The sequence below is a fragment of the Rattus norvegicus genome, chromosome 14, assembly GCF_036323735.1.
Source record: "Rattus norvegicus strain BN/NHsdMcwi chromosome 14, GRCr8, whole genome shotgun sequence".
In the NCBI taxonomy this organism is placed as follows: domain Eukaryota; kingdom Metazoa; phylum Chordata; class Mammalia; order Rodentia; family Muridae; genus Rattus; species Rattus norvegicus.
The window spans coordinates 14,668,050-14,739,906 of NC_086032.1; the positions used below are offsets into that span (position 1 = coordinate 14,668,050).

At 40.9% G+C, this 71,857-nt stretch overlaps 2 protein-coding genes across 6 annotated transcripts; both read left to right on the top strand.

Moving 5' to 3' along the window:
* Positions 1–13,122: 13,122 nt before the first annotated feature.
* Positions 13,123–15,846, top strand: LOC120096511 (PRAME family member 8-like). 3 transcript variants are annotated; one of them, XM_039092556.2, is made up of 3 exons: positions 13,123–13,409; positions 13,875–14,459; positions 15,230–15,846. In XM_039092556.2, exons 1-3 carry the CDS (start codon positions 13,123–13,125, stop codon positions 15,795–15,797), a joined length of 1,440 nt encoding a protein of 479 aa, XP_038948484.2. In that variant the 3' UTR covers positions 15,798–15,846. The 3 variants fall into 3 exon arrangements, with proteins under 3 accessions (XP_038948484.2, XP_038948485.2, XP_038948486.2); XM_039092557.2 differs by having other exon boundaries at positions 13,878–14,459; XM_039092558.2 differs by lacking the exon at positions 13,875–14,459.
* Positions 15,847–56,788: 40,942 nt separating this feature from the next.
* On the top strand, positions 56,789–59,446 carry LOC100909936 (putative PRAME family member 24-like). 3 transcript variants are annotated; one of them, XM_039092550.1, is made up of 3 exons: positions 56,789–57,082; positions 57,540–58,133; positions 58,879–59,446. In XM_039092550.1, exons 1-3 carry the CDS (start codon positions 56,796–56,798, stop codon positions 59,444–59,446), a joined length of 1,449 nt encoding a protein of 482 aa, XP_038948478.1. In that variant the 5' UTR covers positions 56,789–56,795. The 3 variants fall into 3 exon arrangements, with proteins under 3 accessions (XP_038948478.1, XP_038948480.1, XP_038948481.1); XM_039092552.1 differs by having other exon boundaries at positions 57,543–58,133; XM_039092553.1 differs by lacking the exon at positions 57,540–58,133.
* Positions 59,447–71,857: the final 12,411 nt, after the last annotated feature.

Below are 71,857 nucleotides of genomic sequence, written 5' to 3' on the forward strand. Positions count from 1 at the left end.
ATGACCAACAAGAAAAGTAACTTAATGTTGGAGACTGACTCCTCTCTTGGAATAAGACCAGCAGATAAGGCAGGCTCCCTGAAAGAACTTCTCTTAATGAACACTCTCTTTCTGTGAGCAAATGTTGAAGGTCAGGCCAAAAAAGGCAGAAATTCCTTTCTTGTTCTTGCTTTCTTTAGAGTCCTCCCCCACCTCACTCTCGGCCTTTTCAGATCGTTCCTCCTGTAGCATTTTTAACACAGTCTGTCCCTTTAATGTTTCTTGCTCCCAAGCAAAATTTAAATCTTTTCCCAGCTTATCCCAGCTGTCAACCATGAGATTCCCAGAGATAGCGAAGGTGCAATGGCAATCGCACTCACTAAGAAATCTCTCTATAGTGCTTCTTTTCACCCTAAGCCTTTTTCTTTTAAATAGCTCTTGAAGAGCCAGAAAAATTGGGTGAGACTGAGAAGTCTCCATGTTCGCTGCAGCAGTTCCGCATCTAGTTTCGCTCCCCCCTACTGTGTGGGCTGGGAGCACAAGAACAGATAAAACACTATGCTTCAAAAATTAATGTTGGCTATCAGCCAACACACTGACACTAGTGCGGGGTCCATAAAATTAAATTTCCTTTCACTTCACTTGCTCTAGCGAAACTCTCCCAATCTCTAGGGGTGAGACAGTATGTGCCAAGAGCCTCAATTTCAGCAATAACAAAAGTAAACAAAATGTTGACTTCATAGGTTTTGACTGACTCTGTTAATTGCTTTATTGTCTACAACTCAACAGGTTCATGATGTCGCTGCCCATTTATATCCAGAAAAACTGGAAAACTCAATCCTAACTCTTTCCATACTTCTGGGCAAAAAGAAGTACCTCCTGTAGGCTTCACCATCCTTTTACATTGAAAGTTATACAGAGGTGCAGGGTGTGCCATTGTGTATAATTGTTTTCTTATCTAATTCTTTGGCTTGTTTCAACATAGCATAGGCATGTGGCCAGTCAGGATGATAAATCTCTTTCTCATACCAAGCGGCTTCTTCCTCAAGGTCAACTAAGTCATTATCACTAAGCTCTGAGTCACTAGACATTCCAAAGGTCAATGCCTTTAATGAGGGATATATTTTCTTTGTCTCTAGGTCCTGATTATTACTTCTGTCTCTGTCTATCCTCTCCTTGGTCTTTTTTGTCTTTTCTTTTACTTCTTTTCCTCCCTTTCTTTTCTTTCCTTAATTCAAAACTTTTTCTCCTTCTGACATACTCTCTTGTTGCTCTGTAAGGATTTTCTGACCTGTCCTAACAGTTTCTTCACATCGTTTATCTTCTAAACAGGCATGAACCATAGGCTAAAGCGGCTTTGTCCCTGGTTTAAGCTTGTCCTCTGTTGTTTCCCTATCCAGATCTTTTCCTAACTTGTCCCATGCTCTTAAAGTGAGCGACCCTGACACTATAAACCACGGAGCACAATGGTTACACTCATCAAGAAAACTCAACAGGATTTTGTTTTCGATTTTAAGCTTACGCTGACCAAGAAGCTCCTGAAGAGCTGACAGGAGCGGGGTGGAGTGTGAGTTTCCCATGCTTGACGAGCTTATTTATCATCAATTTACGAGCATGGCGAGTTGGCGTGTTTATTTACACACAATCTTGCAGCTCATCATTAGTGGGCTCTTCCCAGGAAATGCATTCGTGCCCTGGATGGTGGAAATTCAAACAGTAGCAACACCACAACACAAAAAGGGTAAAAGGCAAAAATGCTAGTCCAACCCACAACAGATCAAATGAGAAAGACAACATTGCTGTGTTCCACAAACCCTTTTGTCTCTAAACCAAGGCTTTCATTGTCTCTGCTTACTCCAGAGAACCTTATTGTCCCATTAGGGAAATTTTATAATCCCTATTCCCCGGGAGCTCCCTTATTCACAAGTTAATTGCCCCTTCTGGGAACTTACCAACGTCGCAGTCCTGAGGCTGAAAAGTTCTGAACCCACACAAGAAAAGAGAATTTTCTCGGGTCTCCGTATGGGCCACCAGTTGTAGCGCAGACCTCGACCAGCAAGGAAGAGGGAACAGCGTTGGATTCTTCTTAACAGCCTTTATTGCAGGAACACCTCATTCTTGATACGGGGCACCGGGGAACAAAAGCACTTGCCTTAAATACAAGACAGGCTGTGGCTGTAAACTTGTCCTCTGGGGATTGGTGGAGTATGAAATACCTTATTAGCATGAATATCACTCCAGTCTGATAACTGCCTGAGAAATGCCAACACATGTGCATTGCAGGTATTTATCACTAATGACCACCAAATGTCGGAGCCATTTTAGCCGCTCCCTACATTTGCAGATGATATGATAGCATATTTAAGTGACCCCAAACGTTCCACCAGAGAACTACTAAAGCTGATAAACAACTTCAGCAAAGTGGCTGGGTATAAAATTAACTCAAACAAATTGGTAGCCTTTTCCCAGACCCCGTGGGAGAGAGACGCAACCGCCTGGTCAGGTGGGCACTCCTGAGGCTGCAGAGCGGAAGAGACCACCAACACTGCTCACCCCTGCCCACATCCCTGGCCCAAGAGGAAACTGTATAAGGCCTCTGGGTTCCCGTGGGGGAGGGCCCAGGAGCGGCAGGACCACTGCGTCTGAGACACCACCAGAACCTGAAGGAAACAGACCAGATAAACAGTTCTCTGCACCCAAATCCTGTGGGAGGGAGAGCTAAACCTTCAGAGAGGCAGACACACCTGGGAAACCAGAAGAGACTGCACTCTGCACACACATCTCGGACGCCAGAGGAAAACACCAAACGCCATCTGGAACCCTGGTGCACTGAAGCTCCCAGAAACGGCAGCACAGATCTTCCTGGTTGCTGCCGCCGCAGAGAGCTCGTGGGCAGCACCCCGCAAGCGAACTTGAGCCTCGGGACCACAGGTAACACCAACTTTTCTGCTGCAAGTCACCTGCCTGGTGAACTCAAGACACAGGCCCACAGGAACAGCTGAAGACCTGTAGAGAGGAAAAACTACACGCCCGAAAGCAGAACACTCTGTCCCCATAACTGGCTGAAAGAAAACAGGAAAACAGGTCTATAGCACTCCTGATACACAGGCTTATAGGACAGTCTAGCCACTGTCAGAAATAGCAGAACAAAGTAACACTAGAGATAATCTGATGGCGAGAGGCAAGTGCAGGAACACAAGCAACAGAAACCAAGACTACATGACATCATTGGAGCCCAATTCTCCCATCAAAACAAACATGGAATATCCAAACACACCAGAAAAGCAAGATCTAGTTTCAAAATCATATTTGATCATGATGCTGGAGGACTTCAAGAAAGACGTGAAGAACTCCCATAGAGAAACACAAGAAAACATTAATAAACAAGTAGAAGCCTACAGAGAGGAATCGCAAAAATCCCTGAAAGAATTCCAGGAAATCATAAATAAACAAGTAGAAGCCCATAGAGAGGAGTCACAAAAATCCCTGAAAGAATTCCAGGAAATCATAAATAAACAAGTAGAAGCCCATAGAGAGGAGTCACAAAAATCCCTGAAAGAATTCCAGGAAATCATAAATAAACAAGTAGAAGCCCATAGAGAGGAGACACAAAAATCCCTAAAAGAATTCCAGGAAAACACAATCAAACAGTTGAAGGAATTAAAAATGGAAATAGAAGCAATCAAGAAAGAACACATGGAAACAACCCTGGATATAGAAAACCAAAAGAAGAGACAAGGAGCTGTAGATACGAGCTTCACCAACAGGATACAAGAGATGGAAGAGAGAATCTCAGGAGCAGAAGATTCCATAGAAATCATTGACTCAACTGTCAAAGATAATTTAAAGCGGAAAAAGCTACTGGTCCAAAACATACAGGAAATCCAGGACTCAATGAGAAGATCAAACCTAAGGATAATAGGGATAGAAGAGAGTGAAGACTCCCAGCTCAAAGGACCAGTAAATATCTTCAACAAAATTATAGAAGAAAACTTCCCTAACCTAAAAAAAGAGATACCCATAGGCATACAAGAAGCCTACAGAACTCCAAATAGATTGGACCAGAAAAGAAACACCTCCCATCACATAATAGTCAAACCACCAAACACACAAAATAAAGAAAGAATATTAAAAGCAGTAAGGGAAAAAGGTCAAGTAACATATAAAGGCAGACCTATCAGAATCACACCAGACTTTTTGCCAGAGACTATGAAAGCCAGAAGATCATGGACAGATGTCATACATACCCTAAGAGAACACAAATGCCAGTCCAGGTTACTGTATCCTGCAAAACTCTCAATTAACATAGATGGAGAAACCAAGATATTCCATGACAAAACCAAATTTACACAATATCTTTCTACAAATCCAGCACTACAAAGGATAATAAATGGTAAAGCCCAAAATAAGGAGGCAAGCTATACCCTAGAAGAAACAAGTAACTAATAGTCTGGGCAAAAAAACAAAGAGAAGAAAAGCACACGAACATAACCTCATATCCAAATATGGATATAACAGGAAGCAATAATCACTATTCCTTAATATCTCTCAACATCAATGGCCTCAACTCCCCAATACAAAGACATAGATTAACAAACTGGATACGCAACGAGGACCCTGCATTCTGCTGCCTACAGGAAACATACCTCAGAGACAAAGACAGACACTACCTCAGAGTGAAAGGCTGGAAAACAACTTTCCAAGCAAATGGTCGGAAGAAGCAAGCTTCAGTAGCCATTCTAATATCAAATAAAATCAATTTTCAACTAAAAGTCATCAAAAAAGATAAGGAAGGACACTTCATATTCATCAAAGGAAAAATCCACCAAGATGAACTCTCAATCCTAAATATCTATGCCCCAAATACAAGGGCACCTACATACGTAAAAGAAACCTTACTAAAGCTCAAAACACACATTACACCTCATACAATAATAGTAGGAGATTTCAACACCCCACTCTCATCAATGGACAGATCATGGAAACAGAAATTAAACAGAGACATAGACAGACTAAGAGAAGTCATGACCCAAATGCACTTAACAGATATTTGTACAACATTCTATCCTAAAGCAAAAGGATATACCTTCTTCTCAGCTCCTCATGGTACTTTCTCCAAAATTGACCATATAATTGGTCAAAAAACGGGCCTCAACAGGTACAGAAAGATAGAAATAATCCCATGCCTGCTATCAGACCACTACGGCCTAAAGCTGGTATGCAATAAAAATAAGGGAAGAATGCCCACATATACGTGGAAATTGAACAATGCTCTACTAAATGATAACCTGGTCAAGGAAGAAATAAAGAAAGAAATTAAAGACTTTTTAGAATTTAATGAAAATGAAGGTACAACATATGCAAACTTATGGGAAACAATGAAAGCTGTGCTAGGAGGAAAACTCATAGCTCTGAGTGCCTGCAGAAAGAAACAGGAAAGAGCATATGTCAGCAGCTTGACAGCACACCTAAAAGCTCTAGAACAAAAAGAAGCAAATATACCCAGGAGGAGTAGAAGTCAGGAAATAATCAAACTCAGAGATGAAATCAACCAAGTAGAAACAAAAAGGACCATAGAAAGAACCAACAGAACCAAAAGTTGGTTCTTTGAGAAAATCAACAAGATAGATAAACCCTTAGCCAGACTAACGAGAGGACACAGAGAGTGTGTCCAAATTAAAAAATTAGAAATGAAAAGGGAGACATAACTACAGATTCAGAGGAAATTCAAAAAATCATCAGATCTTACTATAAAAACCTATATTCAACAAAATTTGAAAATCTACAGGAAATGGACAATTTCCTAGACAGATACCAGGTACCGAAGCTAAATCAGGAACAGATAAACCAGGTAAACAACCCCATAACTCCTAAGGAAATAGAAGCAGTCATTAAAGGTCTCCCAATCAAAAAGAGCCCAGGTCCAGACGGGTTTAGTGCAGAATTCTATCAGACCTTCATAGAAGACCTCATAGAATATTATCCAAACTATTCCACAAAATTGAAACAGATGGATCACTACCGAATTCCTTCTATGAAGCCACAATTACTCTTATACCTAAACCACACAAAGACACAACAAAGAAAGATAACTTCAGACCAATTTCCCTTACGAATATCGACACAAAAATACTCAATAAAATTCTGGCAAACCGAATCCAAGAGCACATCAAAACAATCATCCACCATGATCAAGTAGGCTTCATCCCAGGCATGCAGGGATGGTTTAATATACAGAAAACCATCAACGTGATCCATTATATATACAAACTGAAAGAACAAAAGCACATGATCATTTCATTAGATGCTGAGAAAGCATTTGACAAAATTCAACACCCCTTCATGATAAAAGTCCTGGAAAGATCAGGAATTCAAGGCCCATACCTAAACATAGTAAAAGCCATATACAGCAAACCAGTTGCTAACATTAAACTAAATGGAGAGAAACTTGAAGCAATTCCGCTAAAATCAGGGACTAGACAAGGCTGCCCACTCTCTCCCTACTTAGTCAATATAGTTCTTGAAGTTCTAGCCAGAGCAATCAGACAACAAAAGGAGGTCAAGGGGATACAGATCAGAAAAGAAGAAGTCAAAATATCACTATCTGCAGATGATATGATAGTATATTTAAGTGATCCCAAAAGTTCCACCAGAGAACTACTAAAGCTGATAAACAACTTCAGCAAAGTGGCTGGGTATAAAATTAACTCAAATAAATCAGTAGCATTCGTCTACACAAAAGAGAAAGAAGCCGAGAAAGAAATTAAGGAAACGACACCCTTCATAATGGTCCCAAATAATATAAAGTACCTCGGTGTGACTTTAACCAAGCAAGTAAAAGATCTGTACAATAAGAACTTCAAGACACTGAAGAAAGAAATTGAAGACGACCTCAGAAGATGGAAAGATCTCCCATGCTCATGGATTGGCAGGATTAATATAGTAAAAATGACCATTTTACCAAAAGCGATCTACAGATTCAATGCAATCCCCACCAAAATACCAATCCAATTCTTCAAAGAGTTAGACAGAACAATTTGCAAATTCATCTGGAATAACAAAAAACCCAGGATAGCTAAAACTATCCTCAACAATAAAAGGACTTCAGGGGGAATCACTATCCCTGAACTCAAGCAGTATTACAGAGCAATAGTGATAAAAACTGCATGGTATTGGTACAGAGACAGACAGATGGACGAATGGAATAGAATTGAAGACCCAGAAATGAACCCACACACCTATGGTCACTTGATTTTTGAAAAGGAGCCAAAACCATCGAATGGAAAAAAGATAGCATTTTCAGCATATGGTGCTGGTTCAACTGGAGGTCAACATGTAGAAGAATGCAGATCGATCCATGCTTATCACCCTGTACAAAGCTTAAGTCCAAGTGGATCAAGGACCTCCACATCAAACCAGACACACTCAAACTAATAGAAGAAAAACTAGGGAAGCATCTGGAACACATGGGCACTGGAAAAAATTTCCTGAACAAAACACCAATGGCTTATGCTCTAAGATCAAGAATTGACAAATGGGATCTCATAAAACTGCAAAGCTTCTGTAAGGCAAAGGACACTGTGGTTAGGACAAAATGGCAACCAACAGATTGGGAAAAGATCTTTACCAATCCTACAACAAATAGAGGCCTTATATCCAAAATATACAAAGAACTCAAGAAGTTAGACCGCAGGGAGACATATAACCCTATTAAAAATGGGGTTCAGAGCTAAACAAAGAATTCACAGCTGAGGAATAGCGAATGGCTGAGAAACACCTAAAGAAATGTTCAACATCTTTAGTCATAAGGGAAATGCAAATCAAAACAACCCTGAGATTTCACCTCACACCAGTGCGATTGGCTAAGATCAAAAACTCAGGTGACAGCAGATGCTGGCGAGGATGTGGAGAAAGAGGAACACTCCTCCATTGTTGGTGGGATTGCAGACTGGTAAAACCATTCTGGAAATCAGTCTGGAGGTTCCTCAAAAAATTGGACATTGAAATACCTGAGGACCCAGCTATACCTCTCTTGGGCATATACCCAAAAGATGTCCCAACATATAGCAAAGGCACATACTCCACTATGTATGTGTCATACCAGCCTTATTTATAATAGCCAGAAACTGGAAAGGACCCAGATGCCCTTCAACAAAGCAATGGATACAGAAAATGTGGAAAGTCTACACAATGGAATATTATTCAGCTATCAAAAACAATGACTATGAAATTCATAGGCATATGGATGGGACTAGAAAATATCATCCTGAGTGACGTAACCCAATCACAGAAAACCATACATGGTGTGTACTCATTGGTAAGTGGACATTAGCCCAAATGCTCGAATTACCCCAGATGCACGTGTCTTTTTTATATGTTGGGGCATCTTTTGGTTATGTGCCCAAGAGAGCTATAGCTGGATCCTCAGGCAGTTCAATGTCCAATTTTCTGAGGAACCTCCAGACTGATTTCCAGTATGGTTGTACCAGTCTGCAATCACACCAACAATGGAGGAGTGTTCCTCTTTCTCTGCATCCTCGCCAGCATCTGCTGTCACCTGAGTTTTTGATCTTAGCCATTCTCACTGGTGTGAGGTGAAATCTCAGGGTTGTTTTGATTTGCATTTCCCTTATAACTAAAGATGTTGAACATTTCTTTAGGTGCTTCTCAGCCATTTGACATTCCTCAGCTGTGAATTGTTTAGCACTGAATCCCATTTTAATAGGATTACTTGTTTCCCGGCAGTCTACCATTATGAGTTGTTTGTATATATTGGATATAAGCCCTCTATCAGTTGTACGGTTGGTAACGATCTTTTCCCAATCTGTTGGTTGCCATTTTGTCCTAACAACAGTGTCCTTTACCTTACAGAAGCTTTGCAGTTTTATGAGATCACACTTATCGATTCTTGATCTTAGAGCATAAGCCATTGGTGTTTTGTTCAGGAAATTTTCTCCAGTGCCCATGTGTTCGAGATTCTTCCCCACTTTTTTTTCCAATTAGTTTGAGTGTGTCTGGTTTGATGTGGAGGTCCTTGATCCACTTGGACTTAAGCTTTGTACAGGGTGATAAACATGGATCAATCTGAATTCTTCTACCTGCTGACCTCCAGTTGAACCAGCACCATTTGCTGAAAAGGCTATCTTTTTTCCATTGGATGGTTTTGGCTCCTTTGTCAAAAATCAAGAGACCATAGGTGTGTGGGTTCATTTCTGACTCTTCAGATTCTATTCCACTGGTCTGTCTGTCTGTCTCTGTACCAATACCACACAGTTTTTTTTATCACTATTGCTCTGTAATACTGCTTGAGTTCAGGGATCATGATTCCCCCTTGAACATTACTTTAGGTGCTGTTTGGACAGTCAAATATCCTCAGATGAGAATATTTTGTTTAGCTCTGTACCCCATTTTTAATAGGGTTATTTGGCTCTCTCGAGTCTAACTTCTTATCCTCTATCTCTTTATTTCATCATATTCCACCATGTTTCTTTTTGTTCTATTTTCATATGATCCTTTATTTGTTTGATTTTCATTTCATTGTTTGTTTGATTGTTTGCCTGTTGAGAAATGATTTCTCTATCTACCTCTGGCTGTCCTGGAAATCACTTAGTAGATCAGGCCAGATTAGCTCATAGATATCTATGTACCTGCCTCTTCCTCCAAGTACTAGGATTGAAGGTGTGTTTCACCACACCTGGCTCCATTTTTTTGGGATTCTATAACTGCTTGTTTGTTTTTTAGGAGAGACAGAAAGGGTGTGAATTGAGATAGAAGAGAAGGTGGAGTGGATCCCAGATAGGTTGGGGTGGGAAAGATATAATCAGAACTAATGTTATGAAAATATCTATTTTCAATAAATAAAAGACAGAAAACAGGGGAAGGGGGAGATAACTAACTGCTCAAGAGCACTGACTGCTTTTACAGAGAACCATAGGTCATTTTCACACATTCACAAAGATGCTCCCATCTGTAACACCTTTTAGGATCCTAAGAACTGATGACCATAAGACATACACAGTACTGCATGGTGCAAAGACAAATAGTTTAAATATTATGTAAATCTGCTTTTTAATTTCTATATTATTTATAATCTTTTATTTTATAGGTAGTGGTGTGTTACCTCCATGTATGTTTGTGTGAAGGTGTTAGGTCCCCTGGATCTGCAATCACGGACAGTTTTAAGCCATCACCTGTGTGCTGGGAATGAACGCAAGTCCTCTGGATGCACAGCCAATGCTCATAACTGCTTAATCATCTCTCCAGCCCCTATTATATGAATCTTAGGAAGAAAACCAGAAAGGATCAGCTGAACCAATTGTCTAGAGATGGTGCCACCAAGAATGGAAGGTAGACAGGTTTAAAGCTCATACTATAAAAGGAGTCAGAAACAGGATAATATCTAGTTTGAGTCTACCCTGTGTTATAGGCTTGAAGTATTTTACCTAGCCAGCAATAAATAATATGTATGGGTGTTAAGAAGAAGAGAAAATCTAAACATCTAGACTTGAATGTGAGATACTACAAGTGTACAAACGCTGAGTGTCAGAGCTCTGGCAACACAGATTATGGGAGAGCAAGCAATGTGGAAAGGACACATGGATCATTAAAGTTAACCAGACTATTCTGCCCTTCTCCATGGTTCTCAAGCCTAGAATCTACAACCATCTATGCCAAGTTATTTCTCCAAACCGGATTTAGGGTTAGGGGAAATCCTTAAGAATATGTCTTTGTGGGTCTCCATCTGCTCCCAGAGCTGGGGCTATTCCACAGCCTTCAGACACAAAACATGCCTTCAGAGAGCTGGTCTGCCAGGTGTACTCTCCCTCCTAAGCAGAGAGCCCACGTGTGGGACCCCACTTTCTCTCTATTGACTGTACAAGGAGAGACACGCCTGAGCACCCGGGCCTCAGGAGCTGCAAGGCAGTCTGGTACAGGACTCTTCTGGTCTCTATCTGTGCCCAGAGCTGGGACTGTCCCACAGCACTGAGACCCAAAACCTCAAATAGCTGTTCTTCCAGGAGCGCTCTCACTCGGAAGATCACAGGTTCACAGGCCCACAGGAGAGACAAGCTACAGTGAGAAACAGCAAGATTAACTAACGTCAGCAATAACCTGGGACACCCTGTATGCTGGGAACTCTACCAACTTAGCCCACTCCTAGTACCCTAACAAAATAGTAATGGAATCAAGCCATACTCCTGCCTCTACCTTTTGAGGAGATGCTACTGCAGTTTATTGAAAACACGTAAAATTCAGTCCTCGTTCTCCAGAACATACTTCTTAATGTTAAAAGTTGTTTGTCCCAAATCCAATGACAATAATATCTATGAAATATTTTATTTTTATTATCAGCAACAGATTGAACCCTGAATTGACTCAAAATCAGACTGTTTTTGGTCATATGACTAAAATTCACCCAAGTATAGTGATTCACACCAGTAATCCTATCAGGAAGAAGGATGCTGAGTCAGGAGGATTGCTAAAACTTAAATATCTAAAACAACCTTAACTTAAGAGCAAGACCCAGTCTCATCATACAAAACTCTAAACTATGTAATAAGTAAGCAAATCAAAAAAATCCAAATATTAAGTGATGTGTTGTTAATCAACAAGTGAAATGTTTGAGGGGCAGGTTTCTGTCAAGGTATTCTCACACAGAGCTCTGATTCAACCAGTGAAGTGGTTGGGAGTTATGTATAGAAATCAAAGGGTGGAGCTTAACCAACTAATGCAGTTCCAGTTTGGGTTTAGAGGCGTGGCTGCAACAGAGAGAGACAGGCAGAGAGCTATATAAAGGCTCCAGTGGAGCCAGAGAAACTATTCAGAGACCTGGAGCCTGGATAGCTGCCTGGTTTCCCTGGGACTGAGAGACCTCTGTGAAGTACTCAGAACTGGTATGTAATTGGTTTCCCTTGAGTCATGCAGTTTGATGTAAACCTTTAGATGCCAAGATATGATAACACATTTTAATTTCTGTCTCTTTATATGAGCTCATTGAAGACCTTGGATTTAATTCCAAATCAAGGTTTAGCTTCATCTCAAACATCTAGGTTAGCCTATTGATTTCATTATTGTGGTTGATTTTTTAAAAGAAGTTTACCTTATTCAGGCTTTCTTAGAAATGGCCGTGTGTCTCTGGGTAGGCTGGATATCAAAATCCTCCTGACTCAGCAGTCTCCTCAGGGCTAAGAATACTAGCGTGTTCCCTCATATTTTCATTCTCACAAATGCTTGCTGTGTTTGTTTTTGTGAGACCCTGGCTATTACTGGAGACCTGAAGACCATGTGTCTTTGATCCTCTTGAACTCACAATACCTAGAATTATACTTGGGAGTTACTCAAATATCTTACCTTAGCCTTTGCTTTGCATCTTTTTAACATAGCTTTGTTTTTGGATAGGGTCTGCTTTTGGGAACAAGGAAAACCCCTAAATTTTAAGAGCCCACTGCTGTCATTCTTAGTAGAAATTCAATTTTGATCCACAACAGGAGGTTTTTTTGTTTCTTTTATTATTTGTTTGCTTATTTGTTTGTTTCACTATTTCTTTGTTGTTTTGTTGGTTTTTCCTTTTTTGTTTGGTTTGTTTTTTGCATTTTTATTGAAAAATTGTTTATCTACATTAACTTGAGTATTTCTTATTTAAATTTCGATTGTCATTCCTCTTCCCGATTTCCGGGCCAACATCGCCCTAACCTCTCCACCTCCACTTCTATATGGGCTTCCCATCCCCATCCTCCCCCATTACCACCCTCCCCCCAACAATCACATTTACTGGACATTCAGTCTTGGCAGGACCAAGGGCTTCCCCTTCCACTGGTGCTCTTACTAGGCTATTCATTGCTACCTATGAGGTTGGAGCCCAGGGTCAGTCCATTTATAGTCTTTGGGTAGCTGACATTCGCCTATGTATTTGCTCTATTCTGGCTGTGTCTCTTAGGAGAGATCTACATCCGGTTCCTGTCAGCCTGCACTTCTTTGCTTCATGCTTTTTTCATGTTTTTTGGATGATTTTATTGATTTACATTACAGAAGATACCCCACTTCCTGGTTTCCCCTCTACAACTCCCCTCTCATTTTTTTTATCTAAAGTACAGTCTTTTCAGACTCCTTCCCAAGAAGTTTTCTGACTGGAGACCTTAGAAGATGAGTGTTCAGACTCCACCCACACTCCAGAAGCTGGCAAGGCAAGCTCTGGTGAGAAATGAGGCTGTGGCCGTGTCCTGTGTGGGGGAGCTGCCTACTGTGCTCTTCCCAGCACTGTTCAAGGAGGCATTCGAGGGCAGACACATCAACCTCGTGAAGGAAATGGTGGCAGATTGGCCTTTTCCCTCTCTCCCTGTGGGTGCATTGATGAAGACACCTAACCTGGAAACTTTGCAGGCTGTGCTAGATGGAGTAGACATGCGACTGACAAGAAAGTTTCACCCCAGGTAAGGAATAACCTATTACTGTAGAAGAGAGCACATGGACTACACAGTAGAGATCATCAAGGTGGTTGGCTTAGTTATACGTGGATCAGAAGATTCTGATTGCATCATCATGCAGCGATACATGGTTCTTGAAAGCTATTTACTTGTCCTAAGGATAGGTCAATATGGATGATAGTTGAATATGGATTAGCGTAAATGTAGCCTCACAGTAGAATGAGTGTATACCTCATATAACTAGCATTCCCACAACCACTTATAATGTGACTAAGGAAAAATAAGGTTTACCTTATTGAAAGAAAAATACTCAAGTGGACAGAAGTCCGGGAAAGGATCTGGAGCATGCCTGAGTCCTGTTTGGATATCGGGTGCTTAAAAACATTCATCTTAATAGGGGGGAGAACTGAGTTTAGACATATGTAGTAAAAGCTGATACAGAGTCTCATGGCATTCATGTTTCACCAACAGGAGGACAAAACTACAGGTTCTTGATCTGAGAAATGTACACCATTCCTTCTGGAACATATGGACTGGAGAAGAGGACAGCAGCTGTTCAGCAGAGAATTTGGAGGAAAAGCCAGTAGTGAAGGTCTTTCCCAAATATGCACTGAGAGATCAGTGTGTGAAGGTGATAGTTGAATTGTGTATCTGGTCCTGCCTTGATGAAGCACAAGCATACTTCTTGAAGTGGGCCCAGCAGAGAAAGGCCTCCCTACATTTCTGCTGTACAAAGATGAAGATCTGGCGCCTGCCAGTCCATGCTATCAGAGAGATCATGAATGTTTTTGATCCACAACATATCACAGAATTAGAACTGCATGCAGAGCAGACTCTGTTAGACCTGGAAGATTTTGCTGCCTACTTTGGACAGATGAGAAATCTCCGCAAACTCTTCCTGGAAGCCCTGCAAGGGATGATCTCCTCTAATCGAAATGAAACAAGAGACAGAGAAGCCAACTATATGAAGAATTTTATATCTCAATTCTGCAAATTCAATTGTCTCCAGCATCTCTGTGTCCATTTTCTCAGAGATCACATGAATCAAGTCCTAGGGTAAGTAAGAATGAAGAGCTATGTCTGATACCAAAGCAAATCTGTCTCTCTTATCTTAAAGATTAGTGGTTCATGATGCCAGTAGTCATTAGTAACAAATATTCAGAGAGAAATAAGCCTCAGGATTTATGTTGTATTTTCATGTATATTGAATGACATCCAGTAAATTTTACAAGTGAAATCAGTGTCTCAAATGAGCACTCATGAATTAAAAAATTGACTTGGACTTAAGATAGATAATAAGAGTGGGTTGGAATTCTACCAGGTTTCATACCCAGGAGTTGGGGGACTCATTAGCATAGTGAGAACCTGAGCTATATGCTCAAATTTGAGAGAAGAACCTTCTATCATCCCTCAATTCCCTTGGACAAAACATTGAGAGCCTAAGTAGCACTGAGTGCATGGGACAGGGGGTAGAGCTTAGCCTGTAAATGAGAACATGGGTACCTTCAGAAGGAAGGAGAGAATCCAGATTCAGTGAGCACACAGCAGATATGGAGATGCTGCCAGGATTTTATTGGGATGGAAGTTCCTCTGTGTGCTTTCTGGACTCATGAGCTGAACCGCTTTTCAGTTTGAGAGTGAAGTCAGTCCATGAACTGTGGGGTGGGCATGACTAATCAATTTCCAACAGGAAGCATCATAAATGATGTCCTTGATCATTTAGTCAAACTCACCGTGGGGCACCTGGTTCCCTCTACCACTCTTTACATTCCAGCCAAATCTCTACAACACCATTAGCCAGAACTGACCCCCTGTTCTATCCCTAGGTGCCTGATGACGCCTTTGGAGACCCTCTCAGTTACTTGCTACATAATTTCACAGAATGAGTTGAATTCCTTCTCCTGCTGTAAGAGCCTCTTTCAGTTAAAACATCTGGAATTGAGAGGAGTGATCTTACATGATGTGGATATTATGTCTCTGAGAGGTTTCCTAGAGAAAGTGGCAGACACTCTTGAGACTCTGGATTTGCAGTGTTGTAGGATGAAGGACTCTCAGCTTTATGCCCTCCTACCTGCCCTCAGAAATTTCTCTCAGCTCACCACGGTCAAGTTCTACAGCAACAAATTCTCCATGCCCATTCTGAAGGACCTGTTGCAGCACACAGCCAACTGGAGCACGGTGAACGTGGAACAATACCCTGCCCCTCTGGAGTGCTATGATGACTCAGCTCAAGTTTCTGTGGAAAGATTTGCCCAACTTTGTCGTGAGCTCATGGATACACTCAGGGCAATACGGCAGCCCTATAACATCTCCTTTGCTACAGAAATCTGTTATACATGTGGTGAGCGCTGTGTCTATCATAATGGGCCCAGGCTTTGTTGTTGCTGGCAGTAAATTGGGAAATAGAACTTCTGTATTTCAATAAGAACCAGGCTTGGGTTGAATGGGATCACAATGGAAAGACACTTTTATTGCACAAGTGCAGAAAAATTCAGTGTGAAATTGACATGTATATAAAAAAAAAAAGGTTTCTTGGCACTTCTTTCCCTTGTCTTTTCCTCAGCTACATTTACAACCCTCTGGTGTCGCTGAGCAGTTAAGTGCACTAAACCTTTAAGTTAAAGTAAGCAACATAGACACAACTCCAGTGAAGTAGGATTAAATGGACCACAGAAGATGAAAATACAGCACATTCACACCACAAGGCCCCTTGCACCCCTCAGAGATGCCTAAATGGAAGAAGACAATCCAGGGCAAAGTAAACAGGCTTTCCAGTCTGGCTGTCTACTCTTGATCTTTATGTCATGAGTCCATGAGATTACTAGCAGGATCCTCTATGCCCTTTATACTACAGCCACATGTCTGTAGAGCATTATTCCTACAGACTCCCAAACTCTATGTAGTACACTAAGTGTATGTAAAGGTGTCCAATAATATGCAGGTCCCTCTACTATATAAAGCATTTGCTTTACAAAAGAATTTTATTCTAAACAATTTCTTTGCAAAACTAAGAAAAATTCACCCTCAGACTAGTCATTGTAATTCCTTACTGTTTAGTGAACTATCAATAAAATTATTATACACTGTGTTTATTAAACACATAAGTCATAAGTTCTCTGTTTACATATCATTGTTATTGTCTACACTGAATAATGGATCTAAATTTAAGGACTCAACAAATGCCCTCTGGAGAGAAGCCAAAATAAACACATTGATGCCAGGAATATCACATTTCATACTCTTTCGAGGATTAATAAAGTTATCAGCTAAATTGGAACCCATGTGGACATTTATTTGTACACAAGAAGACAAAAGAACAAAAAAGAACAAGAAACCTCTCTCAGGCTCCTTCTTTCTCCCTTCACCTACAACCTGTCTTTCTCTCTGTATGTCCAGATCCCTGGACTTATTCCTTGGGACCAGTGAACTCACCTAAGATTTGCCCTCAGTAAACATGCTTTACTATTCCTAAAACAAATCACTTATAGTTTGAGAGAGATTGCTCACAGGCTAAGAGCACATGTTACTGTTGCAGAGGACCACAGTTTGATATGTGAGCTTATAATCAGGTGGGTCTCAACTGGAACTCAGGCTTCAGGTGATAAAACCCTCTTTTCTGGCAATTGTGGATACCAACTATCACATAAACAAACCTACATAATACACAGGCAAATATACACCTAGCTGAAGAATTCTTGATATTTAAACAAAATCCCTCAATTTCACAAAGAAATTAAAAATGGCCCAATTAATTAAAATGGGGGTGTTGATCAGTTGCAGTTGTGTGGCTCTGTGCTGAGAGCATGTGGAGTTTCAGGTGTGTCAACTGAGCTCAACTGGTGAGCAGTGTCCTCATTTGCTGTGGTATCCAGTGTTTGAGCTCCTGTACCAAGGATGAGTGAAAGGAAATGAGGACTTTGTCAACATACAACATTTATTTCTGTATGCATTTTATGTATATACATGTGCTATTTAGCTGTACATTTTCATGACTGGAGAAGGCATCAGAGTGCTAAGATGGTTGTGAGCTGGCAGATGGTTGTCTAGGATTGAACTCAGGTTGTCTGAAAGGAGAGCCAGGAGTCTTAGTTCCTGAGCCATCATCCCTCCATGCTCATATTTGACAATGGAAAAAGCACTTGTGGATACATAATCACAAGAAATCAGCTGTCTGTTTTGCATAAAAACTTACCAGTTTTGCATTATCTTTAATTTGTTGCATTTCAGATGTTTTGTGCACACGTGTATATTGATGGCTTGCATGTTTGTTTATTTTTTAGATAATCACTAAGCATATCTTCCAAAAGAGTACCAATGTCCTGAGTCATTTCAAGAAATGTCTAAATATGCTTCACTTAATAGAGTGTGTGTCTATCTATTCACTGGATCTGTGAACACCATTAACTAGGGTGTAACAATACATAACAGTTATCTCAGCTTGAGACTTCAGAGCAGAAATTCAATATCATTCTACTTATCTCAATGCCTATTATAACATTCAAGGAACTTCCTCTTGACAGGCACCTAGGGTACCTCAGCACTTTCCTTCTGCTATCTCTTGACTCCATCATATCCCTGCTCTGGAATAGAGCAAAAGATGTGCAACTTAAGTAAATAAAAATCAAAATAATAAAAAACTTGAAGGATTTTTATAGTATAAACTTTTAAGCATATATTGATAAGAAAGGAGAAAGAAAAATCTACAGAGGGAAGGAATTAAGAAAGTAAAATAAATATAACCTTACCCATTTATGTCTATAGGGAAATGGATTACTGAAACAAAATTCTTTGTATAATTTACACTTGCTAATTATCTGTTCTAAGTACATAGTAACTGTAGCTACCAAACTTAACAACAATTCTTACAACTTTTCTTAGAGCCAAACAATGCATGGTTCATGATTTTTTACTGTAATTATAAGTGGTCCCTGAAAAGATATGTCACTAACTTATTACAGGGAGACCTTGTTTCTACTCAGATTGTAGTGGGAAAGATTAAATGTTAAACATACCTAGCTTTCTATTTATCATTTTATTTGGTTTTCATTAATTCATTTATCCACTTTACCACCTGATCACATCTTTCCTTTCCTTTCCTCCCTCTGACATTTTGCCCTCATTTCCTGCTCCCATGATTCCCAGAGAAGGAGAGGTACCCAGTGTCCACCCCAACTAGGTATCCCACTTCCTGGCCACACCAAGTTGCTTGAGGACTAAATGCATCTTATCCCACTGAGGCCAAACAAGGCAGGCCAGCTAGGGGGAAATGGTCCAAAGAAAGGCAACAAAGTTCAATAAGAGACCATCCTTGTTCGTGCTTGGAAGAATTGGGGATGGGGGTATGAAGAGGGGCTCCTCAGCCTAAGCCTTGTTGAAAAAACACAATGCAAGCACCATTTTTACTGTGTGTCAGTCCTGCCTTCTACTAGCCAATTGGTTGTTCTCCATCATGGGATTTCTTCAAAGCATCCTGCTACCTGCACTCCTAGCCAAGGAAGGATCATTCTTCAATATAATGTGTATGTTCTAAGACAGAAAAATCACAGTCCATTAATAGTTGCATTCTATAGAGTTCAGTAGATCTTATGAACCAAAGAAATTCTCTTACTTAGTGTTTCTCTTGTGGCAATGAAAATCATGACCAAAGAAATTTGGGGAGGTATATTGGACTTCCCCTCAGAGAAGGAGAGGAATACCATGGATATATGCTGACTTATAAAAGTGTGTTTTTCTATCAAGGCTAGAAAAAGCATCCCAGTTATAGAAAAGGGATCCAAAGTCAGGTAAAAGTGAGAAGAGTCACTGAAGAAAGTCAGGACAGGAAATCAAAAGAGTTCAGGAACCCGGAGGCTGGAGGATTTAGAGGTCATAGAGGGTGCTGTTTACTGACTTGCTACATTCAATGCTGCTGCAATTTTTGGCGTCATCACATGATACTGGCACCTACAACACACTGGGATTTTCCAATGTGACTAATCTGCCCTTTCAGCAATAGCCTCTCATAGGCCCTCTTAATGGGCCCGAACCTCAACTTCTGTATGATCCCTTCAAACATGGGCCTTCAACTGCCACTGAGTCTGTACCTCCACCAATGACCTCTCCTGGCCTCTCACAGTGCCAAGCTTCAGATGCTCTCCATCACAGTTCATTCCTTCAAAACCAGTACCACCTGGCTGACTCTCAAACTACAAATTCCATTGCCAGTGCAGTAGGGTTAGAATTTTCCCATGTCTATGACCTAGTACATGGTGCCTATTTAAGTGTTCATGCAGACTTCAGAAAACAAAGTGGTAACACTGGAAACATGCTAGATAGCAACATGTTTTTGTTCAGGGTGGTGTTGTTTAATCAACTTTGTAGAGATCTGGCTAGAGTTATCTGGGAAACAGAGTCTCTACTGAGAAAATGATTCTCTCATATTACATGTAGGTTAGTCTGTTGCGGCATTTCCTTGATTATTGACGGTTGTTTCCTTGATTATTGACGGTTACATCTCCCTGTGAGTAGGGCCACCCATATGTAAGTGGTCCTGTGTTGTAAGAGAACTTAGACAAAGCAAGCCATGTAGAACAAGCCACCATAGCCTTCTGCCTTGGAAATAATTCCAGTGCATCCCCTAGATTCAGGCATGAGATCCAGCACTGATGCCCTTTATTTAAGGAATGGATCCTGAGAGCTATAAGAGGAAAGACATTGTGTCTCAAGTTGCTTTGGGTAATAATGTTTTTTACGAAGTAGAAACCTGCCTAAGACAGTATGTCCCACATTCAGTTGATGCGAGGTCTTCTTGACAGGGCAACAGTATGTTACTACATCCCTTATAGAGAGCCACATGCTGAATGAACTGTGGAGTATGGACAGAAGCCCCATACTCTACCATCATATCTCCTGAGCCTCTGCTACACTTTGAGTCTTGTTTCATGAAATTTCTAGTGATTGAAAGGAGACAGAGCTGAGTTTACATGTCAGGCTCTTGGAGGACTGAAGGTGCAATATCTGAGACACTTGTGGGTATTCCTCAAGCATTCTCTGAAAATTCCATCTCATTGTAACGCCTTGTGCAACTTGCACAATAAAAGATGATCTTGGGTTGACAACTGACATGAGTGCATGAACTCCAAGCTGCAGTGATAACTGCAAGAGAAGCATGTGTGAGGGAAGGGAAGCTGGGTGGGGATGAAACATGAAGCAGGAACAACTCTAATGACAGTGCTGTGCACATTCTCTTTGTTGGTCTGTATCTTGAGCCATATGAGGAGGCACCACTCTGAACCCACAAGGAGAAACAGATCTGTGCATCACAGTGAAAAGCAAATGTTGTGATTTTAGAGGGGAAGTTTGCACTTACAACCTGGACAGTCTAAATGCACAGTTGGCTCCAAAGTATGCTGGGAAGTGGCCATTTGGCAAGAATTATATTTGTCTCCTTGATTCTTTTCTACCCTCTACAGCAAGAAATTCATGGTAACCATTAGGGTTGTATTTAAGACTCAACAGGTTATAGTTATTAATTTATATGTATATACAAATACATATATGGTTGCAATAACAACTGAGCAAAAAAGATGCCAAGAAATTGAAGGGAAGTGTGAGAAATCTATAAGAAGGTTTGGGAGAGAGGGGATATGTGATTGAAACAATCTCAATATTATAACAAAAATGCTTACTTCATGCCCCTAATACACACAGGTCTGTAAAGGCACAGATACAAAGGAGGTATATTCTGACTTATTATTTGACACTCAGCACGATCTTACAGAGCTGCCAGCAAACCTGAAACATATTGAGAAAAATGTACAGACCAGGTGTTGCCTGCATGCCTGCTGAAGATGTAGCTTCTTACCCCTCAGCATCTTAATTGTTTTCTATGGTTATGAGAGTCAAGAAAAAACCAACTTCATGTCTCAGGTGTGAAAGGTGTTGAGAGTTAACTCCAGCTGCCTCATTAGAACCAAACAGCAGATATTCCCAGACTAGGATATTTATTACTCCATGGGGCCCTGACTCTGACCAGAAGTCTGACATCTGCTCAGTGACTCAGATTGACACAGGCTACAGAGCAAAAGCCATGGCATGCATGTAGTAGACATATGTGCCATATTTGTGTCTTGACAGAGCAGCCCCAGGAACAGCAATGAAAACACCATGTTTGACAGAGTACATCACAGCTCCTTCTTCATTAGTTAGTCTGACACTGGAGTCTCAGGGAGTGACTGAACTCGATGACAGGGGTTATCAGTTCCACTGAGCATTGATCATCTTTCTCTTTATATCCCTGCATTAGTCTCCAGTCCTGAGCCATCCAGGAAGAGGAATAAATTGTGTTCATGTAGTAAAACTGTTCAGGAAAGCAAGAAGAACTTAATGTGACCAGTGCCGTGAGGAACAGCTGCAGCTGTGGTGAATTTCAGCAGTTCTTGACCTGTAGTCACATAACAAAACAGAACTATAAATCTGCTATCAATGTCAAATGGGTCTGCTAACAAAACCTCCTAGAGAGGGAAAAAATTCAGACCCAGAAAGACAAATATGGCATGCACTCATGAGTGAATATTACCCACACAGTACAGGATAACCTTGTTATCCATAGCCCCAAAGAAACTACCAAGGAAGTCCGACAGAGGATGAATCAATCTTACTAAGGAGGGGAAATAAAGTATACATCAGGCATAGATGGATGGAGGGAAATGTGAGGGGGAGAGAGACTGGACAGGGACCAGAGGGATCATGTGTGGGGAGGATGGAGGGAGAGAGAACTGGAATATGTGTTTGTGGAATAAAATCTCTGAGATGAGCAAGAAACCCAGGACAATGGGAACTCCAAGGAATCCATGAGAATTACCCTAGGTAAGACTTCGTGCAATAGGGCATATGGAATATGAACCAGGCACCTCCTGTAACTGGTGATAACTTCTGATGGAGGAAACTCATCCACAAACCCTTGACCCACAAATTTTCCTGACTATAAATATGTCTGGAGCAGAAATTGAGGGACTGGCTAACGAATGACTGGCACAACGTGAGACCCATGCCATAAGAGACACCACCCCTGATGTTATATTAATGATATTCTGTTATACTTACAGATGAAAGTCTAGCATACATGTCCTCTGAGAGGCTTCACCCAGAAGCTGGTGATAAAGATGCAGAGACCCACAGTAAAACATTAGGCAGAGCTTAAAGAATCTGTGGAAGAGATGGAGGAAGGATTAAAGAATCAGATAGGTCAAGGACACCCCAAGAAAACCTACTGAATCAACCAACCTAGTCCAATAGGGGCTCACTGAGACTGAATTATGAATCAAAGTGCATCCCTGTGATAGGCTTAGGCTCCCTACACAGATGTAACAGATGTGCACCTTGGTCTTTGTGTGGGATCCCTAATATGAGGACTAGGATCTGTCTAACTGTCACCTACTGTCTTAGTCAGGGTTCCTATTGCTGCACAAACATCATGACCAAGAAGCAAGTTGGGGAAGAAAGGGTTTATTCAGCTTACTTCCATGGTGTTCATCCCCAAAGGAATTCAGGACTGGAATTCAAGCAGGTCAGGAAGCAGTAGCTGATCCAGAGGCCATGCAGGGATGTTTCTTGCTTGCTTCCCATGGCTTTCTCAGCTTGCTTTCTTATAGAAGCCAGGAATACCAGTCAAGCAATGGCACCACCCACATTGGGTCCTCCCTACTTGCTCACTAATTGAGAAAATGCCTTACAGCTGGGTCTCATGGAGGCATTTCCTCAACCGAAGCTCCTTTCTGTGACAACTTCGGCTTGTGTGAAGTTGAAACACAAACCCAACCAGTACAATTGACCCCTTTCAACTTGACACACAAACACATCACTAATAAGCCTCAAACATTACTTTTTTTCCTCCATCTTTATTAACCAGTATTTCTTTTCTTTTTTTATCATTATTAACTTGAGTATTTCTTATTTACATTTTGATTGTTAGTTTGGATAGTATAGGGATGAGGTCTTCTATGAAGGTCTGGTAGAATTCTGCACTGAACCCATCTAGACCTGGGCTCTTTTTGGTTGGGAAACTTTTAATGACTGCTTCTATTTCTTTAGGAGTTGTGGGGTTGTTAAAATTGTTTATCTGTTCCGGATTTAACATCAGTAACTGGTATCTGGGTGGGAAATTGTCCATTTCCTGCAGATTTTCAATTTTTGTTGAATATAGGCTTTTGTAGTAGGATCTGATGATTTTATTGAATTTCTTCTGATTCTGTATTCATGTCTCCCTTTTCATTTCTTTTTTTTTTTTTTTGGTTTAGACTTTTAATTTTATTTCTTTTTTTTTTCTTTTTCTTTTTTTTTTTTTTTTTTTTTGGAGCTGGGGACCGAACCCAGGGCCTTGCGCTTCCTAGGCAAGAGCTCTACCGCTGAGCTAAATCCCCAGCCTCTTAATTTTATTCTTTTTTTTATTAACTTGAGTATTTCTTATATACACTTCGAGTGTTATTCCCTTTCCCAGTTTCCGGGCAAACATCCCCCTCCCCCCTCCCCTTTCTTATCGGTGTTCCCCTCCCCACCCTCCCCCCACTGTCCCCCTCCCCCCAACAGTCTAGTTAACTGGGGGTTCAGTCTTAGCAGGACCCAGGGCTTCCCCTTCCACTGGTTCTCTTACTAGGATATTCATTGCTACCTATGAGGTCAGAGTCCAGGGTTAGTCCATGTATAGTCTTTAGGTAGTGGCTTAGTCCCTGGAAGCTCTGGTTGCTTGGCATTGTTGTACATATGGGGTCTCGAGCCCCTTCAAGCTCTTCCAGTTCTTTCTCTGATTCCTTCAACAGGGGTCCTATTCTCAGTTCAGTGGTTTGCTGCTGGTATTCGCCTCTGTATTTGCTGTATTCTGGCTGTGTCTCTCAGGAGCGATCTACATCCGGCTCCTGTCGGTCTGCACTTCTTTGCTTCATCAATCTTGTCTAATTGGGTGGCTGTACATGTATGGGCCACATGTGGGGCAGGCTCTGAATGGGTGTTCCTTCAGTCTCTGTTTTAATCTTTGCCTCTCTCTTCCCTGCCAAGGGTATTCTTGTTCCCCTTTTAAAGAAGGAGTGAACCATTCACATTTTGATCATCTGTCTTGAGTTTCATTTGTTCTAGGCATTTAGGGTAATTCAAGCATTTGGGCTAATAGCCACTTATCAGTGAGTGCATACCATGTATGTCTTTCTGTGTTTGGGTTAGCTCACTCAGGATGATATTTTCCAGTTCCAGCCATTTGCCTACGAATTTCATAAAGTCGTTGTTTTTGATAGCTGAGTAATATTCCATTGTGTAGATGTACCACATTTTCTGTATCCATTCCTCTGTTGAAGGGCATCTGGGTTCTTTCCAGCTTCTGGCTATTATAAATAAGGCTGCAATGAACATAGTGGAGCACGTGTCTTTTTTATATGTTGGGGCATCTTTTGGGTATATGCCCAAGAGAGGTATAGCTGGATCCTCAGGCAGTTCAATGTCCAATTTTCTGAGGATCCTCCAGACTGATTTCCAGAATGGTTGTACCAGTTTGCAATCCCACCAACAATGGAGGAGTGTTCCTCTTTCTCCACATCCTCGCCAGCATCTGTTGTCCCCTGAGTTTTTGATCTTAGCCATTCTCACTGGTGTGAGGTGAAATCTCAGAGTTCTTTTGATTTGCATTTCCCTTATGACTAAAGATGTTGAACATTTCTTTAGGTGTTTCTCCGCCATTCGGCATTCCTCAGCTGTGAATTCTTTGTTTAGCTCTGAGCCCCATTTTATAATAGGGTTATTTGTTTCCCTGTGGTCTAACTTCTTGAGTTCTTTGTATATTTTGGATATAAGGCCTCTATCTGTTGTAGGATTGGTAAAGATCTTTTCCCAATCTGTTGGTTGCCGTTTTGTCCTAACCACAGTGTCCTTTGCCTTACAGAAGCTTTGCAGTTTTATGAGATCCCATTTGTCAATTCTTGATCTTAGAGCGTAAGCCATTGGTGTTTTGTTCAGGAAATTTTTTCCAGTGCCCATGTGTTCCAGATGCTTCCCTAGTTTTTCTTCTATTAGTTTGAGTGTGTCTGGTTTGATGTGGAGGTCCTTGATCCACTTGGACTTAAGCTTTGTACAGGGTGATAAGCATGGATCGATCTGCATTCTTCTACATGTTGACCTCCAGTTGAACCAGCACCATATGCTGAAAATGCTATCTTTTTTCCATTGGATGGTTTTGGCTCCTTTTCAAAAATCAAGTGACCATATGTGTGTGGGTTCATTTCTGGGTCTTCAATTCTATTCCATTGGTCTATCTGTCTGTCTCTGTACCAATACCATGCAGTTTTTATCACTATTGCTGTGTAATACTGCTTGAGTTCACGGATAGTGATTCCCCCTGAAGTCCTTTCATTGTTGAGGATAGCTTTAGCTATCCTGGGTTTTTTGTTATTCCAGATGAATTTGCAAATTGTTCTGTCTAACTCTTTGAAGAATTGGATTGATATTTTGATGGGGATTGCATTGAATCTGTAGATTGCTTTTGGTAAAATGGCCATTTTTACTATATTAATCCTGCCAATCCATGAGCATGGGAGATCTTTCCATCTTCTGAGGTCTTCTTCAATTTCCTTCTTCAGTGTCTAGAAGTTCTTATTGTACAGATCTTTTACTTGCTTTGTTAAAGTCACTCCGAGGTACTTTATATTATTCGGGTCTATTATGAAGGGTGTCGTTCCCCTAATTTCTTTCTTGGCTTGTTTCTCTTTTGTATAGAGGAAGGCAACTGATTTATTTGAGTTAATTTTATACCCAGCCACTTTGCTGAAGTTGTTTATCAGCTTTAGTAGTTCTCTGGTGGAACTTTTGGGATCACTTAAATATACTATCATATCATCTGCAAACAGTGATATTTTGACTTCTTTTCCGATCTGTATCCCCTTGACATCCTTTTGTTGTCTGATTGCTCTGGCTAGAACTTCAAGAACTATATTGAATAAGTAGGGAGAGAGTGGGCAGCCTTGTCTAGTCCCTGAGTTTAGTGGGATTGCTTCAAGTTTCTCTCCATTTAGTTTAATGTTAGCAACTGGTTTGCTGTATATGGCTTTTACCATGTTCAGGTATGGGCCTTGAATTCCTATTCTTTCCAGGACTTTTATCATGAAGGGGTGTTGAATTTTGTCAAATGCTTTTTCAGCATCTAATGAAATGATCATGTGGTTTTGTTCTTTCAGTTTGTTTATATAATGGATCACGTTGATGGTTTTCTGTATATTAAACCATCCCTGCATGCCTGGGATGAAGCCTACTTGGTCATGGTGGATGATTGTTTTGATGTGCTCTTGGATTCGGTTTGCCAGAATTTTGTTGAGTATTTTTGCGTCGATATTCATAAGGGAAATTGGTCTGAAGTTCTCTTTCTTTGTTGTGTCTTTGTGTGGTTTAGGTATAAGAATAATTGTGGCTTCGTAGAAGGTATTCGGTAGTGATCCATCTGTTTCAATTTTGTGGAATAGTTTGGATAATATTGGTATGAGGTCTTCTATGAAGGTTTGATAGAATTCTGCACTAAACCCTTCTGGACCTGGGCACTTTTTGGTTGGGAGACCTTTAATGACTGCTTCTATTTCCTTAGGAGTTATGGGGTTGTTTAACTGGTTTATCTGTTCCTGATTTAACTTCGGTACCCGGTATCTGTCTAGGAAATTGTCCATTTCCTGAAGATTTCCAAGTTTTGTTGAATATAGGTTTTTGTAGTAAGATCTGATGATTTTTTGAATTTCCTCTCAATCTGTTGTTATGTCTCCCTTTTCATTTCTGATTTTGTTAATTTGGACGCACTCTCTGTGTCCTCTCGTTAGTCTGGCTAAGGGTTTATCTATCTTGTTGATTTTCTCAAAGAACCAACTTTTGGTTCTGTTGATTCTTTCCATGGTCCTTTTTGTTTCTACTTGGTTGATTTCACCTCTGAGTTTGATTGTTTCCTGCCTTCTACTCCTCCTGCGTGTATTTGCTTCTTTTTGTTCTAGAGCTTTTAGGTGTGCTGTCAAGCTGCTGACATATGCTCTTTCCTGTTTCTTTCTGCAGGCACTCGGCGCTATGAGTTTTCCTCTTAGCACAGCTTTCATTGTGTCCCATAAGTTTGGGTATGTTGTACCTTCATTTTCATTAAATTCTAAAAAGTTTTTAATTTCTTTCTTTATTTCTTCCTTGACCAGGTTATCATTGAGTAGAGCATTGTTCAATTTCCAAGTATATGTGGACATTCTTCCTTGATTGTTATTGAAGACCAGTTTTAGGCCGTGGTGGTCCGATAGCACGCATGGGATTATTTCTATCTTTCTGTACCTGTTGAGGCCCGTTTTTTGACCAATTATATGGTCAATTTTGGAGAAAGTACCATGAGGAGCTGAGAAGAAGGTATATCCTTTTGCTTTAGGATAGAATGTTCTATAAATATCCGTTAGGTCCATTTGGCTCATGACTTCTCTTAGTCTGTCTACATCTCTGTTTAATTTCTGTTTCCATGATCTGTCCATTGATGAGAGTGGGGTGTTGAAATCTCCCACTATTATTGTGTGAGGTCCAATGTGTGTTTTGAGCTTTAGTAAGGTTTCTTTTACATATGTAGGTGCCCTTGTATTTGGGGCATAGATATTTAGGATTGAGAGTTCATCTTGGTGGATTTTTCCTTTGATGAATATGAAGTGTCCTTCCTTATCTTTTTTGATGACTTTTAGTTGAAAATTGATTTTATTTGATATTAGAATGGCTACTCCAGCTTGCTTCTTCTGACCATTTGCTTGGAAAGTTGTTTTCCAGGCTTTCACTCTGAGGTAGTGTCTGTCTTTGTCTCTGAGGTGTGTTTCCTGTAGGCAGCAGAATGCAGGGTCCTCGTTGCATATCCAGTTTGTTAATCTATTTCTTTTTGTTGGGGAGTTGAGGCCATTGATGTTGAGAGATATTAAGGAATAGTCGTTATTGCTTCCCATTATATTCATATTTGGATGTGAGGTTATGTTTGTGTGCTTTCATTCTCTTTGTTTTGTTGCCAAGACGATTAGTTTCTTGCTTCTTCTAGGGTATAGCTTGCCTCCTTATGTTGGGCTTTACCATTTATTATCCTTTGTAGTGCTGGATTTGTAGAAAGATATTGTGTAAATTTGGTTTTGTCATGGAATATCTTGGTTTCTCCATCTATGTTAATTGAGAGTTTTGCAGGATACAGTAACCTGGGCAGGCATTTGTGTTCTCTTAGGGTCTGTATGACATCAGTCCAGGATCTTCTGGCCTTCATAGTTGCTGGCGAGAAGTCTGGTGTGATTCTGATAGGTCTGCCTTTATATGTTACTTGACCTTTTTCCCTTACTGCTTTTAATATTCTTTCTTTATTTTGTGCATTTGGTGTTTTGACTATTATGTGACGGGAGGTGTTTCTTTTCTGGTCCAATCTATTTGGAGTTCTGTAGGCTTCTTGTATGCTTATGGGTATCTCTTTCTTCAGGTTAGGGAAGTTTTCTTCTATGATTCTGTTGAAAATATATACTGGTCCTTTGAGCTGGGAATCTTCCCTCTCTTCTATACCTATTATCCTTAGGTTTGATCTTCTCATTGAGTCCTGGATTTCCTGTATGTTTTGGACCAGTAGCTTTTTCCGCTTTACATTATCTTTGACAGTTGAGTCAATGATTTCTATAGAATCTTCTGCTCCTGAGATTCTCTCTTCCATCTCTTGAATTCTGTTGGTGAGGCTTGTATCTACAGCTCCTTGTCTCTTCTTTTGGTTTTCTATATCCAGGGTTGTTTCCATGTGTTCTTTCTTGATTGCTTCTATTTCCATTTTTAATTCCTTCAACTGTTTGATTGTGTTTTCCTGGAATTCTTTCAGGGATTTTTGCGATTCCTCTCTGTAGGCTTCTACTTGTTTATTAATGTTTTCCTGTGTTTCCCTAAGTGTGTTCATTTCTTTCTTGAAGTCCTCCAGCATCATGATCAAATATGATTTTGAAACTAGATCTTGCTTTTCTGATGTGTTTGGATATTCCATGTTTGTTTTGGTGGGAGAATTGGGCTCCGATGATGGCATGTAGTCTTGGTTTCTGTTGCTTTGGTTCCTGCGCTTGCCTCTCGCCATCAGATTATCTCTAGTGTTACTTTGTTCTGCTATTTCTGAAAGTGGCTAGACTGTCCTATAAGCCTGTGTGTCAGGAGTGCTGTAGACCTGTTTTCCTCTCTTTCAGTCAGTTATGGGGACAGTGTTCTGCTTTCGGGCGTGTAGTTTTTCCTCTCTACAGGTCTTCAGCTGTTCCTGTGGGCCTGTGTCTTGAGTTCACCAGGCAGCTTTCTTGCAGCAGAAAAGTTGGTCTTACCTGTGGTCCCGAGGCTCAAGTTTGCTCGTGGGGTGCTGCCCAAGGGCTCTCTGCGGTAGCAGCAACCAGGAAGACCTGTGCCGCCCCTTCCGGGAGCTTCAGTGCACCAGGGTTCCAGATGGCCTTTGGTGTTTTCCTCTGGCGTCCGAGCTGTATGTACAGAGAGCAGTCTCTTCTGGTTTCCCAGGCTTGTCTGCCTCTCTGAAGGTTCAGCTCTCCCTCCCACGGGATTTGGGTGCAGAGAACTGTTTATCCGGTCTGTTTCCCTCAGGTTCCGGCGGTGTCTCAGGCAGGGGTCCTGCCGCTCCTGGGCCCTCCCGAACGGGAGCCCAGAGGCCTTATACAGTTTCCTCTTGGGCCAGGGATGTGGGCAGGGGTGGGCAGTGTTGGTGGTCTCTTCCGCTCTGCAGCCTCAGGAGTGCCCACCTGATCAGGCGGTGAGGTCTCTTTCCCACAGGGTCTGGGAGCAGAGAGCTGCTGCGGGCCCGGGATCCGCGGGCGTGGGACCTCCAGCAAACACAGGACGTGCCCAGTCCTAGATGAACTCTGCCTCTGTGTGTCCCGATCTCACCAGGCAGCTCTCTTGCAGCAGACAAGTTGGTCTTACCTGTGGTCCGGAGGCTCATGTTTGCTCGCGGGGTGCTGCCCAAGTCCCTTTTCATTTCTGATTTTTTTAATTTGTACACACTCTCTGTGTCCTCTCGTTAGTCTGGCTAAGGGTTTATCTATCTTGTTGATTTTCTCAAAGAACCAACTTTTGGTTCTGTGGATTCTTTCCATGGTCCTTTTTGTTTCTACTTGGTTGATTTCACCTCTGAGTTTGATTGTTTCCTGCCTTCTACTCCTCCTGCGTGTATTTGCTTCTTTTTGTTCTAGAGCTTTTAGGTGTGCTGTCAAGCTGCTGATTTATGCTCTCTCCTGTTTCTTTATGCAGGCACTCAGAGCTATGAGTTTGCCTCTTAGCACAGCTTTCATTGTGTCCCATAAGTTTGAGTATGTTGAACCTTCATTTTCATTAAATTCTAAGAAGTCTTTATTTCTTTCTTTATTTCTTCCTTGACCAGGTTATCATTGAGTAGAGCATTGTTCAACTTCCATGTTTATGTGGGTGTTCTTCCCTTATTGTTATTGAAGATCAGTTTTAGCCCATGGTGGGTTGATAAGACAGATGGGATTATTTCAGTCTTTCTGTATCTGTTCAGGCCTGTTTTATGACCAATTATATGGTCAATTTTGGAGAAAGTACCATGAAGTGGTGAGAAGAAGGTATATCCTTTTGTTTTAGGATAGAATGTTCTATAAATATCTGGTAAGTCCATTTGGTTCATAACTTCTCTTAGTCTGTCTACATCTCTGTTTAATTTCTGTTTCCATGATCTGTCCATTGATGAGAGTGGGTGTTGAAATCTCCTACTATCTTTGTGTGAGGTGCAATGTGTGCTTTGAGTTTTAATAAGGTTTCTTTTATGTATGTAGGTGCTCTTGTGTTTGGAGCATAGATATTTAGGATTGAGAGTTCATCTTCTTGGATTTATGCTTTGATGAATATGAAGTATTCTTCCTTATCTTTTTTGACGACTTTTAGTTGAAAATCGATTTTATTCGATATTAGAATGGGTACTCCAGCTTGCTTCTTCCGACCATTTGCTTGGAAAATTGTTTTCCAGACTTTCACTCTGAGGTAGTGTCTATCATTGTCTCTGAGGTGTGTTTCCTGTAGGCAGCAGAATGCAGGGTCCTCGTTGCGTATCCAGTTTGTTAATCTATGTCTTTTTATTGTGGAGTTGAGACAATTGATGTTGAGAGATATTAAGGAATAGTGATCATTTCTTCCTGTTATATTCATATTTGGATGTGAGGTTATGTTTGTGTGCTTTTCTTCTCTTTGTTTTGTTGCCAAGACGATTAGTTTCTTGCTTCTTCTAGGGTGTAGCTTGCCTCCTTATGTTGGGCTTTACCACTTCCTATCCTTTTTAGGGCTAGATTTGTAGAAAGATATTGTGTAAATTTGGTTTTGTCATGGAATATCTTGGTTTCTCCATCTATGTTAAATGAGAATTTTGCTGGATACAGTAACCTGGGCTGGCATTTAGGGTCTTTATGACATGTGTCCAGGATGTTCTGGCTTTCATAGTCTCTGGTGAGAAGTGTGGTATGATTCTGATAGGTCTGCCTTTATATGTTACTTGGCCTTTTTCCTTACTGCCTTTACTATTCTTTCTTTGTTTTGTGCATTTGGTGTTTTGACTATTATGTGACAGGAGGACTTTTTTTTTTCCGGGCCAATGTATTCGGAGTTCTATAGGCTTCTTGTATGTTTATGGGCATCTCTTTCTTTAAGTTAGGGAAGTTCTCTTCTATGATTTTGTTTGTTTAAAAGATATTTACTGGTCCTTGAGCTGGGAGTCTTCACTCACTTCTATACCTATTATGCTTAGGTTTGATCTTCTCATTGAGTCCTGGATTTCCTGTATGTTTTGGACCAGTAGCTTTTTCCATTTTACATTATCTTTGACCCTTGTGTCGATGATTTCTATGGAATATTCTGCTCCTGAGATTCTCTCTTCTATCTCTTGTATTCTGTTGATGATGCTTGTATCTGTGGCTCCTTGTCTCTTCCTTTGGTTTTCTATATCCAGGGTTGTTTCCATGTGTTTTTTCTTTATTGCTTCTATTTCCATTTTTTATTCCTTCACCTGTTTGATTGTGTTTTCCTGGAATTCTTTCAGGGATTTTTGTGATTCCTCTCTGTAGTCTTCTACTTGTTTATTTATGTTTTCCTGCATTTCTCTAAGGGAGTTCTTCATGTCTTTCTTGAAGTCCTCCAGCATCATGATCAAATATGATTTTGAAACTAGATCTTGCTTTTCTGGTGTGTTTGGATATTCCATGTTTGCTTTGGTGGGAGAACTGGGCTCCGATGATGCCATGTAGTCTTGGTTTCTGTTGCTTGGGTTCCTGTGCATGCCTCTCGCCATCAGATTATCTCTAGTGTTACTTTGTTCTGCTATTTCTGACAGTGGATAAGCTGTCCTATAAGCCTGTGTGTCAGGAGTGCTGTAGACCTGTTTTCCTGTTTTCTTTCAGCCAGTTATGGGAACAGAGTGTTCTGCTTTCCAGCGTGTAGTTTTTCCTATCTTCATGTCTTCAGCTGTTCCTGTGGGCCTATGCCCTGAGTTCACCAGGCAGGTTGCTAGGAGCAGAAAAGTTGGTCTTCCCTGTGGTCCCACGGCTGAAGTTGCTCATGGGGTACTACTTTTGAGCTCTCAGAGAGGGTGGCCTCCAAGAGCTCCTGCACCACCTTTTCCTGGAGCCACCATGTGCCGGGGTTCCAGACGGCCTCAGGTGTTTTCTCTAGAGTCAGAAATGTGGGCAGAGTGTAGTCTTCTGGCTTCCCAGGTGGGTCTTCCCCACTGAAGGTTTAGATCTCCCTCTCATCAGATTGCGGTTAAGAGAGCTGTTTATGGGTCCCTTCAGGTCCAGGTAGTGTCTGGACTGCGGGGTACCTGCCGCTCCAGTGCCCCTGTCTTCCATGAACCCAATTTCTTAATCAGTTTATTTATCTCCTTGCAGTCTAACTTCTTGAGTTCTTTGTATATTTTGGATATAAGCCCTCTATCAGTTGTAGGATTGGTAAAGATCTTTTCCCAATCTGTTGGTTGCCATTGTGTCCTAACAACAGTGTCGTTTGCCTTACAGAAGTTTTATGAGATCCCATGTTGGTTCTTGACCTTAGAGCATAAGCCATTGGTGTTTTGTTCATGAAATTTTCTCCAGTGCCCATGTGTTCCAGATGCTTCCCTACTTTTTCTTCTATTAGTTTGAGTGTATCTGGTTTGATGTGGAGGTCATTGATCCACTTGTAAGCTTTGTACAGGGTGATAAGCATGGATCTATCTGAATTCTTCTACATGTTGACCTCCAGTTGAACCAGCACCATTTGCTGAAAATTCTAGGTTTTTCCATTGGATGGTTTTGGCTCCTTTGTCAAAAATCAAGTGACCATAGGTATGTGGGTTCATTTCTGGGTCTTCAATTCTATTCTACTGGTCTATCATTCTGTCTCTGTACCAATACCATGCAGTTTTTATCACTATTGCTCTGTAATACTGCTTGAGTTCAGGGATAGTGATTCCCCCTGAAGTCCTTTTATTGTTGAGGATAATATTAGCTATCCCGGGTTTTTTGTTATTCTAGATGAATTTGCAAATTGTTCTGTATAACTCTCTGTAGAATTGGATTGGTATTTTGATAGGGATTGCATTGAATCTGTAGATTGCTTTTGGTAAAATGGCCATTTTTACTATATTAATCCTGCCAATCCATGAGCATGGGAGATCTTTCCATCTTCTGAGGTCCTCTTCAATTTCTTTGTTCATAGGCTTGAAGTTCTTATCATACAGGTCTTTTACATGCTAGGTTAAAATCACACTGAGGTATTTTATATTATTTGGGACCATTATGAAGGGTGTCGTTTCCCTAATTTCTTTCTCGGCTTCTTTCTCTTTTGTGTAGAGAGGGCTACTGATTTGTTCGAGTTAATATTATACCCAGCCACTTTGCTGAAGGTGTTTATCAGGGTTAGTAGTTCTCTGGTGGAACTTTTGGGATCACTTAAATATACTGTCATATCATCTGCAAATAGTGATATTTTAACTTTTTCTTTTCCAGTCTGTATCCCTTTGATCTTCTTTTGTTGTCTGATTGCTCTGGCTTGAAGTTCAAGACTATATTGAATAAGTAGGGAGAGAGTGGGCAGCATTTTCTAGTCCCTGATTTTAGTAGGATTGCTTTAAGTCTCTCTCCATTTAGTTTAATGTTAGCTACTGCATTGCTGTATATGGCTTTTACTATGTTTAGGTATGGGCCTTGAATTCCTGATCTTTCCAGGACTTTTATCATCAAGGGGTAGTAAATTTTGTCTAATTCTTTCACCGCAGCTAATGAAATGATCATGTGGTTTTCATTTTTCAGTTTGTTTATATAGTGGATTACGTTGATGGTTTTCCATATATTAAACTATCCCTGCATGCCTCGGCTGAAGCCTACTTGATCATGGTGGATGATTGTTTTGATGTGCTCTTGGATTCTGTTTGCCAGGATTTTATTGAGTATTTTTGCCTCAATATTCATGAGGGAAATTGGCTTGAAGTCGTCTTTCTTTGTTGGGTCTTTGTGTGGTATAGGTATAAGAGTAATTGTGGCTTCATAGAAGGAATTCGGTAGTGCTCCATCTGTTTCAATTTCATGGAATAGTTTGGATAGTATTAGTATGAGGTCTTCTATGAAGTTCTGATAGAATTCTGCACTAAACCCTTCTGGACCTGGGCTCTTTTGGTTGGGAGATGCTTAATGGCTGCTTCTATTTATTTAGGAGTTATGGATTGTTTAGATGGCTTATCTGTTCCTGATTTATCTTAGGTACCTGGTATCTGTCTAGGAAATTGTCCATTTCCTGCAGATTTTCAAGTTTTGTTGAATATAGGTTTTTGTAGCAGGATCTGATGATTTTTTTGTATTTCCTCTGACTCAATTGTTATATCTCTCTTTTCATTTCTGATTTTGTTAATTTGGACAGACTCTCTGTGTCCTCCGTTAGACTGGCTAAGGGTTTATCTATCTTGTTGATTTTCTCAAAGAACCAACTTTTGGTTCCGTTGATTCTTTCTATGGGCCTTTTTGTTTCTACTTGGTTGATTTCAGCTCTGAGTTTGATTATTTCCTGCCTTCTACTCCTCCTGGGTGTATTTGCTTCTTTTTGTTCTAGAGCTTTTAGGTGTGCTGTCAAGCTGCTGACATATGCTCTTTCCTGTTTCTTTCTGCAGGCACTCAGTGCTATGAGTTTTCCTCTTAGCACAGCTTTCATTGTGTCCCATAAGTTTGGGTATGTTGTACCTTCATTTTCATTAAATTCTAAAAAGTTTTTAATTTCTTTCTTTATTTCTTCCTTGACCAGGTTATCATTGAGTAGAGCATTGTTCAACTTCCATGTTTATGTGGGTGTTCTTCCCTTATTGTTATTGAAGACCAGCTTTAGCCCATGGTGGTTTGATAGGACAGATGGGATGATTTCAATCTTTCTGTATCTGTTGAGGCCTGTTTTATGACCCATTATATGGTCAATTTTGGAAAAAGGACCATGAAGTGGTGAGAAGAAGGTATATCCTTTTGTTTTAGGATAGAATGTTCTATAAATATCTGGTAAGTCCATTTGGTTCATAGCTTCTCTTAGTCTGTCTACATCTCTGTTTAATTTCTGTTTCCATGATCTGTCCATTGATGAGAGTGGGTGTTGAGATCTCCTACTATTATTGTGTGAGGTTCAATGTTTGCTTTGAGCTTTAGTAAGGTTCCTTTTATGCATGCAGGTGTTCTTGTGTTTGGAGCATAGATATTTAGGATTGAGAGTTCATCTTCTTGGATTTATCCTTTGATGAATATGAAGTGTCCTTCCTTATCTTTTTTGATGACTTTTAGTTGAAAATCGATTTTATTCGATATTAGAATGGGTACCCCAGCTTGCTTCTTCCGACCATTTGCTTGGAAAATTGTTTTCCAGACTTTCACTCAGAGGTAGTGTCTGTCTTTGCCGCTGAGGTATGTTTCCTGTAGGCAACAGAATGCAGGGTACTCATTGCATATCCAGTTTGTTAATCTATGTCTTTTCATTGGAGAGTTGAAACCATTGATGTTGAGAGATATTAAGGAATAGTGATCATTTCTTCCTGTTATATTCATATTTGGATGAGAGATTATGTTTTCTGTGCTTTTCTTCTCTTTGTTTTGTTGCCAAGACGATTGGTTTCTTGCTTTTTCTAGGGTGTAGTTTGCCTCCTTATGTTGGGCTTTACCACTTCCTATCCTTTTTAGGGCTGGATTTGTAGAAAGATATTGTGTAAATTTGGTTTTGTCATGGAATATCTTGGTTTCTCCATCTATGTTAATTGAGAGTTTTGCTGCATACAATAACCTGAGCTGGGTTTTTTTGTTCTCTCGTGGTCTTTATGACATGTGTCCAGGATCTTCTGGTTTTCATAGTCTCTGGTGAGAAGTGTGGTGTGATTCTGATAGGTCTGCCTTTATATGTTACTTGACCTTTTTCCCTTACTGCTTTTTAATATTCTTTCTTTATTTATTTATTTCTTTTATTTTATATTGGTGTTTTGACTATCATGTGACGGGAGGAGTTTCTTTTCTGGTCCAATCCATTTGGAGTTCTGTAGGCTTCTTGTATGTTTATGGGCATCTTTTTGTTTAAGTTAGGGAGGTTTTCTTCTATGATTTTGTTGAAGGTATTTATTGGTCCTTTGACTAGGAGTCTTCACTCTCTTCTATACCTATTATCCTTAGGTTTGAGCTTCTCATTGAGTCCTGGATTTCCTGTATATTTTGGGCCAGTAGCTTTTTCTGTTTTGCATTATCTTTGACCCTTGTGTCGATGATTTCTATGGACTCTTCTGCTCCTGAGATTCTCTCTGCTGTCCCTTGTATTCTGTTGGTGATGCTTGTATCTGTGACTCCTTGTCTCTTCCTTTGGTTTTCCATGTCCAGGGTTGTTTCCCTTTGTGCTTTCTTTTTTGCTTCTATTTCCATTTTTAATTCCTTCACCTGTTTGATTGTATTTTCGTCGAATTCTTTCAGGGATTTTTGTGATTCCTCTCTGTAGTCTTCTACTTGTTTATTTATGTTTTCCTGCATTTCTCTAAGGGAGTTCTTCATGTCTTTCTTGAAGTCCTCCAGCATCCTGATCAAATGTGATTTTAAATCTTGATCTTGCTTTTCTCGTGTGGTTGGATGTTCAATGTTTGCTTTGGTGGGAGCATTTTGCTCCAGTGATGCCATGTAGTCTTGGTTTCTGTTGCTTGGGTTCCTGGGCTTGCCTCTCGCCATCAGGTTGTTTCTGGTGTTACCTTGTTCTGCTATTTCTGAAAGTGGCTAGACCTTCCTATAAGCCTGTGTGTCAGGCGTGCTGTAGACCTGTTTTCCTGTTTCCTTTCAGCCAGGTATGTGATAAGTGTGTTCTACTTCCGGGTGTGTAGCCTTTCCTGTCTACTTGTCTTCAGCTGTTCCTGTGGACCTGTGTCCTGAGTCCCCCAGGCAGGTCACTTGGAGCAGAAAAGTTGGTCTTCCCTGTGGTCCCAAGGCTCGCGTTGCTTATGGGTGTCTGGTTTTGAGCTCTAGAAGAGGGCGGCAACCAGGAGGTCCTGTGCAGCCTTTTCCCGGAGCCACCATGCACCGGGGTCCCAGATGGCATTAGGTGTTCTACTCTGGAGTCGGAAATGTGGGCAGAGTGTTGTCTCTTCCCCGGTGGGTCTTCCCCTCTGAAGCTTTAGCTCTCCCTTTCATGGGATTTGCATGCAAAGAACTGTTGAACAGTTCCTTTCAGGTCCGGGCAGTGTCTGGGCTGTGGAGGATCTGTCCTTCCAGTGCCCCTATATCCAGTTCCCAGAGTCCATATACAGTTTCCTGTTGAGCCAGGGATGCAGGCAGGGGTGGGCATTATTGGTGGTCTCTGCCATTCTGCAGTCTCAGGAGTGCCCACCTGTCCAGGCGGTGAGCTCTCTCTCCTAAGGGATTTGGGAGCAGTGAGCTGTGATCACCGGGGTTGGGTTGTTTGTTTTAAAACTCTAAATTCAGCAATCCTCATGCTTCACCGTCCTTATCCCTGCTATGATTAATGTCTGGAATCACTGTCAGAGTACCTGAGTGAACTCTAGTCATGTGATTACAGTCACTCTTCTTAGCCTCACTTCACATTTTAATCTGCTGCTGATATTAGTCATAAAATAATTTATAAGTATCATTATCACTAGATTGGAACAAAGTTTTAATAGTTAGGAATATATTCTGGAACTAAAGGACTGATTGAATAATTTTCCAATAAATTACTGTGTCACCTATTTAAAAGATGGAGGCATGAGCATGGATTGAGCTTGTAACCTCATAATTCAAGAGTTGAAAGCTAGAGGATCAATACAAGACCATCTTCAGATATATTATAATACAGGGATGTCCTGAACCCTAAATTGTGGTCATTTCTAAATGGAGTCAAAGAAAAACACAAATAGGAGGGCCTGAGGGAGATGATGTCCTTGGCTACCAAATATTAGGAAATATGTCAAGTAGGATCAGCCTAGCATGCTGCTCAAGTCAAACTCAGATGTGCGATGTGCTGTGGCATTGAATTTAGGTGTTCTGTAAATATGAGAGTCCCCAACTAATCCTAGAGCATTTCAAGATACCCAGCAACCACTGAGCATCTCTCCATTCCCAGTGATCCTTCCTTTCTGAAACCCCCTTCAAATTTCTTAAAACCATGGGTGGGATGTCCCTCCCTCACACACATTTTAAATTGGTTTGAAAACATTTTAGTACAGTACAGGCTTAACTCACACTTTATATTATAGCCAAAGATGATGTTGTATTTCTAGGCCTTTACTCAGAATCACATGTTCTGGAAAGAAATGCATGCCTCCATCTGTCTAGATCATGCAATGATATATAGTCTACGCTTTTGTGAATTCCAATCAAGGACTTTATTTCCTGAGATACAATTTGCAGGAGGGAAATATTAGTGATCCCCCCAAACACCAACATGATCTGATCTGATGCAGCTCGCAGCAGGTTATTTGCTGTATTCAAGCCAGTTCGCCCCCCTTCTCAACTCACCTCCATCACACAGGAAAATTTTGGTGTTGAGTGAGCCCCAAATGTCTATCATGGCAAGGCTTTATAGTAAGCAGAAAGCAGAGGTAAATGTGCAAGCATCTAATTGGAAAGCTACTGTGGTCTTTAACATAATTGGTCAGTTTTGGAGATAATCATAAACTTAATTTCTGCTCCCTTCTGCATTGGTGGTTCTTAGGCAAGGCCTGGGCTTGTAACTGGAGGGTGCAGGTTTGCCAGGGGAATAACCTAGGGATACTGGTCTGGTTGAAGGTATAACCTGGAAATGCTGGTCTTGTTGGGGATTAGCCTAGATATTTAATTTCATTGGGGAGCAACTTTGAAACTAATACTAGGTACCAGCCCATTAGTTTACCTGAGTTCACACATAAGTCAGGTTCTCTAAAATGGATTCTGACCTTAAAAGATTAGGCATTTCAGCAGCCATAGAAATCCTTGCCAAAATGAATGCAAGTCATGCTCCTGCTTCAGCCTCTGACTGCTGCCACAGTAGAAGATGGTAAAGCAAGAAGCTCAACTCTTTATTCCAGACCAGACAAAAACCTGTGTGTTTATCATGTTCTATTACGATGACATTTTAAGGTATTGTGCGTGTATTTTCAAGACTAAATTAAGGACTCCTGGTGACTTTCCTGCTGAACAATGCTGGTCATAAATGATGAAAACACAGCCGGCTGAATTGACTCACATAGAAATCCTCCCAGCAGGAAAGGAAGGCCAAGGCAGGCGTTTTGCTTGTTTGTTTGCTTAGTTTGTTTTTTGATTTTGTTTTTTTGTTGTGGTATTTTTGTTTTGTTTTGTTTTTTGACAGAGTTTGCTGTTTAAAAGCTAAGATTCCTGAACTCACAGTGTTCATCATGCAGATCTTGACCTCAGAGGTCCACATGATTCTACTGCGAGGTTTAAGGCATGTACCTGAACCACTGCATGAACCATACTTTGTTTGGGTCTTTGTTTGTTTGATTGTTTTGATATTGGGTATCATTGTTTAAGAGCCCTGGCTATCCCACAAGCACCTCTGTGGACCAGTTTGTCCTACACTACGAATATCTCACTGCCTCTGTCTCTTGAGTGCAGGGATTAACATTCTGTGCCCCCTGCCCAGCTCTGGTTTAATTTTAAGACATAGCCTCACTCCACAGGCTTCACTGGTTACAAATTAATTATTTAGATAATGCTAGCCCTGAGCTCACCGAATCAGTCAACCATTAACTCCTGAGTGGAGGAAGTAAATGTGTGTGCCAACATTCCCAACATAGATCTTCTGTTTTAAGAAGATTTATTCTATGTGCAGGGTTCTTTTGCCTACAAATATACATGGGCATTCCTCACACTTCTGGTGCTGAGAAAGGTCAGAAAGGGGTTTCAGATTTTGGTGGAACTGGAGTTACAGACCTACTCAAGCATCCCTGTAGGTGACGGGAATAGAAAATTGACAGGTGCTCATTCTGGATGAACCAACTCTTCACCCCAATTCCCATTCCAGATTTCACCTCCTTGAGTAAGGCAGTTGGGCTGATCCTACCTGACATACTTTCTGTTCCCTGAGGCATCAACGGCAGCATCTCCCTCAGACCCTACTTTTATCTTTGTGTTTGTCCATTTACAAAGCAGGTTTTGTAGAGGTCCTGCTATTCTTCAGCTTACAATTTGGCTGAACATGACTGTTAACTGAGCCTCCTACCTCCAACTTTCAATTATGAGCTGAGCAGCATGCCTCATCATGTGTGATGTATAGAGAGTTGGGGAGAGGACTCCAGGTATACTGAATAGCTCCCTATCAACTGAATACATACCCATTACCCGGGCTACCATAGTAATGCAATCAAGCCATGCTACTTTTCCATCTTTTGTGTGACTGTTGCTGTAGTTTATTGACAAAGCATCCATTTCAGTCCTTGAACTCCAGTCCACATTCCTGTCTCTGTTGCAGTGTTTGCTCCCAAATCCAGTAAAAAAGAATCATTGAGTTATTTTATGTCTTTAAAAGGACATATAAAACCATGAGCTGAAGCAAAGTGGAAATGACTCTGGTCCCATGAATAAAATTCATCCAGATATGGTTATTCACAACAGTAATCCCAGCATAAGAAGGATTCTGAAGCATGAGTATTTCTAGATCTTAGACTTATAAAACAACCTTGGTTTCAGAACATGATCCAGTCACTGAAACACATTGAAAACTATGGAAACCTTAACCAAATGAAGGAACAAATCAAAACCTTGCTGTTGTATAGTTATTTAAGAAGGGTTATGTTTGTAATTATCCATGAAACTTTTTTAAGGGTGTGGTCGGGGATGGTGAGGAGTGGAGCGTATGTAACAAGTCCTTCTGATTCAACCAATGAAATTATTGAATTTTGCTCTAGAAGTAAAAGGTTTGAGATTAAATCATGAAATCCAAATCCAGTTCAAAGTTGAAGGGTATTGCTACAATAGGGAGAGTGATCAGGGAGGAGCATAACAGGGGTTCTCAGTTCCACTGAGCACGGATCAACTTTCTCTATACATCCCTGCACTAGACTCAGATCCTGAGTCATCCTGGAACAGCAAGGCATTGTGTTCATGTAGTAAAGCTGTTCAGTGCAGCACTGCCAAGCTTAATATGACCAACCGCCATGAGAAACTGCTGTAGCTGTGGTGACCTTGAGCAGTCCTTGACCTGTAGTCACAAAACAAACCAGAACTAGACATCAGATGTCAAGGTCAAATGGGTCTGCTAACAAACCCTCCTGGAGAGTAATGAAAAGCCAGACTCTCATGGGATCCTGTCCGAAGACCAATTTACTTGTCCTGAGCCATCCACCTAACTTGACGACAGCTACAGAAACATTAGAAATCCTGAAACACATTGCTGTGTTTGATACAAAGTTCTGGAAAATTTTCCAAGGCGCAGTTGCTTCTTGTGTAGCCTGGATGCAATCCTTCTTTCTTGGATCTGCCCCCTGACTCTTCCCATGGGGAAGGCTGAAGAATAAATGTTCCTTTTCTGTATTTGAAGAAAAGTCAAAGAAGTTTTTCAAAAGACTAGACCAGAATCACCAGTTTTGTGCCTGTTTCAAGTGTCTAGAGAAAATTGGAAAAATTTTTGTGAATAGGCAAGGGAGGAGGAAAGTACTGGTTTTGTCTTTGTTTTTTTCTTTTTTAAAATTTTATTTTTTAAATTTTTTTTTAGATATCTCGTGTATTTACATTTCAACTTATCAACTTTCCCCATCTACCATACCTCCTCCAGCCTCCCCGTACTTGTATGAGGATGTTCTTACTCCTTCCACCCACTCCAACCTTAACTCCCTATCATTAGTAGACATTGGAAAAATGAGCCTTCATTTTCCCATGACCCAGGGCTTTTCCTCCTATTGTTGCTGGACAATGTCATACTCTGCTACATATGTAGCTGGAGTCATGGGTTCGACCATGTATACTGATTGGTTGGTGATTTAGTCCGTAGGAACTCTGGTGGGGTCTGGTTGGTTGATATTGTTGTTTTTCTTGTGGTGTTGCAAAGCCCTTCAGCTCCTTCAGTCTTTTCTCTAACTCCTCCATTGTGGGCCCCTCATTCAGTCCAATGATCACCTGCAACCATCCTCATCTGTATCAGTAGGTCTCTGGGGACACCCATATTTTACTCCTGTCTGCAAGAAGTATCAGCAATAGTGACTGGGTTTAGTGGCTGCATGCTGGATGGATCTCCAGCTGGGGTAGTCTCTAGATGACCTTTTCTTCAGTCTCTGCTCTACCCTTTGTCCCTGTACTTCCTCCCATGAGTATTTTGTTCTCCCTTCTAAGAAGGAGTGAAGCATCCACATTTTTGTCTTCTTTCTTCTTGAGCTTAATATGATCTGTGATTTTTTTTCTTAAGTATTCCAAGATTTTGGGCTAATATCCACTCGTAAGTGAGTATATACCATGTGTGCTCATTTGTGACTGGGTTACCTCACTTAGAATGATATTTTCAAGTTCCATCTATTTTCCTAAAAATTTCATGTAGTCATTATTTTTAATAGCTGAGTAATACTCCATTGTGTAAATGTACCACATTTTTCTGTATCCATTCATCTGTTGAAGGACATCTGGGTTCTTTCCAGTTTCTGGCTATTATCAATGAGGTTGGTATGAATGTAGTGGAGTGTGTGTCCTTCTTATATGTTGAAACATCTTTTGGATGTATGCCCAGGAGTGATATAGCTGGGTCCTCAAGTAGTTATTATGTCCAGTTTTCTCGAAGACCATCAGAGTGATTTCCAAAGTTGTAGCACCAGCTTGCAATCCCACCAACAGTAGAGGATTGTATTGTTAAGTATTGATGTCAGTCCTGAAAACACAACTGCAGAAGGGATGAAGGCCTGACAGGGAAGCAAATGGCAGGCAAAAGCCACAGGAGCCCTTTCTTCAAAGATTAGACAAAAAACACAGCTACCAACAGTACCCTGACACCACAGAAAAAAAGGCAAAACTTGACTGAACTTTGAAACCAGTTTTACATTTACATATCAATCTGAACACAGTGCTACAGGAGCAGAGTGGAATTGGCAGATGGTATTTATGTGCGTGGAAAGAAAACATCTGTTACTAGAAAGGCTAGAAACCACCTGTAACTTCAGCGTTCTGGGATCCTGTGTCCTTTCCTTGACTTAGTAAGCAAAATGCTCATATGCATGCATACACAGAGAGAGAGAGAGAGAGAGAGAGAGAGAGACAGAGACAGAGACAGAGACAGAGACAGAGACAGAGACAGAGACAGAGACAGAGACAAAGTTCTTGGAACATTCTGACCTAAAGGTACATTTCCTTCAAATCCTCCCATCAAGTCTCAGGGAATCGTGTAGAAGAGAACAAGGAAAGAAGTTTAGAGCCAGAGGGGATGGTACACACCAAGGATGCCAGGCCTCCTTAAACACAGGAGAACTAATACACATATGAACTCAGAGAAACTGAAGTAGTTTTCTCAGGGCCCATGTGGCTCTGTACCACATGGGGTGTCATTTTTGAGAAAAGAAAGTGGACACAAACTCCCATCCCAAACACAGAAACTATTGATAAGAGGAGGGGGGAGGGGGATGTTTGCCCGGATACCGGGAAAGGGAATAACACTCGAAATGTATATAAGAAATACTCAAGTCAATAAAAAAAAAGAATTTGCAAATAAAAATTGGTTCTCTCAAATGGAGTCTCCCTAAGGGTTCCAATCTCACTCCTACAAGCAGGATTCATGACCAAGGGTACATGCCAACACAAAGTGAACTCAGAGGTCTCTTTGGAGCTCCTATGTCTCATAATGTTTGTCAGGCCTTTTGTTTTTGGGAGGATTGTTTTTGTTCTTTAATTTAATTTAATTTTTTACTTATTCTTCCTTATACCTCCTTCACTTCTCCTCTAACAGGATGGGGGCTCCTTGGGTATCCCCATACCATGGTACTTCAAGTATTTTCAAGGCTATGCATATCTTTTCCCACTGAGGCCATACAAAGCAGCCCAGCTATAAGAACAATATCTTTTGAAGTAGCCTTCACTCTAGTCCTTAGGGAACCCACTTGAAGACCAAGCTGCATGTCTCCTACATCTGTTGGACATAGGGGAGGCCTATGTCCAACCGATGTATGTTCTTTGTCTGGTGGTTGAGTCTCTGAGGGCCCTAAAGGACCCAGTTAATTGACTCTGCTGGACTTTCTACAGAGTCCTTATCCCCTTTGATTTCTTTGCTCATATATTATGGCTACCAATTTGTTGTTTTTACTGGATTCTTGTGTGCTCATGAAACCATTCTACATCGATATGTATTCCTGACCACTTTTCTTGGCTCTTTTTCCTCTAACTCTTTTTTCCTCTTTTTCTTTTTTCTTAGATAGTTTTCTTTATTTGCATTTCAAATGTTATTCCCTTTCCCGGTTTGTTGTCCATAAACCCCTATTCCCTGCCTCTCCCCAATATGCATGTTCCTCCCCATCCTTAGTGCCAGCCCCCCCAGACGTTCCCCTCAATGGGGTCCAACCTTGGCAGGACCAAGGGCTTCCCCTTCCACTGGTGTCCCAACAAGGCTATTCTTTGCTACATATGCAGTTGAAGTCCAGGAGCAGTCCATGTATAGTCTTTCGGTTGTGGTTTAGTCCTTGGAAACTCTGGTTGGTTGACATTGTTGTTTTTATGGGGCTGCGAGCTCCTTCAACTCTTTCAATACTTCCTCTAGTTAACCCAAAGGGGGTCCTGTTCTCAGTTCAGAAGTTTGCTACTAGCATAGACCTCTGTATTTGAAATGCTCTGGATGTGGCTCTCAGGAGAGATCTATATCCGGTCCCTTTCAGCATGCACTTTTTAGCTTCATCTATCTTATCTAGTTTTGGTGGCTGCATTTATATGGGCCATATGTGGGGCAGGCTCTGAATGGCAGTTCCTTCAGTCTCTGCTCTAAACTTTGCCTCCATATACGCTCCTATGGATATTTTTGTTCCCCATTTTAAGAAAGAGTGGGAGCTTCTGCATTATGCTGATCCTTCTTCTTGAGCTTCCTGTGGTCTGTGGATTGCATCTTGGGTAATTTAAGCATATGGGCTAATGTCCACTTATCCGTGAGAGCATCCCAAGTGTGTTTTTCTGTGATTGGGTTACCTCACTCATGATGATATTTTCTAGTTCCATCCCTTTCCTATGAATTTCATGTAGTCATTGTTTTCAATAACTGAGTAGTACTCCATTGTGTAGATGTACAACATTTTTTGAATCCATTCTTCTCTTGAAGGGCATCTGTGTTTTTTCTAGCTTCTGGTTATTATAAATCAGGCTGCTATGAACATAGTGGAGCATGTATATCTGTTGAATGTTGAGCATCTTTTGGGTATATGCCCAGGAGAAGTATAGCTGGGTCCTCAGGTAGTAGAATATCCAATTTTCTGAGGAACCCCAGACTGATTTCCAGGATCGTTGAACCAGTTTGTAGTCCCACCAACAATGGAGGATAATTCCTCTTTCTTCACATCCTCACCAGCATCTGCTGTTGCCTGAGTTTTTTATTTTAGCCATTCTGACAGGTGTGGGGTGAAATCTCAAGGTTATTTTGATTTGCATTTCCCTGATGACTAAGGATGTTGAACATTTTTTAGGTGCCTTTTGGCCATTTGATATTCCTCAGCTGAGAATGTTTTGTTTAGCTGTGTATCCCATTTTAATAGGCTTATTTGGCTCTCTGGAGGCTAACTTCGTGTCCTCTATCTCTTTATTTTGTCATATTCAACATGTTTCTTTTTGTTCTATTTTCATATGATCCTTTGTTTGTTTGATTTTCATTTCTTTGTTTGTTTGATTATTTGCTTGTTGAGAAATGATTTCTCTGTGTAACGTTGGCTGTCCTGGAAATCACTTTGTAGATCAGGCCAGACCAGCTCATAAGGAACTATCTACCTGCCTCTTCCTCTAAGTACTAGGATTAAAGGTGTGTTTCACCACACCTGGTTCCTCTTTTTTTGTATTCTTTAACTGCCTATTTGTTTTTTTAGGAGAGGCAGAAAGGGTGTGGATTGAGATAGAAGAGAAAGTGGAGTGGATCCCAGATAGGTTAGGGGTGGGAAAGATATAATCAGGACATACTGTTACGAAAAAAAACTATTTTCAGTAAATAAAAGGAACAAAGCAGGAGAAGGGGGAGATGACTAAGCAGTCAAGAGCACTGACTGCTTTTACAAAGAACCATAGGTCATTTTCCAACATTCACAAAGATGCTCCCAAATATCTGTAATACCATTTACAAACCTAACAACTGATGACCATAAGACATACACAGTACTGCATGGTACAATGATAAATAGCTTAAATATTATGTAAATCTGCTTTTGAGTTTCTTTTTTTTAATTTGTTATCTTTATTAACTTGAGTATTTCTTATTTACATCTCGATTATTATTCCCCTTCCCAGATTCCCGGCCAGCATCCCACTAACCCCTCCCCCTCCCCTTCCTCCCATCATTACCACTCTCCTCCGAACAATCACTTTCACTGGGGGTTCAGGCTTGGCATGACCAAGGGCTTACCCTTCCACTGGTGCTCTTACAAGGCTATTCATTGCCCACTATGAGGTTGGAGCCCAGGGTCAGTCCATGTATACTCTTTGGGTAGTGGCTTAGTCCCTGGAAGCCCTGGTTGGTTGGCATTGTTGTTCATATGAGGTTTCGAGCCCCTTCAAGCTCTTCCTGACCTTTCTCTGATTCCTTCAACTCATGTCCCGATCTCAGTTCAGTGGATTGCTGCTGGCATTTGCCTATGTATTTGTTGTATTCTGGGTGTGTCTCTAAGGAGAAAGCTACATCCAGTTCCTGTCAGCCTGCACTTCTTTGCTTCATCCATCTTATCTAATTGGGTGGCTGTACATGTATGGGCCACATGTGGGCAGGCTCTGAATGGGTGTTCCTTTTGCCTCTGTTCTAAATTTTGCCTCCCTATTCGCTGCCAAGTGTTTTCTTATTCCCCTTTTAAAGAAGGAGTGAAGCATTTGCATTTTGGTCATCCTTCTTGAGTTTCATGGGTTCTGTGCATCTAGGGTAATTCAAGCATTTGGGCTAATAGCCACTCACTTATCAATGAGTGCATACCATGTGTGTTTTTCTGTGATTGGATTGCCTCACTCAGGATGATATTTTCCAATTCCATCCATTTGCCTATGAATTTCATACAGTCATTGTTTTTGATAGCTGAGTAATATTCCACTCTGTAGATGTACCACATTATCTGTATCCATTCCTCTCTTGAAGTGCATCTGGGTTCTTTCCAGCTTCTGGCTATTATAAATAAGGCTGCTATGAACATAGTGGAGCATGTTCTTTGTTATATGTTTGGGCATCTTTTGGTTATATGCCCAAGAGAGGTATAGCTGGGTCCTCAGGTAACTCAATGTCCAATTTTCTGAGGAGCCTCCAGACTGATTTCAAGAATGGTTGTACCAGTTTGCAGTCCCAACAGCAATGGAGGAGTGTTCATCTTTTTCCACATCCTTGCCAGCATTTGCTGTCAACTGATTTTTTGATCTTAGCCATTCTCACTTGTGTGAGGTGATATCTCAGGGTTGTTTTGATTTGCATTTCCCTTATGACTAAAGATGTTGAACATTTCTTTAGGTGTTTCTCAGCCATAGGCATTCCTCAGCTGTGAATTCTTTGTTTAGCTTGGAACCCCATTTTTTAATAGGGTTATTTGTCTCCCTACGGTCTAACTTCTTGAGTTCTTTGTATATTTTGGATATAAGTCCTCTATCTGTTGCAGGATTGGTAAAGATCTTTTCCCAATATATTGGTGTGACAGGATATTTTTGAAATACTCTAATTTCAATGTGTTTGAATTTTTAAAGACTGGCCCACAGGAGGGACAAGCTACAGTCAGAGACAGCAAGACCAACTAACGTCAGTAATAACCTGGGACACCATGTATGCTTGGTAACTCTACCGACTTAGTCCAAACCTACTACCCTACGAAAATATTAATGGAATCAAGCCATTCTCCTCCCTCTAACTTTTGAGGAGATGCTACTGCAGTTTATTGAAAACACGTCCAATTCAGGCCTCTATCTCCAGAACATACTTCTTACTGTTAAAAACTGTTCTAAATCCAGTCACAATAATGTCTATGAATTATTTTATTTGTATTATCAGCAACAGATTGAAAGCTGAATTGACTCAAAATCAGACTGTTTTTGGTCATATGACTAAAATTCGCCCAGGTGCAGTGATTCACAACAGTAATCCTATCAGGAAGAAGGATGATGAGTCAGGAAGATTGCTAGAACTTAAATATTTAAAATGACCTTAACTTAAGAGCAAGACCCAGTCTCATCATACAAAACTCTAAACTATGTAATAAGTAAGCAAATCAAAAAAATCCAAATATTAAGTGATGTGTTGTTAATCAACAAGTGAAATGTTTGAGGGGCAGGGTTGTGTGGAGGTATTCTCACACAGAGCTCTGATTCAATCAATGAAGTGGTTGGGAGTTATGTATAGAAATCAAAGGGTGGAGCTTAATCAACTAATGCAGTTCCAGTTTGGGTTTAGAGGCGTGGCTGCAACACGGAGGGACAGGCAGAGAGGTATATAAAGGCTCCAGTGGAGCCAGAGAAACTATTCAGAGACCTGGAGCCTGGATAGCTGCCTGGTTTCCCTGGGACTCAGAGACCTCTGTGCAGTGCTCAGAACTGGTATGTAATTGGTTTCCCTTGAGTCATGCAGTTTGATGTAAACCTTTAGATGCCAAGATATGATAACACATTTTAATTTCTGTCTCTTTATATGAACTCATTGAAGACCTTGGATTTAATTCCAAATCAAGGTTTAGCTTCATCTCAAACATCTAGGTTAGCCTGTTGATTTCATTATTGTGGTTGATTTTTGGAAAGAAGTTTACCTTGTTCAAGCTTTCTTAGAAATGGCCGTGTGTCTCTGGGTAGGCTGGATATCAAAATCCTCCTGACTCAGCAGTCTCCTCAGGGCTAAGTATCTAGCATATTCCCTCATATTTTCATTCTCACAAATGCTTGCTGTGTTTGTTTTGTGAGACCCTGGCTCATACTGGAGACCTGAAGACCATGTATCTTTGATCCTCTTTAACTCACAATACCTAGAATTATACTTGGGAGTTACTCAAATATCTTACCTTAGCCTTTGCTCTGCATCTTTTTAACATAGCTCTGTTTTTGGATAGGATCTGCTTTGGGGAACAAGGAAAACCTCTAAATTTTAAGAGCCCACTGCTGTCATTCTTAGTAGAATTTCAATTTTGATCCGTGACAGGAGGGTGTTTTTTTTTTTGTTTGTTTCTTTTATTGTTTGTTTGCTTATTTTTTGTTTCACCTTTTCTTTGTTGTTTGGTTGGTTTTTCCTTTCTTTTTCTCTTTTCCCTTTTTTGGATTATTTTATTGATTTACATTACAGAGGATATCCCAGTTCTTGGTCTCCCCTCAACAACTCCCCTCCCAACCTCCCTCCCATTTGACTCTTAGAAGGTGCTCCCCCATCTACACCCACTTCTCCCTCATCCTTTTAACATCCCTCTTCTCTGGGGCAACAAGTCTCTACAGGAACAAGTGCCTTCCCTCCCGTTGATGCCAGATAAGTTAATTATTGATACATATTTATCTGGAACCATGAATCCACCTATACATTTTGGTTGGTTGTTTGTCTTTTGGAGCTCTGTGTGGTTCAGGTAGTTCATATTACTGTTATTCCTATTGGGTTGCAGGCTCATTCAGCTTCTTCTGTTCTTCCCTCTCTCTCCCATTAAGATCCCCAAGCTCAGTGAAATTGCTTGCCTGTGAGTGACTGCAATTATCTGAGACAGGGGCTGCCATAGCCTCTCAGATGACAGCCATGCCAGGCTACTGTCTGTTAGCACATCTTGACATCAGCAATAGTGTCAGAGTTTGATGTCTGTTGATGGCATGAATCTCAATCAAAGTAGGTGGTCTCTGGATGGACTTTCCTTCAGTCTCTACTCCATTTTAGTTACTGTTTTAATTTAGATGGCAATAATTCTAGGTTAAACATTTTGACATGGGTTAGTTGTGCCATCCTTCAACTGGGAGCCATGTATTTCCTGGGGTGGTTGTCTCTTAAGGTTCCATCTCCTTTGTTCCATATTTAAACTACTGTCATACACAGTACGGTCCTGGAAGTCTCTCCCATTTTTCTATCTCTCTTTCTTCCTTTTTCCCCCATCTTTATTAATTTGGGTATTTGTCATTTACATTTCAAATGTTATTCCCTTTCCCGGTTTCCAGGACAATATCTACCTAACCCCTCCCACTCCTCTTATATGTGGGTCTTCCCCTCACAAATGTCCTCCCATAACCAGTCTCCCCCAGGAAACATGTTCACTGGGGGTCCAGACTTGGCAGGACCAAGGGCTTCGCCTTCCACCAGTGCCCTTACTAGGCTATTCATTGCTACCTATGCATTTGGAGCCCAGGGTCAATCCATGTATAGTCTTTGGGTAGTGGTTTGAACCTGAAAGCTATGGTTGGTTGGCATTGTTGTTCACATGGGGTCTCGAAGCACTTTAAGCTCTTTCAGTCCTTTCTCTAATTTCTTCAATGGAGATCCTTTTCTCAGTTCAGTGGTGTGCTGCTGGCATTCACCTATTTGCTGTATTCTGGTTGTGTCTCTCAGGACAGATCTACATCCAATTCCTGTAGGCCTGCACTTCTTTGCTTCATCCATCTTATCTAATTGGGTGGCTGCATATGTATGGGCCACATGTGGGGCAGGCTCTGAATGGGTGTTCCTTCAGCCTCTGTTCTAAGCTTTGCCTCCTTACTCCCTCCCATGGGTATTCTAGCTCCCCTTTTAAAGAAGGAGTTACACATTGGCATTTTGGTCATTCTTCTTGAGTTACATGTGTTTGTGGCAACTAGTGTAATTTGAGCATTTGGGCTAATAGCCACTTATCAATGAGTGCATACCATGTGTGTTTTTCTGTGATTGGGTTACCTCACTCAGGAGGATATTTTCCAGTTCCATCCATTTGCCTATGAATTTCATAAAGTCATTGTTTTTTGATAACTAAGTAGTATTCCATTGTGTAGATGTACCACATTTTCTGTATCCATTCCTCTGTTGAAGGGCACCAGGGTTCTTACTAGCTTCTGGCTATTATAAATAAGGCTACTATAAACATAGTGGAGCATGTGTCTTTGTTATTTGTTGGAGCACCTTTTGGGTATATGCCCAAGAGAGATATAATGGGGTCCTCAAGTAGTGAAATATCCAATTTTCTAAGGAACCTCCAGACTGATTTCCAGAATGGTTGTACCAGTCTGAAATCCTACCAACGACAGAGGAGTGTTCCTATCTCTCCACATCCTCGCCAGCATTTGCTGTCACCAGGGGTTTTATCTTACCCATTCTCACTGGTGTGAGGTGGAATCTCAGGGTTGTTTTCATTAGCATTTCCCTTATGACTAAAGATGTTGAACATTTCTTTAGGTGCTTCTCAGCCATTTGACATTCCTCAGCTGTGAATTATTTGTTTAGCTCTGAACCCCATTTTAATAGGATTACTTGTTTTCTGGCAACCTACCTTTATGAGTTGTTTGTATATATTGGATATAAGACCTCTATCAGTTGTACGGTTGGTAAAGATATTTTCCCAATCTGTTGGTTGCCATTTTGTCCTAACAACAGTGTCCTTTGCCTTACAGAAGCTTTGTACTTTTATGAGATCCCACCTGTCGATTCTGGATCTTAGAGCATAAGCCATTGGTGTTTGTTCAGGAAATTTTCTCCAGTGCCCATGTGTTCGAGACTCTTCCCCATTTTTCTTCTATTAGTTTGAGCATATCTGGTTTGATATGGATGTCCTTGTTCCATTTGGATTTAAACTTTGTACAGGGTGATAAGAATGGATCAATCAGCATTATTCTACATGTTGACTTCCAGTTGAACCAGCACCATTTGCTGAAAAGACTATCTTTTTTCCATTGGATTGTTTTCGCCACTTTGTCAAAAATCAAGTAACCAGAGGTGTGTGGGTTCATTTCTGGGTCTTCAATTCTATTCCACTGGTCTCTCTGCCTGTCTCTATACCAATACCATACAGCTTTTTATCACTGTTGCTCTGTAATATTTCTTGAGTACAGGGATAGTGGTTCCCCCTGAAGTCCTGTTATTTTTGAGGATAGTTTTAGCTATCTTGGGTTTTTGTTATTCCATATGAATGTGCAAATTGTTCTGTCTAACTCTATGAAGAATTGGTTTGAAATTTTGATGGGGATTGCATTGAATCTGTAGATAGCTTTTGATAAAAATGGACATTTTTTTTTTTGGAGCTGGGGACCGAACCCAGGGCCTTGTGCTTGCTAGGCAAGTGCTCTACCACTGAGCTAAATCCCCAACCCCTAAAAATGGACATTTTAACTATATTAATCCTGCCAATTCATGAGCATAGGAGATCTTTCCATCTTCTGAGTACTTCTTCAATTTCCTTCTTCAGAGGCCTGAAGTTCTTACAATGCAGATCTTTCACTTGCTTGGTTAAAGTCACACCAAGGTATTTTATATTATTTGGGACTATTATGAAGGGTGTCATTTCCTAATTTTTTTCTCAGCTTGTTTCTCTTTTGTGTAGAGGAAGGCTACTGATTTATTTGAGTTAATTTTATACTCAGCCACTTTGCTGAAAGTTTTTATCAGGTTTAGTAGTTCTCTGGTGGAACTTTTGGGATCACTTAAATACACTATCAAATCATCTGCAAATAGTGATATTTTCATTTTTTTCCTTTCCAATCTGTATTCCTTTGATCTCCTTTTTTTGTTGGATTGGTCTGGCTAGAACTTCGAGAACTATATTAAATAAGTAGGGAGAGAGTGGGAGCCTTGTCTAGTCCCTGATTTCAGTTGGATTGCTTTAAATTTCTCTCCACTTAGTTTAATGTTAGCTACTGCTTTGCTGTGTATGGCTTTTACTATGCTCTAGGTATGGGCCTTGTATTCCTGATCTTCCCAGGACTTATCATGAAGGTGTGTTGAATTTTTTCAAATGCTTCCTCAGCATCTAATGAAATGATCACGTGGTTTTTATCTTTCAGTTTGTTTATATAGTGGACTATGTTGACGGTTTTCTGTATATTAAACCACCCCTGCATACCTGGGATGAAGCCTACTTGATCATGATGGATGATTGGTTTGATGTGCTCTTGGATTCGGTTTGCTAAAATTTTATTGAGTATTTTGCATCAATATTCATAAGGGAAATTGGTCTGAAGTTCTCTTTCTTTGTTGGGTCTTTGTGTGATTTTTGTAGAAGAGTAATTGTGACTTCATAGAAGGAATTTGGTAGCCCTCAGTCTGTTTCAATTTTGTGGAATAGTTTGGATAGTATTGGTATGAAGTCTTCTTTGAAGGTCTGATAGAATTCTGCACTGAACTGATGTGGACCTGTGCTCTTTTTGGTTGGGAGACTTATAATGACTGCTTCTATTTCTGTAGGAGTTATCTGGTGGTTTAAATGGTTTCTGTGTTCCTGATTTAACTTTGGTGCCTGGTATTTTGTTGAATATAGGCTTTTGTCATAGGAACTGATGATTTTTTGAATATCCTCTGACTCTGTTGTTATTTCTCCCTTTTCATTTCTGATTTTGTCAATTTGGACACCACACTCTCTGTGTCCCCTGGTTAGTCTGGCTAAGGGTTTATCTATCTTGGTTTTTTTTTTTTCTCAAAGAACTAGCTTTTGGTTCTGCTGATTCTTTGTATAGTCCTTTTTGTTTCTACTTGGTTGATTTCAGCTCTTAGTTTGATTATATCCTGCCTTCTACTCCTCCTGTGTGTATTTGTTTCTTTTTGTTTTAGAGCTTTTACATGTGCTCTCAAGCTGTTGATATATGCTTTCTCCTGTTTCTTTCTGCAAGCACTCAGAGCTGCTGATTTCTGTGGAATCTTCTGCTCCTGAGATTCTCTCTTCTATCTCTTGTACTCTGTTAGGGATGCTTGTATCTACAGCTCCTTGTCTCTTTTTTTCGGCTTTCTATATCCAGGGTTGTCTCCCTTGGTGCTTTCTTTTTTGCTCCTATTTCCATTTTTAATTCCTTCACTTGTTTGTGTTTTCCTGTAATTCTTTCAGGGATTTTTGTGTTCCCTTTCTAAGGGCTTCTACTTGTTTATTTGTGTTTTCCTGCATTTCTCTAAAAAAGTTTCTATATCTTTCTTGATGTCCTCCAGCATCATGATCAAATGTGACTTTAAATCTACATCTTTCTTTTCTGGTGTGTTTGGATATTCAGTGTTCGCTTTGGTGGGAGAATTAGGCTCCGATGATGCCATGTAGTCTTGGTTTTTGTTGCTTGGGTTCCTGGGCTTGCCTCTCACCATTAGGTTGTCTCTGGTGTTACCTTGTTATGCTATTTCTGACAGTGGCTAGAATGTTCCTATAGGCCTGTGTGTCAGGAGTGCTGGAGACCTGTTTTCCTGTTTTCTTTCAGCCAGTTATGGGGACAGAGTGTTCTGCTTTCAGGCGTGTTGTCGTTCCTGTCTACTGGCTCTCAGCTGTTCCTGTGAGTGTGTGTCCTGAGTCCACCAGGCAGGTCACTTGAAGCAGAAAAGTTGGTCTTACCTCTGGTCTGGTGCCTGAAGTCGCTCCTTGGTCTCGGTTTCAGCTCTCCTTGAGGGCAGCAACCAGAAGGGCCTGCTCCACCTTTCCCGGGTCTCTGTGGACAGGGTGCTCAAATGACGCTAGGTGTTTTCCTCTTGAGTCAGAAATGTGGGCAGAGAGTAGCCTCCTCTGGTTTCCCAGTTGTGTCTGCCCCTCTGAAGGTCTAGCTCTCCCTTCTACGGGATTTGGGTGCAAGGTGTTGTTTGACCAGGTCCCTTCAGATCCAGGCACAGTCTGGACTGCCAAGCTCCTGCAGCTTGAGTGCTCTTATCTTCTTGTTCCCAGAGGCCCTATACAGTTGCCTCTTGGGATGTGGACAAAGGTGGGCGGTACTGGCAGTATCTCAGGCCCTTCAGTCTCAGGATTGCCCACACGTCTGAGCGGCAGCTGTCTCTCCCATGGGGTTTTGGATCAGGGAGCTCTAGGCTGTGATCAGGGAGGATCCGGTGCTAGCTAAAAATTGGAAGTGTCCTGTCCCAGAGTAATTTTGCCTTTGTGTGTCCTGAGTCCACCAAGCAGGTCAATTGGAGTAAAAAAGTTGGTCTTACCTCTGGTCTTGGGTCTGAAGTCATTCCTCGGGGCTGGGTTTCAGCTCTTCTTGAGGTCAGCAACCTGAAGGCCTGCCCTACCTTCTCCTCTGTCCCTGTGCATAGGAGGCCCAGATGGTGCTAGGTGTTTTCCTCTAGAGTCAGAAATGTGGGCAGAGAGTAGTCTCTTCTGTTTTTCGAGGTGTATATGCCCCTCTGAAGTTCTAGCTCTTCTTCCTATGGGATTTGGGTACAGGGAGTTGTTTGACTGGGTCCCTTCAGATCCCGGCACAGGTTGGACTGCAGGGCTCCTGCAACTTGAGTGCCCCTGTCTTCCTGTTCCCAGAGGCCCTATACAGTTTCCTCTTGGGTCTGACATGCAGGCAAAGGTGGGCAGTCTCTCCTGCCCTGCAGTCTCAGAATGCCCATATGTCTGGGCAATCAATTCTCTTTCCGTTCTTCCGTTTTTTAAACGGAAGTGTCATACTTAAAATCTTTTGACCAGAAAATTATATACCCATTTGAGGGATCAAAAATCTCCCACATTGCCAGTGTGGGAGTCTTTCTTTACATGACCAATTTAGGATGAAGAGGAAAAATGATATTTCTACCATTGCCAGAGCAGTAGCTTCATCATTGCTGTGATTGTGAGGAAGTTTTATAAATTTTTCTTGAAAGTGCATTCTTTTTTGACTCCTTCCCCAGGAGCTTTCTGACTGGAGACCTTAGAAGATGAGTGGGCATACCCCACCCACACTCCAGAAGCTGGCAAGGCAGACTCTGCTAAGAAATGAGGCCATGGCCATAGCCTGTCTTGGGGAGCTGCCTACTATGCTCTTCCCAGCACTGTTCAAGGAGGCATTCGAGGGCAGACACATCAACCTCGTGAAGGAAATGGTAGCAGCTTGGCCTTTTCCCTGTCTCCCTGTGGGGGCATTGATGAAGACACCTAATGGGGAAACCATGAAGGCTCTGCTAGATGGAGTAGACATGCGACTGACAAGAAAGTTTCACCCAAGGTAAGGAATAACTATGTACTGTATAAGAGAGCACACGAACTGCACAGTAGAGATTGTCAAGGTGATTGGCTTGGTTATACTTGGATCAGGAATTTTTGATCTCATCATCATGCAGGGATACATGGTTCTTGAAAGCAATTTACTTAAACTAAGGATAGTTGAATATGGATTATAGTTGAATATGTACTAGAGTAAATATAGCCTCACAGTAGAATGAGCCTATACCTAGCATTCCCACAACCACTAATAATGTGACTAATTAAAAGTAAGGTTTACATTAGTGAAATAAAAGTAATCAAGTGCACATAAGTCTGGGAAAGGATCTGGAGCATGCCTGAATCCAGTTTGGATATCAGGTGCTTAAACAACATACCTCTCAATAGGGGAGAGTTGAGTTTAGATATATGTATTAAAAGCTGATTCAGAGTCTCATGAGGTTCATATGTTTCACCAACAGGAGGACAAAACTACAGGTCCTCGATCTGAGAAATGTGCACCATAACTTCTGGAATATATGGACTGGAGCAGAGGACAGCAGCCATTCAGCAGAGAACTTGGAGGAAAAGCAAGAAGCAAAGTTCTTTCCCAGATATGCACTGAGGAGGCAACGTGTGAAGGTCATAGTTGAACTGTCCATCTTTTCTTGCCTTGAGGAAGAACGAGCATGCTTCTTAAAGTGGGCCCAGGAGAGAAAGGGCTCCCTATATTTCTGCTGTACAAAGATGACGATCTGGGATCTGCCGGTCCATGTTATCAGAGAGATCTTGAATGTTTTTGATCCACAGCATATCACAGAATTTGAACTGCATACTGAGTGGACACTGTTAGAGCTGGCACATTTTGCTCCCTACTTTGGACAGATGAGAAATCTCCGCAAAGTCTTCCTGGAACCCCTGAAAGGGATGATCTCCTCTAATCACAATGAAACAGGAGACAGAGAAGCCAAGTGTATCAAGAAGTTTATTTCTCAGTTCTCCAAATTCAATTGTCTCCAGCATCTCAGTATGTTTTGCCCCCATTTTCTTAGAGATCACATGAGTCAAGTCCTAGGGTAAGTAAGAATGAAGAGCTAGTTCAGCTCCCAAAGCAAATCTGTCTCTCTTACCTTAAGGATTAGTGGTGTATGCTGTCAGCAGTCACTAGGAACAAACATTCAGAGACACATAAGACTCAGGATTTGTGTCCTATTTTCATGTATACTGAGTGACACCCGGTTAATTTTACAGGTGAAATAAGTGTTTCAAATGAGCACTCATTAATTAGAGAATTGACCTGGAGTTAAGATAGATAATAAGAGTGGGTTGGAATTCTACCAGGATTCATACCCAGGAGTTGGGGGACTCAGTAGCATAGGGTGAAACTGAGCTATAGAACAACCTTCTATCTTCCCTCAATTCCCTTGGATAAAACATTGAGAGCCCAAGTAGCACTGAGTGCATGGGACAGAGGGCCTGTAAATGAGAACATGGGTAATTTCAGAAGGACGAATAGAATCCAGATTCAGTGAGCTCACAGCAAATGTCGAGATGCTGTCAGGACTTTACTGGGATGGAAGTTCTTGTGTGTGCTTTCTGGACTCACGGGCTGAACCGCTTTTCAGTTTGAGAGTGAAGTCAGTCCATGAACTGTGGGGTGGGCATGACTGAGCAGTTTTCAACAGGAAGCATCATAAATGATGTCCTTGATCATTTAGTCAAACTCACCATGGGGCACTTGGTTCCCTCGACCACTCTGTACATTCCAGCCAAATATCTACAACACTATCAGCCAGAACTGATCCCCTGTTCTATCCCTAGGTGCCTGATGACGCCTTTGGAGACCTTCTCAGTTACTTGCTACATAATTTCACAGAATGAGTTGAATTCCTTCTCCTGCTGTAAGAGCCTCTTTCAGTTAAAACATCTGGAATTGAGAGGAGTGATCTTACATGATGTGGATATTATGTCTCTGAGAGGTTTCCTAGAGAAAGTGGCAGACACTCTTGAGACTCTGGATTTGCAGTGTTGTAGGATGAAGGACTCTCAGCTTTATGCCCTCCTACCTGCCCTCAGAAATTTCTCTCAGCTCACCACGGTCAAGTTCTACAGCAACAAATTCTCCATGCCCATTCTGAAGGACCTGTTGCAGCACACAGCCAACTGGAGCACGGTGAACGTGGAACAATACCCTGCCCCTCTGGAGTGCTATGATGACTCAGCTCAAGTTTCTGTGGAAAGATTTGCCCAACTTTGTCGTGAGCTCATGGATACCCTCAGGGCAATACGGCAGCCCAAGAATATCTCCTTTGCTACAGAAATCTGTTATACATGTGGTGAGCGCTGTGTCTATCATAATGGGCCCAGGCTTTGTTGTTGCTGGCAGTAAATTGGGAAATAGAACTTCTGTATTTCAATAAGAACCAGGCTTGGGTTGAATGGGATCACAATGGAAAGACACTTTTATTGCACAAGTGCAGAAAAATTCAGTGTGAAATTGACATGTATATAAAAAAAAAAGGTTTCTTGGCACTTCTTTCCCTTGTCTTTTCCTCAGCTACATTTACAACCCTCTGGTGTCGCTGAGCAGTTAAGTGCACTAAACCTTTAAGTTAAAGTAAGCAACATAGACACAACTCCAGTGAAGTAGTATTAAATGGACCACAGAAGATGAAAATACAGCACATTCACACCACAAGGCCCCTTGCACCCCTCAGAGATGCCTAAATGGAAGAAGACAATCCAGGGCAAAGTAAACAGGCTTTCCAGTCTGGCTGTCTACTCTTGATCTTTATGTCATGAGTCCATGAGATTACTAGCAGGATCCTCTATGCCCTTTATACTACAGCCACATGTCTGTAGAGCATTATTCCTACAGACTCCCAAACTCTATGTAGTACACTAAGTGTATGTAAAGGTGTCCAATAATATGCAGGTCCCTCTACTATATAAAGCATTTGCTTTACAAAAGAATTTTATTCTAAACAATTTCTTTGCAAAACTAAGAAAAATTCACCCTCAGACTAGTCATTGTAATTCCTTACTGTTTAGTGAACTATCAATAAAATTATTATACACTGTGTTTATTAAACACATAAGTCATAAGTTCTCTGTTTACATATCATTGTTATTGTCTACATTGAATAATGGATCTAAATTTAAGGACTCAACAAATGCCCTCTGGAGAGAAGCCAAAATAAACACATTGATGCCAGGAATATCACATTTCATACTCTTTCGAGGATTAATAAAGTTATCAGCTAAATTGGAACCCATGTGGACATTTATTTGTACACAAGAAGACAAAAGAACAAAAAAGAACAAGAAACCTCTCTCAGGCTCCTTCTTTCTCCCTTCACCTACAACCTGTCTTTCTCTCTGTATGTCCAGATCCCTGGACTTATTCCTTGGGACCAGTGAACTCACCTAAGATTTGCCCTCAGTAAACATGCTTTACTATTCCTAAAACAAATCACTTATAGTTTGAGAGAGATTGCTCACAGGCTAAGAGCACATGTTACTGTTGCAGAGGACCACAGTTTGATATGTGAGCTTATAATCAGGTGGGTCTCAACTGGAACTCAGGCTTCAGGCGATAAAACCCTCTTTTCTGGCCATTGTGGATACCAACTATCACATAAACAAACCTACATAATACACAGGCAAATATACACCTAGCTGAAGAATTCTTGATATTTAAACAAAATCCCTCAATTTCACAAAGAAATTAAAAATGGCCCAATTAATTAAAATGGGGGTGTTGATCAGTTGCAGTTGTGTGGCTCTGTGCTGAGAGCATGTGGAGTTTCAGGTGTGTCAACTGAGCTCAACTGGTGAGCAGTGTCCTCATTTGCTGTGGTATCCAGTGTTTGAGCTCCTGTACCAAGGATGAGTGAAAGGAAATGAGGACTTTGTCAACATACAACATTTATTTCTATATGCATTTTATGTATATTCATGTGCTATTTAGCTGTACATTTTCATGACTGGAGAAGGCATCAGAGTGCTAAGATGGTTGTGAGCTGGCAGATGGTTGTCTAGGATTGAACTCAGGTTGTCTGAAAGGAGAGCCTGTTGTCTTAGTTCCTGAGCCATCATTCCTCCATGCTCATATTTGACAATGGAAAAAGCACTTGTGGATACATAATCACAAGAAATCAGCTGTCTGTTTTGCATAAAAACTTACCAGTTTTGCATTATCTTTAATTTGTTGCATTTCAGATGTTTTGTGCACACGTGTATATTGATGGCTTGCATGTTTGTTTATTTTTTAGATAATCACTAAACATATCTTCCAAAAGAGTACCAATGTCCTGAGTCATTTCAAGAAATGTCTAAATATGCTTCACTTAATAGAGTGTGTGCCTATCCATTCACTGGATCTGTGAACACCATTAACTAGGGTGTAACAATACATAACAGTTATCTCAGCTTGAGACTTCAGAGCAGAAATTCAATATCATTCTATCTACTTATCTCAATGCCTATTATAACATTCAAGGAACTTCCTCTTGACAGGCACCTAGGGTACCTCAGCACTTTCCTTCTGCTATCTCTTGACTCCATCATATCCCTGCTCTGGAATAGAGCAAAAGATGTGCAACTTAAGTAAATAAAAATCAAAATAATAAAAAACTTGAAGGATTTTTATAGTATAAACTTTTAAGCATATATTGATAAGAAAGGAGAAAGAAAAATCTACAGAGGGAAGGAATTAAGAAAGTAAAATAAATATAACCTTACCCATTTATGTCTATAGGGAAATGGATTACTGAAACAAAATTCTTTGTATAATTTACACTTGCTAATTATCTGTTCTAAGTACATAGTAACTGTAGCTACCAAACTTAACAACAATTCTTACAACTTTTCTTAGAGCCAAACAATGTATTGTTCATGATTTTTTACTGTAATTATAAGTGGTCCCTGAAAAAATATGTCACTAACTTATTACAGGGAGACCTTGTTTCTACTCAGATTGTAGTGGGAAAGATTAAATGTTAAACATACCTAGCTTACTATTTATCATTTTATTTGGTTTTCATTAATTCATTTATCCACTTTACCACCTGATCACATCTTTCCTTTCCTTTCCTCCCTCTGACATTTTGCCCTCATTTCCTGCTCCCATGATTCCCAGAGAAGGAGAGGTACCCAGTCTCCACCCCAACTAGGTATCCCACTTCCTGGCCACACCAAGTTGCTTGAGGACTAAATGCATCTTCTCCCACTGAGGCCAAACAAGGCAGGCCAGCTAGGGGGAAATGGTCCAAAGAAAGGCAACAAAGTTCAATAAGAGACCATCCTTGTTGGTGCTTGGAAGAATTGGGGATGGGGGTATGAAGAGGGGCTCCTCAGCCTAAGCCTTGTTGAAAACACACAATGCAAGCACCATTTTTACTGTGTGTCAGTCCTGCCATCTACTAGCCAATTGGTTGTTCTCCATCATGGGATTTCTTCAAAGCATCCTGCTACCTGCACTCCTAGCCAAGGAAGGATCATTCTTCAATATAATGTGTATGTTCTAAGACAGAAAAATCACAGTCCATTAATAGTTGCATTCTATAGAGTTCAGTAGATCTTATGAACCAAAGAAATTCTCTTACTTAGTGTTTCTCTTGTGGCAATGAAAATCATGACCAAAGAAATTTGGGGAGGTATATTGGACTTCCCCTCAGAGAAGGAGAGGAATACCATGATATATGCGACTTATAAAAGTGTGTTTTTCTATCAAGGCTAGAAAAAGCATCCCAGTTATAGAAAAGGGATCCAAAGTAAGGTAAAAGTGAGAAGAGTCACTGAAGAAAGTCAGGACAGGAAATCAAAAGAGTTCAGGAACCCGGAGGCTGGAGGATTTAGAGGTCATAGAGGGTGCTGTTTACTGACTTGCTACATTCAATGCTGCTGCAATTTTTGGCGTCATCACATGATACTGGCACCTACAACACACTGGGATTTTCCAATGTGACTAATCTGCCCTTTCAGCAATAGCCTCTCATAGGCCCTCTTAATGAGCCCGAACCTCAACTTCTGTATGATCCCTTCAAACATGGGCCTTCAACTGCCACTGAGTCTGTACCTCCACCAATGACCTCTCCTGGCCTCTCACAGTGCCAAGCTTCAGATGCTCTCCATCACAGTTCATTCCTTCAAAACCAGTACCACCTGGCTGACTCTCAAACTACAAATTCCATTGCCAGTGCAGTAGGGTTAGAATTTTCCCATGTCTATGACCTAGTACATGGTGCCTTTTTAAGTGTTCATGCAGACTTCAGAAAACAAAGTGGTAACACTGGAAACATGCTAGATAGCAACATGTTTTTGTTCAGGGTAGTGTTGTTTAATCAACTTTGTAGAGATCTGGCTAGAGTTATCTGGGAAACAGAGTCTCTACTGAGAAAATGATTCTCTCATATTACATGTAGGTTAGTCTGTTGCGGCATTTCCTTGATTATTGACGGATGTTTCCTTGATTATTGACGGTTACATCTCCCTGTGAGTAGGGCCACCCATATGTAAGTGGTCCTGTGTTGTAAGAGAACTTAGACAAAGCAAGCCATGTGGAACAAGCCACCATAGCCTTCTGCCTTGGAAATAATTCCAGTGCATCCCCTAGATTCAGGCATGAGATCCAGCACTGATGCCCTTTATTTAAGGAATGGATCCTGAGAGCTATAAGAGGAAAGACATTGTGTCTCAAGTTGCTTTGGGTAATAATGTTTTTTACGAAGTAGAAACCTGCCTAAGACAGTATGTCCCACATTCAGTTGATGCGAGGTCTTCTTGACAGGGCAACAGTATGTTACTACATCCCTTATAGAGAGCCACATGCTGAATGAACTGTGGAGTATGGACAGAAGCCCCATACTCTACCATCATATCTCCTGAGCCTCTGCTACACTTTGAGTCTTGTTTCATGAAATTTCTAGTGATTGAAAGGAGACAGAGCTGAGTTTACATGTCAGGCTCTTGGAGGACTGAAGGTGCAATATCTGAGACACTTGTGGGTATTCCTCAAGCATTCTCTGAAAATTCCATCTCATTGTAACGCCTTGTGCAACTTGCACACTAAAAGATGATCTTGGGCTGACAACTGACATGAGTGCATGAACTCCAAGCTGCAGTGATAACTGCAAGAGAAGCATGTGTGAGAGAAGGGAAGCTGGGTGGGGATGAAACACGAAGCAGGAACAACTCTAATGACAGTGCTGTGCACATTCTCTTTGTTGGTCTGTATCTTGAGCCATATGAGGAGGCACCACTCTGAACCCACAAGGAGAAACAGATCTGTGCATCACAGTGAAAAGCAAATGTTGAGATTTTAGAGGGGAAGTTTGCACTTACAACCTGGACAGTCTAAATGCACAGTTGGCTCCAAAGTATGCTGGGAAGTGGCCATTTGGCAAGAATTATATTTGTCTCCTTGATTCTTTTCTACCCTCTACAGCAAGAAATTCATGGTAACCATTAGGGTTGTATTTAAGACTCAACAGGTTATAGTTATTAATTTATATGTATATACAAATACATATATGGCTGCAATAACAACTGAGCAAAAAAGATGCCAAGAAATTGAAGGGAAGTGTGAGAAATCTATAAGAAGGTTTGGGAGAGAGGGGATATGTGATTGAAACAATCTCAATATTATAACAAAAATGCTTACTTCATGCCCCTAATACACACAGGTCTGTAAAGGCACAGATACAAAGGAGGTATATTCTGACTTATTATTTGACACTCAGCACGATCTTACAGAGCTGCCAGCAAACCTGAAACATATTGAGAAAAATATACAGACCAGGTGTTGCCTGCATGCCTGCTGAAGATGTAGCTTCTTACCCCTCAGCATCTTAATTGTTTTCTATGGTTATGAGAGTCAAGAAAAAACCAACTTCATGTCTCAGGTGTGAAAGGTGTTGACAGTTAACTCCAGCTGCCTCATTAGAACCAAACAGCAGATATTCCCAGACTAGGATATTTATTACTCCATGGGGCCCTGACTCTGACCAGAAGTCTGACATCTGCTCAGTGACTCAGATTGACACAGGCTACAGAGCAAAAGCCATGGCATGCATGTAGTAGACATATGTGCCATATTTGTGTCTTGACAGAGCAGCCCCAGGAACAGCAATGAAAACACCATGTTTGACAGAGTACATCACAGCTCCTTCTTCATTAGTTAGTCTGACACTGGAGTCTCAGGGAGTGACTGAACTCGATGACAGGGGTTATCAGTTCCACTGAGCATTGATCATCTTTCTCTTTATATCCCTGCATTAGTCTCCAGTCCTGAGCCATCCAGGAAGAGGAATAAATTGTGTTCATGTAGTAAAACTGTTCAGGAAAGCAAGAAGAACTTAATGTGACCAGTGCCGTGAGGAACAGCTGCAGCTGTGGTGAATTTCAGCAGTTCTTGACCTGTAGTCACATAACAAAACAGAACTATAAATCTGCTATCAATGTCAAATGGGTCTGCTAACAAAACCTCCTAGAGAGGGAAAAAATTCAGACCCAGAAAGACAAATATGGCATGCACTCATGAGTGAATATTACCCACACAGTACAGGATAACCTTGTTATCCATAGCCCCAAAGAAACTACCAAGGAAGTCCGACAGAGGATGAATCAATCTTACTAAGGAGGGGAAATAAAGTATACATCAGGCGTAGATGGATGGAGGGAAATGTGAGGGGGAGAAAGACTGGACAGGGACCAGAGGGATCATGTGTGGGGAGGATGGAGGGAGAGAGAACTGGAATATGTGTTTGTGGAATAAAATCTCTGAGATGAGCAAGAAAACCAGGACAATGGGAACTCCAAGGAATCCATGAGAATTACCCTAGGTAAGACTTCGTGCAATAGGGCATATGGAATATGAACCAGGCACCTCCTGTAACTGGTGATAACTTCTGATGGAGGAAACTCATCCACAAACCCTTGACCCACAAATTTTCCTGACTATAAATATGTCTGGAGCAGAAATTGAGGGACTGGCTAACGAATGACTGGCACAACGTGAGACCCATGCCATGAGAGACACCACCCCTGATGTTACATTAATGATATTCTGTTATACTTACAGATGGAAGTCTAGCATACATGTCCTCTGAGAGGCTTCACCCAGAAGCTGGTGATAAAGGTGCAGAGACCCACAGTAAAACATTAGGCAGAGCTTAAAGAATCTGTGGAAGAGATGGAGGAAGGATTAAAGAATCAGATAGGTCAAGGACACCCCAAGAAAACCTACTGAATCAACCAACCTAGTCCAATAGGGGCTCACTGAGACTGAATTATGAACCAAAGTGCATCCCTGTGATAGGCTTAGGCTCCCTACACAGATGTAACAGATGTGCACCTTGGTCTTTGTGTGGGATCCCTAATAGGAGGACTAGGATCTGTCTAACTGTCACCTACTGTCTTAGTCAGGGTTCCTATTGCTGCACAAACATCATGACCAAGAAGCAAGTTGGGGAAGAAAGGGTTTATTCAGCTTACTTCCATGGTGTTCATCCCCAAAGGAAGTCAGGACTGGAATTCAAGCAGGTCAGGAAGCAGTAGCTGATCCAGAGGCCATGCAGGGATGTTTCTTGCATACTTCCCATGGCTTTCTCAGCTTGCTTTCTTATAGAAGCCAGGAATACCAGTCTAGCAATGGCACCACCCACATTGGGTCCTCCCTTCTTGCTCACTAATTGAGAAAATGCCTTACAGCTGGGTCTCATGGAGGCATTTCCTCAACTGAAGCTCCTTTCTGTGACAACTTCAGCTTGTGTGAAGTTGAAACAGAAACCCAACCAGTACAATTGACCCCTTTCAACTTGACACACAAACGCATCACTAATAAGCCTCAAACATTACTTTTTTTCCTCCATCTTTATTAACCAGTATTTCTTTTCTTTTTTATCATTATTAACTTGAGTATTTCTTATTTACATTTTGATTGTTAGTTTGGATAGTATAGGGATGAGGTCTTCTATGAAGGTCTGATAGAATTCTGCACTGAACCCATCTAGACCTGGGCTCTTTTTGGTTGGGAAACTTTTAATGACTGCTTCTATTTCTTTAGGAGTTGTGGGGTTGTTAAAATTGTTTATCTGTTCCGAATTTAACATCAGTAACTGGTATCTGTGTGGGAAATTGTCCATTTCCTCCATATTTTCAAGTTTTGTTGAATATAGGCTTTTGTAGTAGGATCTGATGATTTTATTGAATTTCTTCTGATTCTGTATTTATGTCTCCCTTTTCATTTCTGATTTTGTTAATTTGTACATACTCTCTGTGTCCTCTCGTTAGTCTGGCTAAGGGTTTATCTCTCTTGTTGATTTTCTCAAAGAACCAACTTTTGGTTCTCTTGATTCTTTGAATGGTCCTTTTTGTTTCTACTTGGTTGATTTCACCTCTGAGTTTGATTGTTTCCTGCCTTCTACTCCTCCTCAGTGTATTTGCTTGTTTTTGTTCTAGAGCTCTTAGGTGTGCTGTCAAGCTGCTGATTTATGCTCTCTCCTGTTTCTTTATGCAGGCACTCAGAGCTATGAGTTTTCCTCTTAGCACAGCTTTCATTGTGTCCCATAAGTTTGAGTATGTTGAACCTTCATTTTCATTAAATTCTAAGAAGTCTTTATTTCTTTCTTTATTTCTTACTTGACCAGGTTATCATTGAGTAGAGCATTGTTCAATTTCCATGTTTATGTGGGTACTTTTCCCTTATTGTTATTGAAGACCAGTTTTAGCCCATGGTGGGTTGATAGGACAGATGGGATGATTTCAGTCTTTCTGTATCTGTTGAGGCCTGTTTTATGACCTATTATATGGTCAATTTTGGAGAAAGTACCATGAAGTGGTGAGAAGAAGGTATATCCTTTTGTTTTAGGATAGAATGTTCTATAAATATCTGGTAAGTCCATTTGGTTCATAACTTCTCTTAGTCTGTCTACATCTCTGTTTAATTTATCTTTCCATGATCTGTCCATTGATGAGAGTGGGTGTTGAAATCTCCTACTATCTTTGTGTGAGGTGCAATGTGTGCTTTGAGTTCTAATATGGTTTCTTTTATGTATGTAGGTGGTCTTGTGTTTGGAGCATATATATTTAGGATTGAGAGTTCATCTTCTTGGATTTATGCTTTGATGAATATGAAGTATTCTTCCTTATCTTTTCTGATGACTTTTAGTTGAAAATCGATTTTATTCGATATTAGAATGTGTACACCAGCTTGCTTCTTCTTACCATTTGCTTGGAAAATTGTTTTCCAGACGTTCACTCTGAGGTAGTGTCTATCATTGTCTCTGAGGTGTGTTTCCTGTAGGCAGCAGAATGCAGGGTCCTCATTGCATATCCAGTTTGTTAATCTATGTCTTTTTATTGGAGAGTTGAGACCATTGATGTTGAGAGATATTAAGGAATAGTGATCATTTCTACCTGTTATATTCATATTTGGATGTGAGGTTATGTTTGTGTGCTTTTCTTCTCTTTGTTTTGTTGCCAAGATGATTGGTTTCTTGCTTTTTCTAGGGTGTAGTTTGCCTCCTTATGTTGGCTTTACCACTTCCTATCCTTTTTAGGGCTGGATTTGTAGAAAGATATTGTGTAAATTTGGTTTTGTCATGGAATATCTTGGTTTCTCCATCTATGTTAAATGAGAGTTTTGCTGCATACAGTAACCTGGGCTGGTTTTTTTGTTCTCTCATGGTCTTTATGACATGTGTCCAGGACCTTCTAGCTTTCATAGTCTCTGGTGAGAAGTGTGGTATGATTCTGATAGGTCTGCCTTTATATGTTACTTGATTTTTCCTTACTGCCTTTAGTATTCTTTCTTTCTTTTGTGTATTTGGTGTTTTGACTATTATGTGTCAGGAGGATTTTCTTTTCCGGGCCAATGTATTCGGAGTTCTACAGGCTTCTTGTATGTTTATGGGCATCTCTTTCTTTAAGTTAGGGAAGTTCTCTTCTATGATTTTGTTGAAGATATTTACTGGTCCTTGAGCTGGGAGTCTTCACTCACTTCTATACCTATTATGCTTAGGTTTGGTCTTCTCATTGAATCCTGGATTTCCTGTATGTTTTGGACCAGTAGCTTTTTCCATTTTACATTATCTTTGACCCTTGTGTCAATGATTTCTATGGAATCTTCTGCTCCTGAGATTCTCTCTTGTATCTCTTGTATTCTGTTGGAGATGCTTGTATCTGTGGCTCCTTGTCTCTTCCGTTGGTTTTCTATATCCAGGGTTGTTTCCATGTGTTCTTTCTTGATTGCTTCTATTTCCATTTTTAATTCCTTCACCTGTTTGATTGTGTTTTCCTGGAATTCTTTCAGGGATTTTTGTGATTCCTCTCTGTAGTCTTCTACTTGTTTATTTATGTTTTCCTGCATTTCTCTAAGGGAGTTCTTCATGTCTTTCTTGAAGTCCTCCAGCATCATGATCAAATATGATTTTGAAACTAGATATTGCTTTGCTGGTGTGTTTGGATATTCCATGTTTGCTTTGGTGGGAGAATTGGGCTCCGATGATGCCATGTAGTCTTGGTTTCTGTTGCTTGGGTTCCTGTGCTTGCCTCTCACCATCAGATTATCTCTAGTGTTACTTTGTTCTACTATTTCTGACAGTGGCTAGACTGTCCTATAAGCCTGTGTGTCAGGAGTGCTGTAGACCTGTTTTCCTGTTTTCTTTCAGCCAGTTATGGGAACAGAGTGTTCTGCTTTCGGGCGTGTAGTTTTTCCTATCTTCATGTCTTCAGCTGTTCCTGTGGGCCTATGCCCTGAGTTCACCAGGCAGGTCGCTAGGAGCAGAAAAGTTGGTCTTCCCTGTGGTCCCACCACTGAAGTTGCTCTTGGGGGGCTACTTTTGAGCTCTCAGAGAGGGCGGCCACCAAGAGCTCCTGCACCACCTTTTCCTGGAGCCACCATGAGCCGGGGTTCCAGATGGCCTCAGGTGTTTTCTCTAGAGTCAGAAATGTGGGCAGAGTGTAGTCTCTTCTGGCTTCCCAGGTGGGTCTTCCCCACTGAAGGTTTAGCTCTCCCTCCCATCAGATTGCGGTTAAGAGAGCTGCTGATGGGTTCCTTCAGGTCCAGGTAGTGTCTGGACTGCGGAGTACCTGCCACTCCAGTGCCCCTGTCTTCCGTTAACCCAATTTTTTAATCAGTTTATTTGTCTCCTTGCGGTCTAACTTCTTGAGTTCTTTGTATATTTTGAATATAAGTCCTCTATCAGTTGTAGGATTGGTAAAGATCTTTTCCCAATCTGTTGGTTGCCATTGTGTCCTAACAACAGTGTCCTTTGCCTTACAGAAGCTTTGCAGTTTTATGAGATCCCATGTTGGTTCTTGATCTTAGAGCATAAGCCATTGGTGTTTTGTTCACCAAATTTTCTCCAGTGCCCATGTGTTCCAGATGCTTCCCTAGTTTTTCTTCTATTAGTTTGAGTGTATCTGATTTGATGTGGAGGTCCTTGATCCACTTGGACTTAAGCTTTGTACAGGGTGATAAGCATGGATCGATCTGCATTCTTCTACATGCTGACCTCCAGTTGAACCAGCACCATTTGCTGAAAATGCTATGTTTTTCCATTGGATGGTTTTGGCTCCTTTGTCAAAAATCAAGTGACCATAGGTATGTGGGTTCATTTCTGGGTCTTCAATTCTATTCTACTGGTCTATCTTTCTGTCTCTGTACCAATACCATGCAGTTTTTATCACTATTGCTCTGTAATACTGCTTGAGTTCAGGGATAGTGATTCCCCTGGAAGTCCTTTTATTGTTGAGGATAATTTTAGCTATCCTGGGTTTTTTGTTATTCTAGATGAATTTGCAAATTGTTCTGTATAACTCTCTGTAGAATTGGATTGGTATTTTGATGGGGATTGCATTGAATCTGTAGATTGCTTTTGGTAAAATGGCCATTTTTACTATATTAATCCTGCCAATCCATGATCATGGGAGATCTTTCCATCTTCTGAGGTCCTCTTCAATTTCTTTGTTCAGAGGCTTGAAGTTCTTCTCATACAGGTCTTTTACATGCTAGGTTAAAGTCACACCGAGGTATTTTATATTATTTGGGACCATTATGAAGGGTGTCGTTTCCCTAATTTCTTTCTCGGCTTGTTTCTCTTTTGTGTAGAGAGGGCTACTGATTTGTTCGAGTTAATATTATACCCAGCCACTTTGCTGAAGGTGTTTATCAGGTTTAGTAGTTCTCTGGTGGAACTTTTGGGATCACTTAAATATACTATCATATCATCTGCAAATAGTGATATTTTAACTTTTTCTTTTCCAGTCTGTATCCCTTTGACCTTCTTTTGTTGTCTGATTGCTCTGGCTTAAAGTTCAAGAACTATATTGAATAAGTAGGGAGAGAGTGGGCAGCATTTTCTAGTCCCTGATTTTAGTAGGATTGCTTTAAGTTTCTTTCCATTTAGTTTAATGTTAGCTACTGCATTGCTGTTTACGGCTTTTACTATGTTTAGGTATGGGCCTTGAATTCTTCATCTTTCCAGGACTTTTATCATCAAGGGGTAGTGAATTTTGTCTAATTCTTTCACAGCAGCAAATGAAATGATCATGTGGTTTTCATTTTTCAGTTTGTTTATATAGTGGATTACGTTGATGGTTTTCCATATATTAAACTATCCCTGCATGCCTCGGCTGAAGCCTACTTGATCATGGTGGATGATTGTTTTGATGTGCTCTTGGATTCTGTTTGCCAGGATTTTATTGAGTATATTTGCCTCAATATTCATGAGGGAAATTGGCTTGAAGTTGTCTTTCTTTGTTGGGTCTTTGTGTGGTTTAGGTATAAGAGTAATTG

Excerpts from the sequence above, each read along its gene's own strand:
- LOC120096511 (XM_039092556.2), top strand. The coding sequence starts at position 13,123 with ATGAGTGTTCAGACTCCACCCACACTCCAGAAGCTGGCAAGGCAAGCT. Across the intron at positions 13,410-13,874 it reads ACAAGAAAGTTTCACCCCAG|GAGGACAAAACTACAGGTTC; the intron begins GTAAGGAATAAC and ends TTTCACCAACAG. Across the intron at positions 14,460-15,229 it reads CACATGAATCAAGTCCTAGG|GTGCCTGATGACGCCTTTGG; the intron begins GTAAGTAAGAAT and ends TTCTATCCCTAG.
- LOC100909936 (XM_039092550.1), top strand. The coding sequence starts at position 56,796 with ATGAGTGGGCATACCCCACCCACACTCCAGAAGCTGGCAAGGCAGACT. Across the intron at positions 57,083-57,539 it reads ACAAGAAAGTTTCACCCAAG|GAGGACAAAACTACAGGTCC; the intron begins GTAAGGAATAAC and ends TTTCACCAACAG. Across the intron at positions 58,134-58,878 it reads CACATGAGTCAAGTCCTAGG|GTGCCTGATGACGCCTTTGG; the intron begins GTAAGTAAGAAT and ends TTCTATCCCTAG.